This window comes from Eublepharis macularius, chromosome 1 (assembly GCF_028583425.1).
Source record: "Eublepharis macularius isolate TG4126 chromosome 1, MPM_Emac_v1.0, whole genome shotgun sequence".
Lineage (NCBI taxonomy): Eukaryota > Metazoa > Chordata > Lepidosauria > Squamata > Eublepharidae > Eublepharis > Eublepharis macularius.
The window spans coordinates 181,623,306-181,695,394 of NC_072790.1; the positions used below are offsets into that span (position 1 = coordinate 181,623,306).

The following is a 72,089-nucleotide window of genomic DNA, read 5'->3' on the forward strand; positions in this document are numbered from 1 at the left end:
CCCGCAGAGCACTGGAGCTATGATGAAGCAACCTGAATGTTTATGTGGGGTGGGGGGTGGGAGCAGGATCATGGTGTTAGGTCCCACCCTAACCTCCACATACACATCAGGAGGTATAACAACAACAACAACAACAACAACAACTGCGCTTATATACCACTCTTCTAGACAGATTAGTGCCTCACTCAGAGCAGTGAAGAAATTGGTGTTATTATCATCCTCACAATACAGCTGGGGAGCTGGGGCTGAGAGAAGTGGCTTACCCAAGGCAACCTACTGAGCTCATGGTAGTAGTGGGATTCGAATCAGTAGAGTGCTGATTCACAGCTGAACCACTTAACCACAGTGCATACAGCAGGTATGAACAGAACTCTAGTAGCATCATCTAAGGCAGAATGTCTGATTAAAACTACAAAGCCTACACACTATGATAAACAAGTAGAAGCCATGATCCTGCTCCTTCCACCACCACCCACTTTCAGTCTACTCTATTGGTCGTCTAAGCAGGAGCCAAGTGATGAGGGATCAAAAGTGTACAATAATGTGTGAGCCGGCACTAGCAAACTTGACTGTTTTGAAATCAAGTGTGTGAGTGATGTTTGGGAGATGTTTGCTGTTATTTCTGTTTCTAAAATTTTGGCAAGTATCTGTTTTACAGGTACAGCATCACATGCTAGTACTAAATCTCTTTCACACACACACAATTTCTGAACCACTGTCAGTCCTACTTGTGACTTTTCCATATACTGCCCTATTACTTGCTTCAAGCAGGTGGATAAGCCATCTGGTGGACATACTCCTGAAGATTACATCTATGTTTTGATCAAAGCTCCTGCTGGAAGAGAAACTGAATCTTGTGGTATATTTCTCTGAACCTAGGCTCTACCTTCTGAGAACAACACTTGCTCAGGCACACCCCAGAGACATTTAAAGTGGGTGTACCTTTTCATTTCAAATCCCAAGTAACAAGATTGTTCTGCTTCATCAAGAAAATCCTTGAGGCATCTGGGTTTTTCCCCAGTAAGAGTTTGTGTGAGTCAAGATTTTCTTTGTGCGTTAATGTAGAAAATTCAAAGCCTGACATTAAATATTCCCTTTTCGAAAAAAGGCTGTATTTGACTGACGATAGTCAATTAGAGCCTCTTGCCGGAAAAAGTCTATTAACTAAAGCAGTGACATTTCCTTTTGTTGAAAGTGGGTGTTTCCAAGGCTCTGTGATAAAAGCTAACAGGCAGTAATCTAGAAACAAAGGAATTAGGCTTTATATAATACTGCTCCTGTGAACTGAGCTAAAACCACTTTAACCTTATTGTTGAACAATAGTACTAAACTTTACTTCATGATGAAGAAACCAAGCAATAAAGTGGAAAAAATGGTTCATCAGAAGAGACGGACCTTTGGGCCAATATTTCTATATTTTGAATAAATGACTCAAATCAGCATTTATGAAATAACATCATGATATTGTAAATTTGACATAGAAACACATATACAGGCAGCCAATGCACACCATCCCAAGTAATCCACATATGCAGGTTCCTCTTCACCATGTAAGTAGCAGCAGGTGAAGGTCTACTTTGACATGCAGTATACACAAACCACAAGGCGAAATTGAATCAATACCCTACAAAATTTTAATATCATTTTAAAATTTAAAAGTTATCATCTGACAGGTTCATCCTACTAGTGGTGTATTGAAATCTTTATCATATGTATATTCTATCATTCCTGTATAGAGTTCAGAGCAATGCACATAGTTCTTGCTTCTTCCACTTCTCCTACAAACAACTCTGAGGGAGGGGGGGCAAAACTGTTACAGATTTTCTTAACATCTCCCAGTGAGTTATATGGTTAAAGTATAGAGTCAAACCCCCATCTTTCTGGTCCTAGTTCTATAATGTTAATTACAATACCATGCTGGTTTGGTACATAAACAACCAAATAAGAATCTGTTTAAACTGAAATCACATGAGCTGCATAATGTGCAGGAATGAAACTGCAAATCATTCTTCCTGAGTGGCTATTTATAGATTCAGATGGTATAAGGGCTTTTAGAACTGCCTTTCTATTTTTCACATGTGTATGTGAACAGAGGGTAAAGGGCTTGAAGTGGCACATGACATTGTGATACATAGTTGTATCGATTTTTAAGAAAAGCTATAACAAATTTTTGTGTGCCTACTCAGTACCAAAGCATATGAATAGCTTTCAGAGAAACTAGATCAGAGACTCAACCAGTTCCTGAACCCACAAGTGGTACAGATTAGAATATTATAAAGAGGGGTGACTTGAAAGTATTTGAACTGGTTACACAGTCATTTTCCAAGAGCAGTTCTTGCCTTACCCAAGAATTGTCCTACAGACTAACGATTCAGTTTTTGAAAAAGCCAGCCAGAAAAATAGTGGCCAGTGAGAGGCACACTTTAGTGATTCTGGTAGCCAGCATGTGTCTTTCCCCAGGTACGCTCTCAAGTGGATAATGTTTTAGGTTGCCAGTTTTAGAATGGGCCCCAAAGCCAATGGTTTGCAACCATGGCCGTCGTCACACGGGCTTCTATTTAGCGCGAAAATGGCGCAATTTCCCGGCAAACACCCACCTTATTCCAACACTGATGCGATTTTCTCTCTTCTGCTTTGTGCTTGATAGTCGCGATATTTTGCACCTCAGTGTGAATGCCTCACATCGATGTTTTTCGCTTCACCACACCATAGGCCCACCTTTTTTTCTCTCCTCAATCCCAGAATCCATTTCTCCCATGACTCCCCCTTTTTTTTGTAATAATGTCCTTATATCGCTATAACGACATCACACAATGAAAATTTTCTGCTGAAGAAAACAAGTAAAAATGACTGAATTGCCATTAGAGAAATTTTTATTTTAACCCAAAACCACACCTCGCTAAAAATGGCCCCGTTCAGTCATTTTCCGTTGTTTTTTTTTTACATTATCTAATGTTATTCCGTTATTGCAGAATTAAACACCAAAAATTTTTTTTAAAAAAGGGGGAGGAACTGCTTCTGCGCCCATTAGAGAGAACAGAACAGAGTGCTTAGGTGTGGACAGCTGGGAGTGCGAAGAAACGCGAGGTGACCCAAAGAAACATTACTGTGCCGATATCAGCGATGACGCTATATGCTGTAAATTTAATGGAACAGATGCCCGTGTGACGACGGCCCATTAAGAGAGGACAATTTTAGCTCCATGCTAAGAACTGCTTCTTCAAATCAAAGCTAGTACCACAAACTATTCAAAACTAAATTATTCAGGAAGGCTTTTTTACACAGATAATAGAACTATACTGTAATGTTTTCAGAAAGATGTTTTGGTAAAGGGACGGGGACTGTGATTTGAACTACATTCCCATTGATTTAAATTGTCTTGAGCAGTATCACACCTTGAGTCTCAGTGAGAAGGGTATATTATAAGTAATGTGAATGAATAAATGAATGATGAATGAAGTGTAAATCTGTGACGTTAGGAGCAAAATCCAGCCTGTATATAGGCCACTATTTCAGAATTTCCATCCAGTTAGACCCTAAAATTAGGGCACTAGATTTCACAGCATCCATAACAATAATGTCCTCCCACAAACAGCTAATGAAGAAAGACTAAAATGACACAGCAAATCAACAGTCATATTCATGGCACCAGAAATGAGATGTCTGTGTGATATCAGGACCCTTGTCTTAACATGGTCCGTAATGAAACAGAAGTTTAGTGCCAGTATCCCACCCACCCCCACCCCTCTTCATTGTTAATTCTAGGCACATTAATGGAATATACTGGGGAGAAGCAGAGGAATAAATATGAAGATAGGTGGAGTTCACCTATCTCTAGCTAAAGCTTGCATTTGGTGAGACCTCTCCCCATTTGATGTCAAAAATTCCAGTCATGAGGGCACCACTGTATCCAAAGTCACCTCTCTCTCTCTCACACACACACACACACACACTTTTAAAGAGTGATAACTAGGGTTGCCAACTCTGACTTGAAATTCCTGGAGATTTGAGGGTGATGCCTAGGAAGGGCAGAGTTTGGGAAGGGGGGAGCTCAGCACGGTTATCCTGTGATGTCACATCCAGGTTAAAGATCTGTTCCTCTAATTCCTCCCTGTCCTGTGAGGTCTCTTCCACTCACCAAGATTCAAAAGGAAATTCTCCACCTCATATCACACTCCCCTAGCTTTTTCTTCCACCTTATACCACTTGTAGGCTTCTAGATGCATATACTCTATATATCATACTAACATTTTGATCCCGAATATTTGTGCTGGCATAACTAGCTGCTATCCACTTATGTTCTGCTCAACCTAAACACCTTCTCAAATTTCTCTTCAGGTTTTTCTCAGTGTTAAGAAGAAAAAGCCAAGCATCATAAGAAGCCAGCAGTCCCTCTCTCAATTCTCAACCAGTGTTGGGTTTTTAGTATCTTTAAAATAACAATCAATCAGTTTCTCCTGTTCTGTATGGTATACTATGGGAACTGATGTCTGTTTTCTGGAGATCAGATATAATTCTGACAGAATTCCAGACACCAACTGGAGGTTGGTAACCTTGTATAGCTTTCCAATTACAAGAGAAGCTGTACTGCTTTAGAAAAAGAGCAGTGAGGGTTCTTTCGACATATATCTGCTGATAAGCCTTCAAAAACATCAAGAAAGATAATAAATATTTGACTGAAGGAACTTCAGTGTTCAGGGTTTACAACAAAACAGTGCTTTGGTTTATCTATTCTGGTGTTGCCTCTTCACTTAAAGGTCTTACTAGCAGAAGTGGGCCTAATGAAGCCCTTCCCCTGAATCTAATGTGTGCCTCTCATTCCATGCTACTAATCTAAATGATGAGAATTGAACTGACTACTACATCTGAAGCCTTGTCACCAAAAGACAGCAGTTGCAAATAATGCTGCCTTACATTTGCAGCACTTGCCATTTTTAATGAATGATGGAGATTAGTAACACAGTGGGTGGTTAGACAAAGGCCAATGATATCCCACAGTTCAGCCACTGAAATAAATGAAGCACAACATTGTTAAAGCATTACTCGAGGCTTATCTGTGGAGAAAGACCGCACACAAGGAACTGCACTAACTCTTTCCCCTTCCCTGGGATTGCTCTCAGATTCCTCTTACTCAGATGTTCACTGCTTGAATGGTCTCTGCACACAGTCTTCTTATGGGATTGTACCAACTGATTCCCCCCCACCCCTGATTTCAGAGTGTTCCCACATGAATTACACGACCATATCCAAAAAGTACCTCAGGAAGAAGACTTGAAAACACCCTTCTCAGAGACAGTAAGCTTTAGAGCAAGGTAAGATTCTCATATAGGGGCATTTTCACATGAAAATGGAATCAGTACAGAAAGCTCATGGGAGGACTGTATTACTCTAGACCATGAAGTATCAACCTGGGTGTTCAAGCCTCCATTGTCTGATTTTGGCAATGCTTTGTGGTATTCAGCTGCTGATTACATATTAATGTTAATTTATCTGTGCCTTTGTAGATACCCCAAACACCATCAAGAATTACTTGCATCACTGATACAGGTTCCAGTATTTCTACTCAGGTGGGCAAATAGTAGCTCCTTGAGTCTATTTGGGGGTCAAGGAAATTGTGTGGGTGAAGGTTTAAAAACTTTCCCTATGATGCAGTCCTGATGTGAACCAGGCCCCTGTATGCCTAGTTTTTAAGTGGGGGTGGGGGACCTCTTGGAGCTCCATTCATGGCATCTTGTGTGGCACAGGTGTTGTAAGTTCTCCCAGAAGAAAGAACAAAATGTAATGCAAAAACATAGTAGCAACACAAAAACACCTGGCTTAAACTTCTCTGGTTACTTCCAGAAGGGCAGCTGTGTTTGTTCACAGCAACAAAATAAAACAGAAGTCCAGTAGCACCATAAAGACTATGGTTCCCACTCTCTAGGTGGGGCCTGGAAATCTCCCAAGATTACAAGTGGTCTTGAGACGACATTCACCACTTCCCCTAGAGGAAATGGCTGTTTTGGAGGGTGGATGCTACAGCATGATACCCTACTTAGGTCCCTCCCCAAACTCTGCCCTCCCCAGGCTCCACCCCCAAACCTCCAGAAATTTCCCAACCCAAAGCTGGCAATCCTAGTTTGTTGGATGTTCTCCAAATCTTAATACTTATACTAACCAATTAAACAGAACCATCATGAATATTATTTTTCACCTGTGAGTGAATACTTGCTGCACATTTAAAAAGTTCTTGTGGGGGGACGACGACAACATGAGGACTTTTTATCAGACAGGAGATGAGAGTTTTGTGCTTCCCAGACAAAGGCCAGCCCTTTTCTACTAGCAACTACAGTCCCCACCCCCCACCCCCTCTGTTTTCATGTTCTCAGACTGCCCTGTGGAGCTACGATTGGCTTCATTTCAGGTTCTTTCAGGAGCTACAGTGAAACAAAGTCCTTGGCCGTTTTCACACTACTAACCTGCTTCCGTAACGTTGCGAAATGTTGCGCAAAAAACGCGGAAGATAGTGTCTTCTTGCGAGAGTTTTGCGCGACATCGCACAAAACTCTCATGAGAAGACACTATCTTCCGCGTTTTTTGCGCAGCATTTCACAACATTATGGAAGCAGGTTAGTAGTGTGAAAACGGCCCTTGTGTTGTCCACCAACAAGTACAAGGACTTTGTGTAACTGTTTTAAGTCAGCAAGTAATCTGAAAGCATTGGCACTCTGGGGTCTTCCTCCGCTATCCAGTTCCATAAGCTTCTGATAGGCCTCTCTACTATAGGAAGGAAATGTACATGCAGAAAGGGTAACAAAAATCTGATATGCATAGAGTGTAAGCATCTGGGGAGGAAACAGCTGTAAATCTGTAATCAGGAAATGAGAGGAACAATTTGTTATGCCTAATTTACTCTTCTATGAGACAAGCCCTTTACAGAAGGGCAGTGACATCCTCTGCAAAATGCATTAGAACACAATATCGTAGCTTATGGGACTACAGAAATATTCAATGTTTAAGCAGCTTTGGATATATGTGCTGAAGCCTACTTTATGGGGAGCAAATTATCCAAATGCATCAGGAGTTGGTCTAGGAGGTATAATCTAATGAGATGTTTCAGGGAAGCTGTTGTAGTGTTTCAAGCAAAGTGACTGATAACAACTATCTTGCTAGCTATCTTGTATGGCTTGCTAGCTGAAGGTGTTTGGTTTAAGGTCCCTAATGATCATTTGACATTTCCAGAGCTAAGGATGAAAGTTACATCTGGAGGATGAGTAAAACAGTGTTGAATCTAGCAAGTGTAAAAGGAACAGATTGAATTTTTGCAGCTGGCTGGCAACAAGTACTCTCCAGGGCTGCAGAGATAAGCTGTTGCTTTGAAAACAAGCACTTGCCTATATGAGCGTCTGTTTCCCTGGTTCAACTCATATGTTTATGAATAAACAGAAATTTAAAATGTTCCATAGGTCTCCTATATAGTTGTTGAAAGAATGCCCTGAAACTTCCTGCTGCTTGGGAAGCAAGGAGTGCAAAAAAAGGAGTGAATCATTTCCATTTCTGGCATTTTACTCTGTTTGCAACATTTTCATCGTGCCTCTAGTGCCATCTAGTGCAGGACCATTCAATTTCCCCCCCCCATACAATGTGAATACAAGCAAGATGCCAACCAAGAACCAATGTTTTAGTTTTGCCCAAACTAATCACCAAAATTGATCACCAAAATTCTGCTCTTAGAGCATGCCGTGTCTATTCATCTCAGTTTTTTGGCATTCCTTTCCCAAAGTCTGTAATTTCTTATACCTATTATATCTGAATGGGATTTGACAAAAGAATCTTAATGCTGCTTAATGGCTGTGGATTTTCCCACAATGGCTAATTCAGCTGCAGGAATGGGTTTGGAGCACCTAATGGTGGTAGCAGTTTTGGACACAGAGGACTGGAGACAAAGGAACAGTGATGGCCAAAGGAGATGCATCTTGGGGTGCAGAGTCAGAGGATCTGATGCAGATTAGCATATCTGTTGCCTTGTAAGAATGCCTCTTGGCTCTCAGATTTTCTGTTCCCAACCTTATTAAACACTGTAAGTCACCAGTGATTTCCCTCATCTAACCTCAGCAACACTATCCCTCTTAACTTTTTACCACTTGGCAGGGTGGATTTGATTTAAATCAAACTGATTTAAATCACAATTTAAATCACTAGTCAGTAAGGCTTGATTTAAATCATAGTTTTCTACATAAAGACTCATTCGGGCCACCAGGCCTTGCATTTCTTTGTTGCAGTGTTTGCATTTTGCACGCATGCCTGCCTTACCGATAGGTAAAGGAACTTCATTAAAGTATTCCCAAACTGGGTCTCTTTTACGGCCTGCTGCCATTATAGGTTTTTTCCTCCAAGGAAAGAATGTGATAAACCTCCAGTCATACACACAAAAGATCCAAAGACTTGTGCAGTATTGTGCTCAAAAAGTTTCACTTTCATTTTGTACTGCTTGCCCCTCCCTCCTCACACTTAGTTTCTTCTTGTGCAGATGTATTCCACTCCAAACAATCAGAAAAAGATTGTTTCTATTCACTGAACTTCTTGAAACTTAGCACTGGAGGGGTTGATTCTGTCTTCATAGGTTTGTAGAACAATAGGATTAAGGTCTTTTTCTCAACTCTGTTCATGTTATAACATTTTTGCTGTGAAGAAGAGGCATGTGATCTCTGCTGAGCTGACACAAATTCAGTTTTGAGAACTGCAAAACCAAGCATCTGTGATAGTATCTTGTAGGCAGAGAAACTGCCCAATAATCTTACAAAAACCTCTGGAAGAGCATGACATTGTGAATGGGTTAATGGAATTTATTTACCAAAAAAATTAAACATATACAGCCTTATTCTACATAATTAAAAACTAATCTTTATTTCATGATGGAATAACCTTTGGATGGTAATATATTTTCCTCAAAAAGCATTTTATTTTAAAAAATCCAATTTAAATTTAAAAAATCCGATTTAAATAAAAAAAATCCGATTTAAATTAAAAAAAATTGATTTTTTTGATTTTTTAAAAAAATCATTGAATTTTATCCACCCTGCCACTTGGAGAGGTGGGAGATGCACTCAGTTGTGTAGATTAGGGAGTACCTGCAGGATCAATCGTACAGGCACAGCTTCTATTTCTAGTGGGAACCTAGGATTCAAAAAGATCCCATTAATAATTTCAGTGTGTGCAAGGGACACTGATTTTTCTCCTTCCTGTTGCAGACCTCTGATTCCCCCTCATGCTTTTTCCCGGCCCCCAGGAGCAGCATTTGGGGGGAGGCAGAGAGATTTGTGTACAAGGAGGGGAAGGCAGAGAAGTCATGTTCCACTGAGAGAAATATTTCCATCAGTGGAGATTTTCAGCAGATCCAAGCCACTGTGTGCTTCTTTGGTCCTTGTGTACAATTTTTGTTAACATCTCTATCAGTTGCATAAACCAATCAGTACGGTGACAAACTGCAGAGAAGGATATGCTCCTGTCCTTTTCATGATTTAATAGAGGGAATTTTTGCAGGAACGGGTCACCACACAGGAGGCTGAAAAAAGCTGCGAGCGCTGGCATTCTACACAACTATCTCTATTCTACGCAATTATCAAAGGCCCATGAGCCATAGTTTCCCCTTTAGACTCAGAGTGTGTGCTTTTGCCCATAGATCATTTTTGATCTTTTAAAATTGTTTTTGCTATTATTTTCTTGGAGAGGCAGCATACAAATTTTCTAAACAAATATTTTTTCCCCAAATATTCTAAGTCATACATCAAGTCAGGTTAAAGGGTTTTCAGTTCTTTACTGGATTTCTAAATAATTGGATTACAGCAGCTCAGACCATGATATGTCTGGTTACAGATAAAAATGAGGAGTTATAGAGAAATGGCAAAGAAACTTTTATGAGTCTAATAAATCTCAAAGCAAAAATTGGAAAGGAAACAAATATGAATAGATAACTTTAATTTTATAATATTAATTAGCTTAACAATAACAGTAATGACAAAGTTTCTAGCTAGACTAAAGAGCAATGGGAATGCCTACCAACCTTGGTCCTGGATCCATTTCAGTCCGGCTTCCGACCTGGCCATGGGATGGAGACAGCGCTGGTTGCCCTCACAGATGATCTCCACAGGCAGCTGAATCGAGGCGGGTCGGCGCTGCTGGTGTTATTGGATCTTACTGCAGCGTTCAACATGGTCAGCTATGAGCTTTTGGCCCACCACCTCGCTGATGTGGGGATTCGTGGGACGGCCTTACAGTGGCTAATCTCTTTTCATCATGGTCAGGGACAGAGGGTGGTGCTAGGGGAGCAGTTATCGGCACGCCACCCTTTGGTGTGTGGTGTCCCTTAGGGAGCGATGCTCTCCCTGATGCTGTTTAACATCTATATGCGCCCTCTTGCCTAGCTGGTGCAGAGCTTCAGGTTGAGATGTTATCAATATGCGGATGACACCCAAACCTTATCTGTTGATGGACGGCTGGCCAGATGCTGCCCTGGATGATCTGGCCAGGACTTTGGAGACAGTGACTGGATGGTTAAAGCAGAGCAGACTGAAGTTGAATTCAACGAAGACAGAGGTCCTGTACCTGGGCCGTGAGCTATCAGGTTCAGGGATACGGCTCCCACCTCTTGATGGGACACTGCTCACGCCCACTTCAATGGTGAAGAGCCTGGGTGTGGCTTCGGATGCCTCCTTGTCTATGGAGGCCCAGATCATGGTGGTTGCCCCATCAGCGTTTTACTATCTTCCCCAGATCAGGCAGCTTGCCCCCTACCTCTTACCCCGCAGCCTTGCGACAGTGATCCATGCAATGCTCACCTCCTGGCTGGACTACTGTAACTCGCTCTATGCTGGGCTGCCCTTGGCCTGCTCCGGAGATTACAGCTGGTCCAGAATGCAGTGGTGCGGCTTTTGACCGGGATGCCGTTCCGAGGCCATATGACACCTATCTTGCGGCAGCTGCACTGGCTCCCAGTGGAATTCCGAATCAGGTTCAAAGTGCTGGTCTTGACCTTTAAGGCCCTTAGCGGACTGGGACCAGCATGCCTACAGGACTGCCTCTCACCCTATATACCCCAGAGGGCACTTTGCTCAGAAGGGAAACATCTTCTGGAGATCCCCGCCCCCCAAGGAGATTCATCTTGCCTCAACTAGGGCCCAGGCCTTCTTGGCCTTGGCCTCAACCTGGTGGAACTCTCTGTCTGAAACAACTAGGGCCCAGCGAGATCTTTTAGCGTTCCGCCGGGCCTGTAAGACAGAGATGTTCCACCAGGCTTTTGGTGGTTGAGGAAGGCGGGCCTCCTCTTGGCCTCCTACCAAGGGGGGGGGGAAGACCCTCCTTCTGGTTTTTAGCTCATTGTTGTATATTAGCCTCCGTAGACCCAGTGGTCATTCAGGAACCACTCAGTGTCACTGTGACACTGAGAGATCTCTGTCTTTTGGTGCTACACCTTAAAGGGCCTTAAAGGTCAAGACCAGCACCTTGAAGATGCCAGCCACAGCTGCTGGCGAAACATCAGGAACTACAATGCCAAGACCACGGCTATACAGCCCGGAAAATCCACAACAACCATCGTTCTCCGGCTGTGAAAGCCTTTGACAATATATTAGTCCCATATAATTATACAAAACTATCTCCATAACACAAGACTATGGGCAAGATCAACTATATGACTCCAAGTGAGCTCAAGAAGGTATTTTATTTATTCTCCCCTTTCTGTCATATCAGAACAAAAGTGACTTACAGTGCTTTTAAAAGCACGTTTAGTAAGAAAGTACATTTGATTTAAGCTAGTATATAACACTGTATTTAGTAAGGGGAGAGAAGTTGGGACATCTTTAAAGGGACTTTATGCAGGTGAACTTTCAGTTTCCTGAGTGTTGCTTGCTAGCAGTTGCCCAGCAGATATCACTGCCTTGGCCTTCTTGAAATTGTTCTCCCTTGCCCTCTTATGTATTTATTTAGAAAATATATATCCTGTCTTTTAGGACCGGCAAGACAGCTTGTACAGTCCATCATATCCTCCAGTTCTTTATGAACCACTTCTTTGTTACATCTGGGTCACCGGTTGCTTATTTATATTTTTCCTTGGTGTTAATAACTAGGAAGGCCAATATGATGGCTTCAGTTACCATCACATTGACTGGAAACAGTGATTAGCATTCATGTGAACTGAAGGTTATCCCAGAAGCACAACTCAACCACATTTATATCTGTCTAACACATTTTTATCCCACCCTTCCTCCAAGGAGCTCAAGATGGTGTAGAACAGGGGCCTCCAATATGATGCTCATCAAGTGTTTTTAGATAGGGGTGAGGCAAGGTGGAGCTTTTGCAAAGTATGGCTTCTGACTGGCCACTGGAGTATTGATCGGCTGTGCAGATTTTAAAATACATTGCTTTGGCAGAAGCTGCTTCCACAGCACAAGGATCTTCACCATGTAATCTCAAGGTAAGATGTAGCAGCTGTTTTGTGGGTGGCTCCATCTCCTGCAGCAGCTTTTTTTGTGGCAGCCACCACAGTGGCAGAATTCCAAATGTCCCCGCAGGCTCAAAAAGGATGGGGATCCCAGTGTAGAAAAAGAAACTTCTCAGTGTGAAGGGTTAGTCTAAATGGAAGCTGAAAGGGAGGGATAAATCCCTTCAGGGGGCTTGGAGATGATTTAAATTCACAATAAGGCACAAATAGAATATATACTGCAGATCAGGAACAATCTAAGAAAATGCCAGTGAGGTTACCGTGCAAAGCTAAGAAACCCATAAAGGCAAGGCTTCCTTTAAACAATTGAAACCTTGCCCAAATATGAGGCACCTGTACAAATGATAAGAATTTGTTTAAATATGTCATAGGCAAAAAATGGCCAGAGAAGTGTTAGGGCCCTTGCTTGATAAAACGAGGAAAAGACTGCTAAAGGAAGACTGAAGGATTGCAGATAAACTGAATGATTTTCATTGATTTCAATGCAGAAAATGTGGGCCACTTCCTAGTGCTGGAGCCAGTATTTTCAGGAAGGATACTGAATGAACTGCAGTCCAGGTAAAGTCTGGGGCTTAAGACAAAATTAAAAACTAACAAGTCAGTAGATTCAAATGAGTTCTTAAGGAATTCAGATGTGAAATGGATGAGCTTCTAACAAACCTAGGCAACTTGTTGATAAAATTGACCTCCTCCCTTCCAGAGGACTGGAAAGTAATTAATGTAATTTCAGTTTTAAAAAGGGATCCAGAAGAGATCCAGGCAGTCCAATGGCTGTTCTGAGTAAATCAGCAGAAACACGTTAAATATAGAATTCTTAAGCTCATACAGGAACGAGTCCTACACAGGAAGAATAAGCATGGCTTCATGTAAAGTCTTGAGTTCAGAGAGTTAACAAACGTGTAAGGTGGCAATCATTATCTACTTGGACTTCCAGAAAGCTTTTAATAGAGCCCCTCACTGAAGCTTCCAGAGTTAACTTAGCAGCCAAGATAAGAGGATGGATCCTCTCATACATTTGATACTGATTAAACAACAGGAAACAGCCAGTAGAAATAAACAGCCAGTTTTCACAACAGAGTAATGAGTAGTGGGGGTTTGCTGGGATCCATAATGGGACGAATGCAATTTAATTTGTTCATAAATTATCTTGAATTTGGGGTGAGTAGCAGAGCAGCCAGGTTTGCAGAGGACATTAAATTACAAAGGATGGTGAAAACCTAACATGGCTTGTAAAGAGCTCCAAAAGGATTTCTCTGTACTCACTGAATGGTGGTAATGTGGCAAATATGAGTGTGAAGTGATGCTCTTGGAACAAAAATTATGCATCGGATGGAGAAAGTGGACAAAGCCAGCTTTCCCTGCACCTTCCATAATACTAGAACTCTCAAGCACCATATGAAGTTAATAAGCAGTCAATCCAGGATAGATAACAGTATTTGAAATAATTAGCTTGTGGAATTCAGTATTACTGGATGTAGTGATGGCCTCTAGCTTGATCAGCCTTACAAGAGGATTAGACAAGGAGGATAGGTCCATCAATGCCTATTGTACACAGTAACTAGGGAGCTCCATGTTCAGGGGAAGTAACCTTCTGAATACCAGTGCTGGGGAGCAAGAAGGAAAGAGCAGAAAAGGGCAGCCAAGATGATTATTCGGCAGGAGTACCTTTCCGGTGAGGAAATTCTAAAGCATCTGAGACTTTTCAGTTTAGAAAAAAAGAAAATGAAAAAGGTACCAGATAGAGGTTTATAAAATTATGCATAGGACAGATAAAGCAGAAAGACACCTCTCCCATAATCCTAGCAATTGGGGGCACCCAATGAATTTGCTGACACTAGATTCAGGATAGACAAATGGAAATTCTTCTTTACTCAACAAGTATATCATCTATGGAATTCACTGCAGGTAGATGTAATAACAACATTCAATTTATATACAGCCCTTCAGGACCTCAACACCCACTCAGAGCAGTTTACAAAGTACATTATTATTATCACCACCACAACCACCCTGTGAGGTGGGTGGGGCTGAGAGCTCCAGAGAGCTGTGACTGACCCAAGGTCACCCAGCTAGCTATAAGTGGAGGAGTGGGGAATCAAACCCGGCTCTCCAGGGTTTCCCGTAGTCACAAGCATGGATGGGCTTAGATTTATGTAAAGAAGCTAATCAGTTGCTACTAGTCATGGTGCTTAAAGGGAACCTCTGTATTCAGAGGCAGGAAATCTAGTCGGAACATCGATCCTAGGGGGCCACATGCGGGCAATGCCTTGGCTTTTATGCCCCCCCCCCCCGGTTGGCTGCAAGTGAAACAGGTTAGCTCATCTTAGGTTCTTAACGGTGGTTTTTAGCCTCCAACTGGAAGCCCAATTCAGTGAACAGGATTTACTTCAGTGTAGAATTTTTCAGCAACTGGTACCAAAGACTGTAGCCACGCGTTGCTAACATATCAATTAAGCACTACCCCTTCTTATGGACAAAAGACTAGCGACCCTGAGGGTGATGAAACTCTCGCGTAATTCCCCCGCTGTATGCGCGCCAGACGCAATGACTGCTGGTCCTTGGCCGCGCTTTAGGACCGCTCCAAGGCTTGATGCTGCAGCTCCGGAGATGTTCTTTTTTAAAAAAAAAACAACTCCCACACTCGGCTCAACCAATCGATCACTGATCGAGTGAGAGCCGAGCCCAGTTTGGCCGTGGGTCGATCGTTCAACGCTCACCCCTGAGACGCCTAGAGGCTGGCTGTGCCACAATCCGACTCCTTCTTTGCGCCGTTCCCGCGCCCTCCTGTTGCCACCCCCCCCCCCTCTGCTCCCCTCCCCACCAGAGTCTCAGCGTGAAGCTTTCCGCGGGGGGCGGCGGCGTGGTCATGGCGGAGCCTGCTGAGAAGCTTTACCGGGCCGAGTACGCCAAGAGCGGCCGGGCTTCCTGCAAGAAATGCGGGGACAACATCGCGAAAGATTCGCTGCGCCTGGCCATCATGGTGCAGGTACCGCAGGCAGGGGCAAGCAGGGATTCCCGGCCGGCGCGCCACGTTGCTTGCAGCGGCTGCCGTTTTCTGCGGGCTGGGCTCAGAGCATCCCCTTCCGCCGCTGCAGGGCTGCTGCCGCCTTTTGTTCTCGGCACCCGGGAGCGGCAGTAACAGCCCTGCCCACCCCCAACTTGATGCCTCCTGGCCATGTGCCGTATGCGGATCACGAGCAGGAGGAGCCGCCTCCTCGGGACTTGAGTCGCCAAATTGAGGGGCCCTAATCGGGCCCCTTGGACAGGTTCTCTGTGAGCAGGTTCTGGGTTTCCGAGATGCCGCCAGCCGGCTGCACTTCCTTAGCCTGTAAGCTTTTGCTTGCCGTTCCCTACGGCGCCATATGCGTTAAGCGTGGGCCGTCCGTCAAGTTGAAAATGGCAACTTAGCTCAGCACCTAAAAATGGTAGTTATAATGAAACCGAATACGCTTTAAATGCAGCACAAGGCTAAATGGGTTTACTTAAAAGTAAGTACTCTCAGGAAAGCGTACCTAATATTTGCCGTTCGAGTTCTGATTTTTTCTCTCAGTCTTTTATATTTCCAAGCTGTTCTCTTCGCAGATGAAGACTAGAAACTTGATGTGGATGTTCATATACAGAACATCCTGCTCTTGGTAACCTTAGGATCTCTGTGAAGTAGGTCACTCATTTTATAGGTCTTGAATTTTTCTTGATACTTCATGGATAGTGAAATAGATATTGGTGACCTTTATTGGTAGCTGGTTTCCATAAGAGTAGGTAAAACGTGAAGGTAGGTAAAACGTAAATGCTGACCCATGGGGGGACGTCGCATCATGACGTTTTCTTGGCAGACTTTTTTTATGGGGTGGTTTGCCATTGCCTAGTAACCATACTTTTAAATTGCATCTGACTAAAGTGTTACATAGCACTGTTGATAATTAAAGGGATTCTTTGCAGATAATCTTTAATATTTCTGTAATGATGTAGAAACTATGGTAGTGCCAAGTATATGAGTAAGCACTAATTAAGGAAACTGTCTCCCTTATAACTCTATTTATTGAACTGTAATCCACTCTTCCTCTAAGAAGCTTTCAGGAACATTGAGTTAGATCATGCTTAGATACTGCCAGTTGCACATAAAGAGACACGATTAGCTGTGCTTCTTTAAGGATATTCATTGGTGTTGCTGGGGACTTCTGGCATCTCAGTGGGAAAAGTCTGCATGTTTTGCATTGGAAAACAAGTTCATTTTAAACAAGTGTGATAAGGATCTAGGATTTTTTACTTTAGTTTCCACAAAGCTTTGAAACTCCTTGGAATTAGTATTGGGATGTCTCTGATCATTTGAATGCTTAATGTTTAAATATGATTGAGTGTTGTCAAGGATTCTGCAAAGGATTCCCTTGTTTAAGTGGGACCATACCTTTTAATAGTACTGTGGTGTCATTTGATGCAGTGGCCGGAGTCATATCGTCTTGCAGTCCAGCCCTGCAGCAATGACAGTCACCCTCATTTAGGAATAGGCACTCTTGCCTTGCAGCTCTCTTCTGAGTCTCTGGACATTCTTTTTCCTTGCTATAGAGGATAGGTTTGTTACTGGCTACTGCCATGGTGACTAAGGGGAACCTCCACATTCAAAGGCAGTAAACCTCTGAATGCCAGTGCCAGGAGGCAACATCAGGGGAAGGCAGTCTCTGTACCCTGTTGTTGGCCCTCTAGAGTACTTGGTTCACCACTGTGTAAGACAGGACGCTGGACTAAATGGACCATGGTTCTGATCGAACAGGGCTATTAGGTTTCTGCATGACTGGCTTAGCTGGCTAAGAGAGAACTGTGATGCAGAACAACACATCACAGTGGCATAGATCACAAATGCCCAGGAGTCAAGAGCACCAATCCAATTTGTGCATGTGGGGGTGTGGATTTAATGTGAGCGCCACAAAACTTGGAGAAAGAACTAGCGTTAAGAATCTTCAATCCAGAAGACTATATTTTATTGTTCTCATTGGCCTAATTATCTCTGTTCTTTGCTGATATTCTAACACTATAATGCTTTAAATATCTGGCTGGTTAATTTATCATCATTTTTTTAGTATACTAAACCCGTTCTATAATGCTGCTATTAAGAACTGTAATGGTGTTCAGTTGTCAAAGCACTCCTGATATGAATAATAGTAATTATTTTAACAATATTATCAGTACTGCCATTGGTAGTAAATTTTTGACACTCAAGAAATAGTGACTTGCTATCAGTAGTGTGTAAATTGATAAGTTGAAGTTTGAACCCAGATTTGTGTCTTGATATTCTATCTTCTGCTTGCATTACATTGTTATATGAGAAACAATACAATTTTATCGTTTCAAGAACTTTTCAAATTAAGTAAAAATAGAAAAGAAACTTTGTGATATCTTAAAGGCTATCAAGTTTATTATAGTTAATCTTTTATAGATTAGAGCCCACTTCATCAGATGTATGAACAGTGTTTCAGTTGGCAAATATATATTCATTGGGAAAAACCTGTAAACAGCAATGTGAAAAGACAATGAAATGCAAGAAATGCAGTCTGTGGTATTTCTAGGTATGGCCCAACAGTATGCGAGTTAACTACAGTAACTGTTCAGAACAGCAGTAATAAATAAGTCTTTGGTTTATAAATGAAGTAATTTGTTGCTAACACTGTAAATGGACATCCTTGGGAGGCTGTGACGGCTGATTTGAATCTGAATGATGTTGTGGCACCAGTATATGTAGTGCTTACTAACTGGCAAAAGGGCATATGTAAAGGAACAGTGCAATGATGCGTTTGCTGAAATGAGTAGAGACTCTGCAGGAGTATGTGATTCAGTATTTCTGAGCTGAATATCTAAAAAATACTGTGCTGGTATTATTCAGGTATATTTGGTGTACTCAGATATAGCAGGTATATTCGGGTATACCAAATATATAGAGATGTTAGGGAAAGTAGAGACTGCACTGCTAGTGTTTAAAAACAAGCAGAAGCCAAACCCACAGACACAGAAAAGCTGAGACTAGTGAATACTGTTATGATGTTCTTTTGTTAATTTTCTTCTTTACTAAGTGGGAGGGAACAGGGAGGACAGTGATAAACGGCAGCTGTTGCAGCTGTACCTCAAGGCTCCTCAGGACCAATGAGTGCAGACTGCAGAGAGAAGAGAGGTTGGGTCACCCAAATTATCTCCTAGCTTTTTGAGGTCTTCCTTGGGAGAAGGATTGTGTACCAGCTTACTGTGTGTGTTCCTGCTTGCCATTACTAGGTGACTAAGAGAATAGAAGGGGGAAATCCCCAGGGAGACAATCATAAACAACCAAATTGTTCTAATTTATATTATTACTACAAATAGTGCACAGTGTGAAAGTACTAATCATTTTATTCATAAATCAATACATAGTTTATAATTCTGTTCTCGGTCTTTCCTAGATCAGAACTGAAGAAGAACGCCGAGGTGAATCCTCTGGCATTTACAAGGCAGAATTGCAGCCCTTAACAAAAAGGCAATAAGAATTTAAAGTCCCGTCTCATCTTTCCTTTGATCAGGAACAAGAAGAATGCCACAGTGAATCCTCCAGCATCTCAAAGGCAGAGTAACAGCAATTAACAAGAAGGCAATTAATATGAGGCTATGAGCTTGCCTGCTTGAAATCTGCTCATTTCAGTACTCTTCTTCCTGGCCAATATTTATACCATCTTCCATCTAGTTCTAAAGACTCTCGTCAGTGTTTGTAAATAGTGTATTGGTAGGTTTTTTAAGTTTTAGGTTTGTAAATAGTTCATTGGTAGGTTTTTTAAGTTTTAGAAAAAACCAGAGGATTCACTGTGGCGTTCTTCTTCGGTTCTGATCTAGGAAAGACTGAGAACAGAATTATAAACTCTATGTATTGATTTATGAATAGAATGATTGTTACTTTCACACTGTGTACTAACTACTTGTAATAATAATATAAATTAGAACAATTTGGTTGTTCATGATTGTCTCCCCGGGGATTTCCCCCTTCTATTGTTTTGGTCTTTACACAGAGACTTCCCCTTTTTTTTGCTGATTACTAGGTGACTGGCTGTGCTTGTGCCAGATAGATGGTTCTGTTGCTGAGTGGTTGATGATTGGTACTTGGTTCTTTTCTGTTGTGTTACCACATTGTTCCTGGGTTCTGCCTGGCTTCTGTGAGTGACACTGATTCTGTTGGGCTTGTAAGAGTGTTCCTTGCTTCACTTTTGCTGAGATTCTCAGGCTTGGTTTTGGTTCTGCTGTGATTCTCTGGTTTGGCATTTGTTCTGTTGGGCTTTGTTTGTTCAGCTTGCAGGGGGCATCTTGTCAGGGGGTTGATAGATTTGGACCCCTTGGTTCAATCTTCTTGAAACTTGGGGGGAGGGTTCTGTGGTGAATAGGAAGGAGTAAGCTCCCTGCAGTTTTGGTGAAGTTTGCACAGAAAATGACACACACACCCTCTGTGGATAGGTTTCCCTTAAGAAATAATGGGGCCAAATGTATTTGGATTCTCAAATAAAACCTGGAACTGAATACTATACTTACATTTTTGGACCTAAATATCCGGAATACGGCTATATATCTGCCTCCAAATACCCAAAAATTTAGTGCCTACTCCTAAATGAAACTTGTAACAAGACAGAGTTTTATGTTTTAAACGGGAGGATGGTGGGGAATGTCTCTTTGCCAGTTGAATAAGATCTGAGCTGAGCTTCTCTCCCTCCTGTTACAGGTATTTTGCCTGGTTGTGGCCAGAGACCCAAGTACTTGATGAGAGCCACAAGCATCTTGCGGGGGGGAGGGATCTGTTTGTTTACATTGTATTTTCATATTCTGTAGATTGCTTTGAGTCCCCAGTTATTAAATTGTACTTGAACTGTCACCTTGTTTTTTAAAAGCTTATTTTATTTACTAGAGTTATACTACGTTTGTCTGCCTTTCTCATTGAGACATGGTATAAGTTGAAATGTCCCCTCATTTTTTAAAAAAGAGTTGAATGAATAATTTATGAAGAATTCATTAGCTGAATGTGTGTAAGTTCTCCACCTTGTTCTTGTAAACTACCTATCTACTTGTTAAGTGACAGGTAGTGCTATCCTAAGCGTGTATATTCAGAAGTCCCTCTGAGCCCAGTAGAACTCAAGTGTACTTAGTACTGTACTCTTTGTGTGCATGTTGTATGTGTGTCAGGGGTTGGAACAAAAGTGTTTGTATGTGCATTCACAAACCTTGACTAGCGGAAACAAGTACTAAAAAACATACTAAAACAAGTATTTTGGGTATGAGTAAGTATTCCAAGAATTAATGAATTATGGTCACTTTTATTTTGGGGAAACTATACAAATTTTCCACAGGTTAAGTATGTTTAATCATTTTTGCAACTTTGCACGTTCTTCTACTCCGTCTAGTTTTTAATAGGAACCTCTGAACATTTTGTCATTTCCATGTTTGCAACACAGTTTGCAACAATTAATTTGATATCAGAGAATTAACTTGCATGCATGTTCTCGTGGTTGCTTGTTTCAGTCATAATCCTAGACCTTTATGAAGAACATATTGATTGTTAAAGATGGGAAAGTTAATAGCTAAAATTGTCTTCTTTGTTTTTACAGGAGGGAGTTTGCTCTTTTACTGTTGATCTGTGTCTGCTACTTCCTTTGCATTCTTTGTTTTTTTAGGCATCATCTTAATAGACTTCTTTCAGTTATTTCTTATTGACCTAAATCTTTTGTTACATACAACATTGTATGAGCAAACTGAATCGGTTTTTGCTTATTATATGAGCAAACTGAATCTTTTGAGCCTTTTAACAGATGCATAAATCATAGCCTTTGGAAGTATATCTTCATACCTTGCTTTATCTGTTTTGATTAGTTTTAATGTCTTTGCATGGTAGCGGAATTATAACTGTTAAACAAGTTATCTCTGATTTTTGATACCCCAATTTATCATATAATCCAGAGTTTCTTTTGATTGAAAATCATTTCCTTCTACTGTGGAAGCTGAACTCATATTTTAGAGAAGCATGGAGCGTCTGCATGTTTTTGCATTAGTGAGGAAAAGTGTGACCTTTCTGGGGTCCTTTAGGAGAGTCCTTTACACTGGCACCCACTCCCTTGGTAGATTGGGTATCTAGTTGTTCCTGCTTTACCACTGGGATGGAATCTTACTAAAATAAATGTTCAAATCAGTAGGGTTCAAATCAGTAGGGATCATCCATCTAGCATGACCAAGTATAGTTTATACTGTTTTCCCTCAGTAACTTGTCTGAGAGGATTCAGGTGTTAGCATGAAGTGAGATAAGATTAGTAGGAACCCAACTGCCTGACCTTTATTGGCGCACACAGATTTGCTTAGGCAAGTTAAGCTGATTAACAAAATACAAAGAATACAGTTTTTTTCAATTAAATATTTTTTAAAAATTGGTTTTCATCTTAAGTAGTTGAATATACTGTGATTTTTCTTTCTTTTCCTCTCTTGTGAAATCCCAGGATGTCCCCATCCTGTTCCTGGGGGGGAGGGGATCCACCAGGAAGGGGATTTTGGACCTCATAGCACCTCAGAGTGCTATGGGAGGAAGAAGGTGGGAAAATCACACTCTGGGAGCAGAAGCCCTTTTGCCCAGAGAAACATTGGTCTGAATCCAGCCCATAGCAGAAGCCAGTATATCCTAGTATTGTGTATCATATAACTTCAAAAGTGTTAAATACCATTTTAAAACATTTTCTCTGATGTTTATTGAAATAAAAACTTCTGATTTTTGTTACCAACAAGAAATATCCATAGTTTCTGTGCCTTTTATTTATATATGTTATTTACCTCACTTTATCACTTCAGTGGGGGCCCATCATTCTCTTATCCTCTATATTATCCTCACAACAACCCTGTGAGGTAGGTTAGACTGAGAGTGTGTGACTGGTCCAAGGTCTCCCAGATTCTTGTCCAACACTCTAACCACTATGCCACATATTTGATGAATATCTTTCCCCTGTTTGGTCATATATTTCTTTTGAGATGCTGCCTTCAAATTCAAAATTATATGATGCATCTGCAAAATGATCTTTATCTGAATTAATTAGTTTTTTAAAGTGAGGAGCCTAAAATATTAAACTTTCCTTGCATAGCTGTTTATGAGTAGGGAGGGGGATTGCATATCAACAGTGAAAGCATATCGCCTGTTCAGTTAAATAACATGGTCTCCCATCCAATTACTAACCAAGACTGACCCTGCTTGGCTTCTGAGGTCTGATGAGACTTGGTCTGATGAGGGCTTGGCTGGGCTATCCAGGCCAGGACTTGGATTGCCATGACAACCTCAATATTCAGTTCACTCTTTCCACTGCAGGTTTGGGGTGGGGGAGTTTTTAAAAACCCTCCATATTTTTTTTTACATAAATTGGATTTTTCTGCTAATCTGGGGGATGGGTCCCATTATTTTATAGAAATGTATATCCTAGCCCAAGCTGGTTGTATAGATTTTTTTTTAACTGCGTGGAGGTCATTCATGACTGTTTGATCTAAGGATTTCATTTTACATATTCTGGGACTTAAGCATAACAATAAAACAATTTACAGCAATGACTTTGGCATGGGCTGCGGCTCAATTTAATTCCTAATTTAATATACAGATGCTTTAAACAAAGTTAGCGCAATGCTTTATATAATTTTCAGGCGGACAGCAATGTCAGAACTGTATTTTAGATTTAAATCTTTGTCTGCAGATGGTTTTACTTTCCTCAGATCCCCCAAGTATGCCATTATTGATCTCCTTCAATATAGATATGTTTGCTTTACTCAAGTGAATGTGCTAATATTGACTTGGTGTGTTGAATTCCCAACATTAAAGAGAAATCGCTTCTGTTTACAAAAAGGAAGACATTCCTTTTGTTGACAGTAAGAATTCCCCTGGCACGGAACAAGTGATTAGTTGAATCCTAGGGATGAGGCATTACTTAACCCTATGGCTTTTGTTCTGGATGACTCTGGTCAGGCCTGTTTTAGATATAGGCATGCACTTAAGAAGCCTTAAGTGTCTAGTTAGCTTTCCTATATCAAATAATTTAACTCCTTGCAAGAGGTACACCACAGGTAACGTTTTAGGTTCATTACTGGATATAGTACATAAATAATCCTACTATATAAAACACAAGCCGTATTGGTGACAACTCACTTTTTATCCTTGCAAAGGCGCATTGCCGATGATCCTCACACAGGTGCCTTGCTGACAGCTCTGGCCTCGAGGCCACTGTGAAGCACTTGCTTGCCACCAGGAGGGGGCTCACCAAATTGACAGCCTAAGCACTCCTCCCGCTCTGGCTTCCAGGCCATTGTGAAATGCCCACTTGCCACTGAATCAGTTTGCTGGAGTCTATTGTATTTTTAACAACAACAACATTTGATTTATATACCACTCTTCAGGACAACTTAATGCCCACTCAAAGTGGTTTACAAAGTATGTTATTATTATCCCCACAACAAACACCCTGTGAGGTGGGTGGGGCTGAGAGAGCTCCTAGAAGCTGTGACTGACCCAAAGTCACCCAGCTGGCTTCAAGTGGAGGAGTGGGGAATCAAACCTGGTTCTCCAGATTTTTCATGCTTCATTCTGAAATGCACGTGGACGGGGGGGGGAGTTACACCCCCACACTAAGCGAAGCTACGCCTGCTGGGGTGTTACTGGCACGCAGCATTTAAGAGGCAGAGGGGCCCTGCCAGGGGAGGGGTAGCGTAGCCAGGACCCAGGCACTGACGGTGTCCTGAGCTCAGAAAAATACGTGTGAATGGACCCTCTGGAGGGCTCCAAGGCTGGTGTCTCTGATCAAAAGGGAGCAAGCAGCTCAGCCACACCAGTGTCCCCTCTGCGGCTCAAGCGCCCAAGCATGCCTTTTGAGGTATGCTGTCCTTTCAGACCAGTGTTTAATCTGTGCAATGGCTGTGGCTCCTCAGCAAGGTGCCTCTGCTCAAAGCAGCCCAATCGCACAGCCAGCCTGGCTTTCCCCCCACCCCCCAAGTCCAGGGGCGCCTTGGTTCTATCCAGGATTTGGGCAGTCTAGGCAACAAGGCTTCTCCTGAGACAGACCCGCCACCCCTGACTGCAGAAATGATCTCCTAGGGCCCCAAGAGGGGGGAAGAACTGGGAGACAAAGGGTGCTTACCCTCTAGAGGGGAAGAAGAGCTTTAAACCAAGTCTGCAGAGGAGGATGCTGGAAACAGGCGCTGCTGCTTGGCCACCTCCGGCACCTGCCGTTCCCTGAGCAGCCCACATATCTGAGCCTTTTAAAAAGGGATTAGATCAGGATTGGTAGCCATGTTAGTCTGTCTGTAGCTGTAGAAAAGAGCAAGAGCCCAGTAACACCTATAAAGACTAACAAAATTTGTAGTAGGGTATGTGATTTCGTGAGTTACAGTTCACTTCACAGTATCTGAAGAAGTGAGCTGTGACTCACGAAAGTTCATACCATACCACAAATGTTGTGTTAGTCTTATTGATGCTACTGGGCTCTTGCTCTTTTCTACTTTTAAAAAGGGGACATGGACCCAAGCTGCCCCCGTGACATTTTGGGTGCAAACACGAGAGTGCTTACTTAACCAAAGGCTGCTGCCAGTTTCTGCCCTCCCAGAGGTAAGTTTTTGCTGCTTTTTGGTCCCAGGAAGCAGCAGGGGTGCGGGGAGGAGAGGCACCGAGGAAAAGGCAACTGTCCCAGGAAGAGAGGAAAGTAGAGATTTTTTAAAAGAGATTTTCATATAGATGTTTCCAGACATTTTGAGAGTCACTGGGAGGGGCCTGCCAAATCAGTTTGCTAGAGCCCGTTTTTTTTTTTTTTTACACAACAGCCTTGGTTGTTAGTGTCAGGTTCTGCCATAGACGCTGCCCTGTGAGACGCCAACATGCCTGACTTCAGCCTTAAAGGATCTTCAGGGAATATGCGGGATCCCGCTCTGTAGAAGGAGGAGGGGTATACCTCACCCTCACAGTCCACTCGCAGGTCCCTTCAACCTGACATAGTCCCGGCTGCCTTCCACAACAGCTGTCTCCATCCAGTTGTTGGTCTTACTCCTTCTCTTCATCGTCTCCCCTCCCCCTCTCTCCCCCCTCTTTTCCCCCTCCCCCTCCCCCAGCCACGCCCCCTCTTCATTCTAGCCACAGCCCTCAATGTCTCAGGCAGCCACACCTGTGTTTTCTCTGCTGTCTGCTCTGATCAGCCACAGCTGTGCTTTCCTGGCTGCCTGCCAAGCTTTCCCTGCTGAGTGCCTCAGGTCGCCATACCTGGGATGGCTTTGCTCCCAGCTTTTCCTGGTCCTGGCTTGCCTGGAAGCTGCGGCGTGGTCCTGAGCTGTCTCCGCTGCTGCTTTTCCTCCCCTGCCGGTAAGGTTGCTGGCTGGCTGCCCCTGCTCACTGTACCTTCTATCTCAGGTCTGTTTCCCTCTTGATGGTTCTCCTCACTCACCCTGACCGGCCCCCTGGTCTCCCACCGGAGGATGGGGCTAGCTGACTTCCACCTGTCCCACCTGACCCTCTGGGGCTTGGGAGCTGCTCCGCCCTCCTGTTGCTGGGGTGCCTCTTTCCCCCCTTCTATTGTTGGTCCGCACTGGCCCTGGGTGTCCATTGGGGTGTCTGGGTAGTTGTCCCTCGGCTGTCTCCCATCCCCTCTTCCTGGTAAGTCCGGGGGCTGAGCCTCAGACTCCGGACAGTTAGTACTATCATAGAATCTCTGCTTCCATTCTAAGCCTTTATTACAACATGATTATTTAGCATTCTCAATAGAAAACCGTACTATCCATTATAACAACTATAAAGACCATTAAAGAGAGCAATTACATGAGTCCAAAAAAGTATCTTACTCACAGACATGAAGGTCATGGCCAAGGAGCCCCTTCTAGGAAGAAGCTCCCTATAAATTTAGCTTGTCATATGCATAGGATTTCAAAATCTTCTCTTAACAATAGCTATATCTGTTCCACGTTAAAGGAGTGCACGTTCTTGGCTAACCAACTATCTTATAGCTTCAAACATCAGACAAATTTATCCATATTTGAAATATCTTCTTCAAAAATATAAAAACTCTTATTTCTTGCTACCTCTTAACAAAGGCTATGTAAAATTAGTGATTACAAGTTTCTCATACATACGAATCTCTTTTGCCCTCAACCAATACATACATCCTATTTCTATTCTGTTTCTGGCTTCTGTGAAGTTAGACATTCCTGCCGTTCTCAGACATCCTGGACCTTAGTCCTTTGTATATATTCATATGAGTTAGACAGCTGTTCTAATCTACACAAGGCCATAAAACTGTTTTACTCCATTGTTTCATGCTCTTCTCCAAGGTTGTTCTGTTCTTGGCCTCTAGAATCCCTTTGTAGCCTGTCTAGTTATGGGATCGGTCTAGCTCTGTTTCTGTGTGCGATGGCATCATGAATGACTTTATTTGCCATATCCAGCAACTGTTCTCCTATATTTTTAGCTATATTCATGACACATTGTTGAGTAAGGGCTTGAAGAAGGCATCTCTTTCTCGTCTCTGTAGAGGATCAAAGGAGCTATTATATGGGAAACAATGTCACAAAGAGGTTGCTGGTCTGTGTTCAGCTATTTAGGGTAAAGGTAGTCCCCTGTGCAAGCACCGAGTCATTACTGACCCATGGGGGACATCGCATCACAACATTTTCTTGGAAGACTTTTGTTACGGGATGGTTTGCCGTTGCCTTCCCCAGTCGATCTACAGTTTACCCCCAGGAAACTGGGTACTCATTTTACCGACCTTGGAAGGATGCAAGGCTGAGTCAACCTTGAGCTGGCTACTTGAACCCGGCTTCTGCCAGGATCGAACTCAGGTTGTGAGCAGAGCTTGGGCTGCAGTATTGCAGCTTATCAGTCTGCGCCACGGGGCTCCTGTTCAGCTATTTAGAGCATTTGAAATCCCTATAGCAAGGATAGAATATGTCTCTACCCTCAGCAGTGCTATTGACAATACATCAGAAGGAACCTAGTTTTCACTGTTGAGTCATTATCAGCTAAATGAGATTATGTTCCTTCTTGTAGTATTTCAAGGGCCTTGACAGGAGACAGCTTGTTTCACAGAGCTTTAGGCTTTACTTGCCTTCAGTGCATTCTGGTCACACATAATATATTGTTGACTACAGTTACTCAGGAGATCTCTTGCCATTATTACTGTGTATCTACTCTGACTCCTGAGTACAGAGTCCCATTACAACAACAACAATATTTGATTTATATACCGTCCTTTAGGACAACTTAATGCCCACTCAGAACGGTTTACAAAGTATGTCATTATTAACCCCACAACAAAACACCCTGTGAGGTGGGTGGGGCTGAGAGAGCTCCAGAGAGCTGTGACTAGCCCAAGGTCACCCAGCTGGCTTCAAGTGGAGGAATGGGAAATCAAACCTGGCTCTCCAGATTAGAGTCCCGCACTCGTAACTGCTACACCAAACTGGCTTGTGTTGTCCTTTTGCAAGATGTTATTCAAGTAAAAGGAGACCTCCAGTCACATGAACAGATTTTTAGAGAGGACATAGCTATTTTTCCTGTAGTTAATAGGGTAGCCTGAGAATGGATTAATCAGGCCCTTATCTCCTAATTTATAGGCTGTATTTCTGCTGTGTCCTTAGTTTAATACCTCAGAGTTAATACTTGAATGGTGATCATTGGTGGCCACAATGCAAAGCAAATATTGACTATGAGAAGCAGCCATCACAGATCAAGCACCACAGGCAGAATTTTGATATCTCCAAACATCTTCTATAACCACCTATCTGGAGCCAGTGTGGTGTAGTGGTTAAAGCACAGAACAGAGACTGGAGAGATGTGAGCTCAAATACTCATCTAGCCCTGAAGTTCACTGCATCAGTCTAATTTACCTCATGGCAAAATGCAGAACAGTGTACACCATCCTGAGTTTCTTAGGGAAACAGGCAAGATAAAAGATAGAAATTCCATTGCTCAGATAAGGTAATCTGTGTAGCACATGATTGCAGACATTAGTTAGATATATGTTCATGTCTGCATTTGCCTGATAAAGATTTTGCAGTGTATACCTAGTGGAGGACATGAGTATGGGATTTCCAGGTTAGTGAATATGTGAACTGGATTTTGGTTACAATACTTGCAGTCAAACTACACCTTCAGCAGTAGTTAATCAACAACTGAGTAACTGAGCCATAACACATAGAAGCATACAAACATATATGAATCCTTCCTTGGTGAACACAGAATGGGACTTGAATTATGTTTAAGCAGAAGTAATTATCCTGTGAATATGGTCGAGAAAATAAAAAACATATTGTAGAAACTATAAACTAGCAAGGTGAAATTGTGACTCTTGTTAATAGAGAGGCCCTTGTACACAGAGATGTAATTTGAACTTTCCTTGCAAAATGTGTGTGCTTGTATATATACATGTGTTCTGAGTATTGCCTTTCTTTCTAGTCTCCCATGTTTGATGGTAAAGTACCCCACTGGCACCATTACTCCTGTTTCTGGAAGCGGGCTCGACTTATATCCCATGCTGACGTGGATGGCTTTTCTGAACTGCGATGGGATGATCAAGAGAAAATTAAAAAAACCATAGAGACTGGTGGCTCTGCAACAGGTAGATAAATCTCTGGTGATGGCTAAAGTAGGTGCCCCTTGCTTCTCAGCCTTAATACAGTAAAAGTTCTGTTATCTGGCACTCCTGAGGAATGGGACTTGTCAGTAATCAAATGTGCCTGGATACTCGAACCTATTGCTCTGCCTGGTCCCATAGCAAGAGAAATCTGTGGCAACCAAACCACATCCCATTGGGAACTCCATGATGACAGCCGCCGTGCCTGGCAGCACTCTTCCCATCCTGCGTGACTGCAGTTAAGGAAGCCAGCTGCCCAGGACCCTTCTAGCAGAGCTGGCTCTTGACAGCTCAAGGAAGGCTGAGGGAGAAGAAGGGGCCAGAGGATGGCATCTGCTGGCAGCTCCAGCTGTCATGAGCACAACATGTTTTTATAATGTTTTTACTGTTTTTAATCTGTTGTTAAACTGCCCTGAGCCCGTCTGACGGGGAGGGTGGTTTAGAAATGTGATTAAATAAATAAATAACAGCAGGCCTCAATCCAGCTGGGTTGAGAGGTGGTAGTGGGGCATGTAAATGCTCCAGGGTGGTGGGGGCACTGGTCTTCTGGGTGATGCTAGTTAACTGAGTGTTCTGAATAATCAAGTGCCAGATAATAATGCTTTTACTGTTCAGACATTTGAAACTTGAGACTGCTCTGTGTTCAAAAACTTCTTAGGTTCGACGGGAGCCATTTCAAGTCCTGTGGAAGACCTGTGGAAACACTCTACAGGGCAGCTTTAAATGCTTAAAAGGGCATACGCTGCCTTGTGCGTGCAGAACCTCAGCATTACACATCCTGGTGCCTAGTGATGGTGACATGGCACGTTAGGAGGATCCCTCTGTGAGGCCCCCCTCATAGCCCAGACTAGCCCAATCTTATCAAAGGTTGGAATCTAAACAGGGTCTGTGCTTGGATGGCAGACCACCAAGGAAGACAGTGGCTGCTGTGCAGAGGAAGGCAATGGCAATGGCAAATCTGCTTTGGCTCATTTCAGGCTTTGAATCATCAGGAATCAGTTGCAACTCAACAGCATACTTTGCCTTGTCGTTTTCATGGCCCTTTTTACTTTATGGTTGCCATGCATCTTTGGAAGTTTTCAGCCTGGAGACTCTTGGATTTATTGTTGCTGTGGCCACCTAGTATCTGCTTCATAAATAAAAACCATTTAGTACCTTTTAAGCTTTCTAGTAAGCTACTAGAAGCTGGTTAATTCTGTGTTGTCCAAGATTAAACTCTTCACTGTTAATGTTGTGTTGCTTGATACATGGGCTCTCATTACTAAAACCACTTTTGTTCATCATATGTATGTGCTTGTTCATGTGTAATTTGTCCAAGGTGATGCCTTAAATCAGAACTTGGAGTAATTTCTTCTTCTTCAGGTAAAGCTGGTGACCAAGAGGGAGGCGGCAAAGCTGAAAAAAGTTTAAATGATTTTGCAGCAGAATACGCAAAGTCCAACAGAAGTACTTGCAAAGGCTGTGACCAGAAAATAGAAAAGGTAAGCAATTATTTCTTTTTTTTTTTTTTACCTCTCACATGAATTTTTCGGTTTTAAGACAGACACCTACTTGGAGATTTTTAAAAAAAACATTCTATACAATTTGCATTAGTGTTTTGTCTGTTTTCAGGAAGCCTATCATTTTCTCAGGTAGAAGGTTGGAATAACCTTCCCAAATGTAAAATGTCTTTGGTGTTTCTGACTCTAAAATACATAAATGTATGTTACAAAACAAAAGGTGTTGTCAACATTGTTATTATTAAGAAATATATAAGTAAATGGTAATGACAGGATAGGGGAAATAAGGACTTTTTATTTTCTAAGGTAAGGAGTAGAAATAGGTTTGAATTCCCAATATTATTTTAACACTCTTAAAGGTTATAATATTTAGTTGTATTAAGAAGTTAGCATTGTTATTGTTACTGTTATTGTTCATGATAAGATAGTGGTACTAATGAAATAATGGATTTTTTTTAAGAGAAGGAGTAGAAATAGGTTTGAATGCTGTATGTGTTGTTTATTTGAAAATATATACACTAAACAGTTTAAATTATTATTCTAACAGCTTTAAAGGTTATGATTTTGTATTATGTACTTTAATAATCCTTTTTCTGCATGATTAATTTCTCAAAGTTGGTAAGATTCCTTAACTGTCCTCTGAGTTCCTTCTGTGCTTCTTGTATTCTGGAAACTGCCTGAAAATATATCAGCCATTGTATTTTCTTTCCTTCGTCTTGAATTTCTTGCCATGTTTTTATCTTTCTCTACTTTAATAATCCCTGTAGCACACAGCTTTGTAGTTGTTTTTCTTGTCCCCTTCCTTTATCCCTTTTTTCTGTATTCCTTTTTTGTTATAATGAAATATAAAAAGATGCTGTTTTAAAGTCTTTCCTAAAACTGTAGTACATAAATTTGCACAATCTCTTCTTTTTTTTTCCTTCTGCTTCAGGGCCAGATTAGAATTTCAAAGAAAATGGTGCACCCTGAAAAGCCCCAATTGGGAATGATTGACAATTGGTACCACCCAGCCTGTTTTGTCAGCCGCAGAGCAGATCTGGGTTTTCTTGCTACCTTTAGTGCCTCCCAGCTACTCGGCTTTGGACTCTTGAATGCTGAAGATAAAGAGACTCTGAAGAAGCAGCTGCCAGCTGTCAAGAACGATGGGTAAGAAGCAGGAGCTTGTACTGTTGGACCTGTGCATCAGATTATTGCAAAATACTGGTGTCAGAAAGTAAATACAAAACAAGTTTTCATTCCATTCAGGGAAGAGATTGGCAAGTATTATAAGGGCTGGCAGCTAGAGGGCATGTTGGTAGTTCAGCAAGTTTAGGCGAGGTTTCCAGGTACTCTGTAGAAGATTACATGTAGAGTGAAGATCTCCTGTACAGAGTGACAAGTTGCTCAAACTTAGAACTCAGACCAGGTGGGACTTTATTGGTTCCTTAAGTCACATGATCATGTTCAGGTGGCCATCTGCAGTTGTTGCAGTTGTTGTCTTCAATCTGGCAGTTCCTTCTATCTGCCTGCTGTCTTGGTAGAACGGGAGTAAAGTGCCTGGCTTCTGCTGCTAGCACCCCCATTTGAGGTCCCTAGCATCTTCAGTAATACTGCAGAGGAAAAAATTCCCATCACCAAGTGAGGTCCACCCTTATTTGGTAAACATTCTTTCTGTAAGTTTTTATATACATTGGCCTAACCCACCCTGAATGTATTTGAATTACTGTTGGAGAGTACAGAATCATTGAATAATATTGAAATCAAAGCCCAAAAGAATTTGGCTTCTGGAGTTCTTTTACATATCCCATAGACTCTTGGTAGAATTCTGAAATGTTTTCCTGAGAGTATGCATGTTAAGAATATAACCCATTGAGCCTCATGCTTGTCTCACATTTTTTAAAAATGTGGTCAAATGTATCATAGTAAGAATGCCACATTGTAAAGTAGATGAAATTAATTTTATTTCAGTTTTTGTTATTTCTAAAGTTGTATCAATTTCTATTTGAAGTATACAAAGGGCAGTGCAAACTTCACAGGAAGCAGTGGTAGTTTGGTATATTCCAGTTGTGTATAATAGATATGTTAAATGGTTAATCATATGTACCTGAAATATGATCAGGGCCTTTTTTCAGCAGGAACGCGGTGGAACGGAGTTCCAGAACCTCTTGAAAATGGTCACATGGCTGGTGGCCCCGCCCCCTGATCTCCAGACAGAAGGGAGTTTAGATTGCCCTCTGCACCACTCGGCGGCGTGGAGGGCAATCTAAACTCCCCTCTGTCTGGAGATCAGGTGGCGGGGCCACCAGCCATGTGACCATTTTCTCCAAGGGCAACCCACTGAGTTCCACCACCTCTTTTCCCAGAAAAAAAACCCTGAATATGATAATTGTAACTAATGGGAACTAGATGATGTAGTCCACAGCGTTAAGCAGGTTGCCTTGTGATGCTCTCCTTCCCTCTTTTTGACTTAAACAACTTAAATGACACTAGAGGCATTTTTAAATTCAAAAATAACAAAATATTTTATTTCACTTAGAGGGGAAAGGTCAGGTGAAATCAGGTGTTGAACATTTCTGAGGTAACTCAATATAGACAACTCTGAGGTAAAATCAGTACATGCACAGACTTTAGTTCTTAGGTTTCAAACTACTGAGAGCAGAACTGAGAGGGCGATTTGCTAAAATTCCATTTTCACACTTTTTCTTTGGTTATGTATCTGGTGCAATAGAGGCAGTAGACCACCTTTTGTTATACTGCGACCAGGGCTTTTTGGATTGCCCCTATTTTGTCTGAATATCAACTTCTTCCTGGGTTCTGGGTGGTATCTTTATTGTTAGCAGACTTTGATCCAGAAATAACTTGATCTGTTGCCAAACGTTTGGCTATAGTAGTCTTTTAAAAACCTTGTTAAAATGAGTTTTATTTTATTGGCTAGATAAGAAATTGTTTAGGCTCATCTATTTCACTTAATGTGCTCTAGACCTTTGAAATACATGTATTTCATTGTTCTGTATTTTGCTCTTGCTTGTTTTGTTATGTTTTGTAACTTTGTTTTGTTGTGATGTGTTGGTTTTATGCTCAAGACCTTTGGTCATATGAGCTTAATAATAAAAGGGAAAAGGAGTAGTAAGAGTTTCTTAAGCTCCTTACAGTTACTTAAATCTTTATGTTGAGGGCTTTTGTTCCAGTGTTTTCCCAGTCACACTAGTACACTTTCTTTCAGTATTCTCTCGCTGTTTTGGTTTTAAGAGGGCTGGTACCCTCTTTCCAGTACTCAAACCCTTTCTCCTGAAACACCAGTAGTCATCTTGAGTTTTTAACTGACTAGGATCACAGAGTTCGAAGGAGCCATACAGACATTCTAGTCCAGCCCCCTGCCCAATGCAGGATGATCGCCATAGATTGGAGGTGACTTGACACCACATAACACACACACACACACACACACAAACACACAAATACACAAATACACACACAAGGTCTCCAAAGGCAGTTTCTAACCACCCCAGACCAGGTTTCTCTTTACTCTTCAGAGCTACCTCCCTGTTTGACTGAGTAGGGAGATTTCTTCTTACAAGAAGATCTGTCCCCTTTCTTTGGTCCGAATGGGAGTCTTCACCTACTTTCCAAACTTCCTTGCCAACTTTCCCCCAGTTTTCCTGACTATGTTAAACTGATCTTAGTCAGGGCTGAATCTCCAGACTGTCAGTACTTGATGCCTTTCAGCAAGGGTTGAAATCAGACTCCCCTCTCCCCAGCATACAGTTCAGAAGTGTTTTTCTGTTCAGCTCATGCTATCCAATCAGATTCCTTGGAATAGCTTGTCACTCAAAGCTTCCTGTTTCTGTGAAGAATTAACCCTTAACAGTCCTTCAGCTATTTGTACAGCATTTCTAAACTTTTAAAAAGTGCAGACGATCACACCTCTTCTCCAGTACAAGCAGGCCTGTAAACTGAAAACCAGGAGTACAGTCCAGACTTCCATTTGATTTTTCTAGGCCTTCACGCACAGGCAAATATTCACTGCATGTTTCAGTAATTTTAAATACTAGATATTGGAGAATGACAATAAAATGAGGGCTAGGGGGAAGCTTAAACAGATCTTCTAAAACCCTTAAACATAATTTCATTAAACTTTACTCTGTTTTAGGTTATTTTGTTTATTTTTTCAAAAGGTAAACCAAAATAAGACCTCAGTCATGAGATCTAGAGACTTCTTTTAAAAGAACCTGGGGTGGTTTGTCAAATCCTGTGGTGTGGACTGGCCTCAGCTTATTTGAGCTATGATGTGTTGGCAGGGGTCATTTTGTAGAAAAAGAGCTGGAGGAACTCATTATCATAACTTATTAGCATACGCCACACCCCTTGACATCACTGGAAGTGTCATTAGCATAACTGATTTGCATATGCCACACACCCCTGACATCATCTATCCTGTCTGTTTTGGCCCAATCTTGGCCATTCAGGGCCGAAATTGGGCCCAAAATGGCCAAAAGGGGCTAAAAATGGCCAAAAAGGGGCCCAGAATGGTCAGGATCGGGCCACTGGTGAGTGGGAGAGTGATCCACCACCCAACAGAGGCCTGATCAGGGCCATTTTGGCCTCAATCCAGGCTGAAATGGGCCCAAAATGTCAGGTGGGCGGGGCCACCGGACATGTGATCTCTTTGAGGAACTGCCGGAACTGCGTTCCTGTGCGTTCCCCCTTGAAATGAGCCCTGTGTGTTGGGTTTGTAAAAGAAAAGCAACTACTGCATGGTACTGTGACATCAAACAATCCTTTCTAGCTTCAGCAAGGAAGCCTCCTGCCTTGTGATGTTTATACTTGTCAGCTGTTTCCTATGGCAGAGGGATCAGATTTCCATGTTTGCTTCTCTGTGTTCATCTGTTTGGAGCTCGTGTTTAGCTTTGTTCAAGGTAGTATACAAAACAGAAGCTGGATACATGATTTGCCAGAGCGTGGCGACTTAGCAATATAAATGCTTCTGCTTCTGGACTTTGCTTCCGCTTTCAAGGGAGATAATTTAAGTAGTGTGACTGTGTCCCATAAAATACTTGCAAAAAGAAGCTAAACTTGTATACCAGAAATGCAGCATGACACTGGGGTCACTGTGGAAAATAGTTTGACTTAGCGGTATAGCATTCAGTGTAATTTATTGTCATATCACCAAGGTTCTTGATACTTGGTTGTGTAGCCATGAAACACTGCAGACACAATAGAGATGTAACCAAGGGTTGCGAGTGTTCTGGTCCGTATCTAATAGGCAACTCTTGTGCCCTAGACTAGGTGAGGGCGATGGACTAGAGTCATTTGTTTGAGCTATTGGATTTGTCTCTAATCTGTAGTGATGCAGTGGCAAGGAATTGTCACTCAGACTGATGCAGGCTACCACCAGGTACAGAGAAGGAAGACTCCAGCAATAGGCAGAAGTGTTTAATGCTTTCTAACTTAGAGCTTCATGGGGGGGGCGGTTCAAAATCTTTGTTACACAAAGCACCCTGCCTCTCCTGGATATGCGTTTCTATAAAGAGTGTAAGGTACCTACTGTGATCATGCTGATAGAAAAATGCGCTGCTGCTTATGGTGGTTTTTGCTTCTGAAAAGCTAGAAGTGGTATCCAGAGATGTCACAGATCACATGCTGCATTGTGCATTGCTGTGACAGTGGATTGTATAGTGAAGGCCTGAACTATCTGAACTGAACCTTACTCCAGTTCATGTGGTTTACTGCTTATGAAGTCTCGTGGTGTGATTAACAGGGAGCCCCATGTAAGTCCTTCCTAAGCAGGTCGTTCAGAGCAGCAAACATCAGTAACCCCAGGTGCAAAGGATGAGGTTACTGCAAACCCAAATGATCCCCTCATTTGATAAAACCATTTTAAATATTTCTTTCTGTCTTGAGGTGTTCAGAAGTAAACTCTTCCAAGTACTTTTAATTTGATACTATTTTTGGGTGCCAAGATACTTGAACATATTGCATGTAAAGGGCAGTAGGAAGGAACCTAAAGAATGAAAATGGTGCTGCAAAAAACCAGCCAAGAATGGCTTGTGTAAAGTCTTCAAAATAACATCTGAGCTTTGGTAAATGACTGTGTTCAAGGAACTCTGCCTAATTGAAGGTTTTTATTTCTTTCTCAGAAAGAGAAAAGGAGACGAAGTGGATTCTAATGTGATTTCGAAAAAGAAGCCAAAAAAGGAAAAAGAAAAACCATCCAAGCAGGAAAAGCTGCTGAAGGTTTGTTTCATACAGACCATCCGGCCATCTTCCTTTTATGGAGGGAATTCGAGGCAGTGAGATGTTTTGAACTGACAGAGGCACCTGCTTCTTCTGTAGCACTTTTGTCCTGGACCCTGTTCAAAGATTAGCACGATTGCAACAAGGAAGCAGGAGCTGAAGGAGTTTGTAGTGTTGGCCTGGTTTCATTCAGAAGCATTTTTTTAATTACCTAAAAGCATGAAGCCCTGATGGTTCCAGATGCCTTCTGTTCCTGACATAAATGAGGTTTTTGTCTAATGGAATCATATAGTATAACATAGCATGAAGGAGGCCAAGGTCTGGCTTTACTGTCTGAAATGGAACACCCTAGACGGAAACTTATATCTCTAGACACTTCAGTAAGAAGTAGGCTTTAGAATTAAACCTTTACAATTAAACCTCATTTAAATGATAACTAAAGCAAATACCTGACCGTAGGTCATGCATTTCTGTTTGCAAAGCAGACCCCTTGCTCATCAGGTCTGTTGGACCACCTTCTTTTGAATAGTTCTGTTCCAAAAGAGACCTAAACAGTTAAAAGTGCTATTTTGTGTTTACAGGAACAGACAGAGTTGATTTGGAACATCAAAGATGAGTTGAAGAAGGCCTGTTCCCTTAATGACCTGAAAGAGCTGCTGATAGCAAACAAACAAGAAGTTCCTTCTGGGGAATCAGCTGTGAGTTGAAAGCTGTTCTGTTTTATGTGTTACTGTGTACTTGTTTTCGGTAATTGTTAACTATTTGTTAATTAAAGAAAGACAGCAATAATATCAAATTCTGGAATGAAAGCAACTTAATTGGCCATTCACAGGTTGTCCATAGGTTCCAAACACAGAAACGTGTGTGCAGTTCATGTTGCTATAGAAAGAAGACTTACGATGATGCAGACATCTGTGGGCTTGTGAGTGTCTTGGTACAATGCCATGAATGCCGTTTCCTTCAGCATGACTCCTTTTTATTGTTTTTAGATCCTGGACCGTGTTGCAGATGGGATGGCCTTTGGGGCTTTGCTGCCTTGTGAGGAATGCAAAGGGCAGTTTGTGTTCCGGAGTGATGCTTACTACTGTACAGGAGACATTACAGCTTGGACTAAATGTGTTTCCAAGACACAGACTCCCAACAAGAAAGAATGGATAATCCCAAAGGTTTGTTTTTTATTTCTCGGCAATTTATTCTTACATTATGTGAAACTTTGTGGATTGTTGAAGAAAGTATTATTTGAAAGGAGGCCCACTGTTCCTCCCAATTATTTCCACCTGTGCCTCACCCGTTTGCACAATATACTTGGCTTCAGCATCTCTGCTTTTTCAAACCACCTTACTCCCTTGCCATCTAGTTTTTTTCCTATGTCAGTAAAAACATCCTAGTCCCCACCTCACCTCCAGTTTCATCAAATGGCCTTGATGAATAGGTTGAAGAAAGAGACACTGTTGCAACTTAACCCAACAGAAGCAACTGAAGCAAATGCTTGTGGCTGGGTACTGCTTGGTTCTGTTCTGTGGTGTTCCCCTACTGGCTGAACCCAGTGCCTGGCTGCTGAGAATGACACTGGTTCTGTTAGGCTAAATTGCAAGAGTGTCCTTTATTTCAGTTTGGTTTTGGTGGAATGGACGTGATTTTCTGGTGTGAAGTTGGTCCTCTTGCATCACTTTGGTTCTGGGGGGATTCCAGTCCCCTGCATCAGTTTGCTTGTAGTTTGGATGATTCTCTGGTGTGATATTGGTCCTCATTGGGAACAGTAGAGAGTGGCTGGTCAGCCTGCTCATGGGGCACTGGGGTTTTTTGGTGGGGGGTGTCAGTTTGGTTATGTATGGCTTCCCCAGGGATGAGCTTGCATTTGGGAGCGCACCTTGGCTATAGCAACCTTGGTCCATGTGTTTTTGCAGTGCAAGTCAGCTTTGACTTTTTCCCCATAGGAAACAATGAAGTGGCTGGGGGCATCTTCTTTGCGGGCCCATAGAATTGGCCCCTGGGGTCCAATCTTCCTGAAACTGGTGGGGGGGGGGACTTTCAAGGACAATCAGAAGTAGGTCCCCTGCAAATTTGGTGGAGATATTTTGAAAAATGCCCTCCCAAGCCCTGTGGATAGCCACCAGATAAATTTTCCCCCTAGGGAATATTGGTGGGTGGCTGGGAGCACCTTCTTTGTGGGCCCATAGAATTGGCCTCTGGGGTCTAATTTCCTGAATTCAGTCATCTAACTTTGGTCACTGTATTGGTCTCTGGTATTTCTTACATTGTATATGTTAATTTCTCTTGTGTATGCTGCCACAACACAGGAGTTTCGGGAAATCACATATCTAAAGAAATTTAAATTTAAGAGGCAGGACAGAGTATTTGCCCCAGAGACTGCCTCTGCAAACTCAGCACCTCCTCCCACAGTTTCTGTTCCAGTAATGGAGAACTCTGCTGCACCAGCAGGTAAGTGGCCCACAAGAGAATGTCTGCAAAATACTCTTAATTACCCAAAGAGTGAAATGTCCTCCTCCACATAGATAATGTAAATTAATGAGTCAGGTATTTTACTCTTCTAATGCTGTGATTGTTCATTACCCTGGGGATCCTAAGGTAGGTGGAAAGGTGTCATTAAAATGATTTAAATAAATTCAAATGTTCATTTTTTTAAAAAAAATTAAAATTTATTATTTTATTAGAGCAAACAGAAAAAATAAAAAGCAAACAGAATAAAAGAAAAAAAAGAAAACTGCTGGGTACAAAACACAATTGGCAAATCTGTACATAAATATCTATAAAAGATTTCCAACTATATAAAAATAAGTCCATATGCAATTGCCTTCTATATACGATACGTTCAAATGTTGATAAGTTTATAAGGTTTTCAGTCCAGTGATTTACAGGAAGTGGGCTTTTGTCTGTCTTTCCAGTGTCAAAGTTTAAGTCTTTTAGCAACTGTAAGGGTGCTGAGGGTCCATTTCTGCTGACTATCTATTAGATTCCAAGAGACAAGCAAGTAGTTTAACAGTACGTTAACATCCTGAAAAATAAGTGAGTTTCTTAACACAAAATTAATATGACTAATAACTTCCTCCCAAAAGGGCTGAAAGGCTAAACATGTCCAAAGCATATGCTGAATTACTCTGCCAACAGTTAGACACTGTGCTTAAACTTTTAATAAAAAGATGCTGTGGTGTCCAGTATACCCTAAACATAATTTTTTGCTGAATAAGATTATTATTATTTATTTATTTATTTAATCAATTTATACTCTGCCCTCACGAACGGGCTCAGGGTGGATTACAACATACAAATAAAAACAGATAAGTTACAATAAAAAAGCAATAAAATCACAATGTTCTCAATTTAAATTCAGCTGCGTAAAACAAGCTCTACGATCTCGCTTCTAATGCCCCAGGATGGGATTCCATTCATCCTTCTTAAGATGCAACTTAAGATCCATAGTAGCAACAGACATGTGACTTAAAGCCTTATCACATTGCTTTGGCAAAATTAGATGCTCCGGATCGTTATTCCATTAATCTCTAAGGCTCTGTGTATCATATTTATTAACCAGCCTCAAATATTTATATACAAATATTGTAGGTTTCACTTTCTGTATTGATTCAACAAGAATCTCCAAAAGTGGGGGAGATTCTGAAGCACTCAAAGCACTCTTTGTGCATTCTTTAATGTAACTTGGTACTCTTGTGCATCTGTATTGTATAACTTATGAGAAGGAGGGATCCTTGTCTGAAAGCACCTCCTCATTAAAAATCATTTTTTTGTCTTTCTTGAAAGTGAAAGTCCTTGATTTAAGGTGGTACTTTCAAACAAGCAACCTCAATTTAATTTTGAAGTAGTGCAGTACCATGTCAGGGGAATGTATGCATACTCTTGTCTGATTTAATATGTTCCACAAATAGAGAGTATTTCTGTTATGGCTTGGTAAGTTTACAAAAAGCTGTCATGGTATGATCTCTTCGTCATACGCTTTGTTCTTTATATTTGGCCCACTAGATAAACCTTTATGTAACATGAAGGTTGTGACCCTTGGGAAATTGTCCAGGAATAAAGATGACATCAAGTGTACCATTGAAGAGCTTGGAGGAAAGGTGACAGCTTCTGTGAATAAAGCTAACCTGTGTATCAGCTCGCAAAGTGAGTGGTGATGCTGTTAACTGATATCATTAGGAAATGGAGAAGTACTTTTTAGAGAGGTTATAGAGTAGTGAGAGCTGCACTGCTCATTATGTGTTATAACAAAAATGCTAGTGTCAAGTAAAACACTAGTGTCAAGTGTAACACAGATGCTTCTAATTAGTGTAACTATATTTCACCTTACTCTGGTATTAAGTTTCTGTGCACTTAGTACTTTGCTGCCTCATTTTTTCACAGATTCAGTAAATCCACAATGGTGGTTGTGCTGAAATTTTATTTTCCTTAGAACTTCTTGTCCTGAATTCATTTGGCTGCTAACAAAACCTACATTTACACATTTTTTAACGCTTTAAGTATTGAGTACTAAACTCTAAAAATTTTGGCTTCTTTGACAGGTACTAGTGGATGGCAAGATCTTATCAGTGCTAGGTCCCCAAACATAGTGAGGTGTCAGAGCCTCTGAATTTACACCATACTGGATGTGACTTTGTGCACGCACTGGAGCACATATTAGCATGTGTGGTGTGTGCTGTTGAAGAGGAGCTTCCTCTGCTCACCAACTCTTGCCCATGCAGATTTAACACAATTTCTGTGTGGAATGTTTCCACATCCTCCTTTGTGACTGCTAGAAGTACTGAGACCCTCTGCATGATGGTCCTGATCCCATACTACAATAAGTCACCAGGTTTTGGCATCCAATTGAACCTATGAAACTTTCTCATACTGGTTCAAACTTATTAGTCATAGCACAGCCTGTTTATTTAGGAGATTTTTATGCTGCCTCTTCTCTAAGTCCTTCTCAAGGTGGCTGGCAGTACGTCTCTTAGCAGAGATCCCAAGCGTCAGAACCTAGAAGCCGCTGGGAGATTTGTGATTAGGTCCTTTTAACATTTTTAGAATGCTAATAGATGCTGTGTAGGGAGCTAGTTCAGATCAGGACCATAAGGGGAGGAGGGTTAAACTCATCCCTCGTTATGGTTATCCCAATCAAAATACCTTTCCTCAACATCCCATGTCATTGGTAGCCCTCAAGGAGGGTTATAACAGCATTGGGGATGGTGGTGTTTTTTTAATTTATATAAAACTACATTGTGGTAGTTTCTGTGTGGCTTCTGTCATCATTTTTAACAAGTTGAGAGAATCCACTCACAGTTATCCCAGTGATTTTAATCTTCAGCCATGCTACTTGAGTTGTTAGGTAGGCTCTGGCTTGAACCTGGAATCTCTTGTGTACAGGACATATTATGGTGCTGCGAGCGCTAGCAAAAGTACCATGAGTCAGGCATTGCCTCTTCATTTTTCCCACTCTTAATCTTCCAGAAGAAGTTGAGAAAATGAGCAAGAAAATGGAAGAAGTAAAGGAGGCACAAGTCTGTGTTGTATCAGAGGAGTTCCTTCAGGACATAAAATCCTCAAGCAAGAGCTTTGAGGAGCTTCGGTCACTTCATGCTCTTTCCCCCTGGGGCACAGAAGTAAAACAGGAGCACAAAGTGTCCGTTGGAGGAAAATCCAGTGGACATTCAAACACAAAAAGTACTGGGAAGAACAAGGAAGAGCAAGGTGAAGAAAACATTCTCAAAGGGCATTTTTATTACAGGACTCTATTTTCCCATGCCAGCTTTGTTTGTTACATTTAGAAGGTTCAAAATGATGTTTGTTACATTTAGAAGGTTCAAAATGATGTTTGTTACATTTAGAAGGTTCAAAATGATGTATTGTTTATGTGGATTGTTTATCACATTGGAAATAAACTTAGAAGTTAAGATTGAGGGACTCAGAGCAGTCAGTGGTCCGGCTTGTCAAACCCCTTAGGGTTTATTAGACTTCAACCTCTTACTTATGACATCTACTGACAATTCCCAGGTCTTAGTTTCCAGTGGTGAATTGAGACCCACAACTAGTTTGTGTACCTTAACCCAAGATGTGTCACATTATATGACCACCACCACCCTACTCCCCACCCCATCCCTGCCCCAAATCTCTTTTAGTGGTGTTTTGAGAGGAGATTAAGAAGGGAAATCAGCAGGAAGGGCAGAAGACATGCACAGTTTTTTAAAACTGTGACACGACTACAAGTTAAACCAAGTCTGAAAAGTTTTTCTTTGCTGAAATGTCTAGTCATTCCAATATGCATACTATTTGGAGTAGGGCTGCACTTTTCCAGCAAAATGTTATGGTATGAATACCAGTCAAATGCAACAAGCATGCAGCAAAGACTACTTACGGGAAAGATGCTTGAATCCTCTCCTCTCCCTCTTAAGAATGAATAACAGATGGGAATTTACTGAGTTATAAAGCACCCTCAGTGTTTATGGTGAAACATGGTAGAGGAAATTAGTGAAACAGTTATTCTTTTTACAGCTCTTGATCTGTGACTAGGATTTTTTTTTAATATACTAAAAAAAAAAACCCTGTACTTTTTTGTCCAGGAACCAGCAAGTTGGAAAAGAAAATGAAGCTGACGGTTAAAGGAGGTGCTGCTGTGGACCCCGACTCGGGTAACTTCAGGAAACTCTTGTGTCTATATTTGCTGATATTCTGTCATAAGTGATTGACTGGGTCATTCTCTGCTCGTTTGGAAGCTGGAGATGTTCTGAAGTTGGAAGTCTGATATTTGCAAATTGTTAGATATGCCATTGTTATTTGCCATTGTTAGACATGTATTGCAAAGGCTTTTGCTGTCTATGAATGGAAAACATGATGATGTTTCTGATACCTGCAGTGCTTCTGTTTACCCATTCTGTCATGTGTTAACTTTATTACAAAGCTCATCAGGGCTACTTGTATAATAAAAGTGAAGCCTTGGTTTTTTTGTTTTGTTTAAACAACAGTGCCTTGGTGCAGTGCAAGACATGAACTTTGGACAGTAAGTCAGCTCGCTGCACATCAAGCCAAGTGCCTCAGTCTCTGTATTATGGTGCTGGAACTTCACTGAGGGTAGACAACACCTCTAGTGGCCAAGGCTTCTCCAGCCCACCACCATCATCAGACTGCCTGGCAGCTTCTGCAAGGCTCTCTTGGATCACCAGTGGCTCCCAGCTCATTGTTAAGATCCTCCCTCACCCTCACCATCCACACAATGCAGAACTGAGTAACTTCCTTGCTTAAAGTGTACCTTAGAACTGCTGCCCTGAAGATGCTTGTTTGCTGGCTTTCTGCTTCTAGTACACAAATCAGTTGCATAATGATGGTTGAACTGTGCAGGATCCAGCTTTGGATGAGTCCCATGGTTCTCTAACAAACCCCCAGTAACTTTCTCCAAGAAAGTTTGTTGTACTTTTAATGCTAACATTTAAAATGTTGGTTAGCTTTTGAACAGCTGTTTTCTCTTGCCTTATCTCATTGTGAAACTGGTTGAATGACTTTTCTGTTGAAATATCCAGATATTTTTCAATGCCTAGCAGCCCTGACCCAGATAGTCCAGGTAGAGTGATCTTGTCAGATACCAGAAGCTGGGCAGGGGCAGGGGCAGTCCTGGCTACTATTTGGATGGGAAGCCACCAAGGAAGACCAGAGGCAGGCAATGGCAAACCACCTCTGTTTCTCTCTTGCCTTGAAAGTCCTGTGGACCATAAGTCAGCTGCAGCTCAGCAGCATTTTACACACAGAGCAGTTGTCGAAGTAATGTTCAGAGACACTGTCGACATGCATCTTGTAGATGCCTTTCTCGGTGAATCTAGAAATGGGGAAGGAATTGTATTCCAGTGGTATGTGTTATAAGTTAAAAATAATAAAATCAAAATGTTTTTTTCCTGACTTTAATTTATTGCTCTTCCTCACAGGCTTAGAAGATTCTGCTCATGTCTTTGAAAAAGGTGGCAAAATCTTCAGCGCCACTCTTGGCCTAGTAGATATTGTCAGGGGAACCAACTCCTATTACAAGCTTCAGCTGCTGGAAGATGACAGAGAAATCAGGTTGGCTTTGCCTCTTTCCCAAATGCATCCTTCTTAGAAACTGTGCTGCAAATTGAACTCTGTCTCCCCTGGTGCAATGTAGTTTGAGCTTAGTATTACATATTCTCTGTTTAGCAATGCATCATAAGACCTGATCAGAAATGCTGAATTCAAAAATCACTTTGCGTTGGTTTTTGCTCCTAGGTATCTAGAGCCTGAAGCCGTCTCATCTAGGGCAGTACCAACTAACCTAGTTTGCAAACCTAATTTGAAAACCCTCCCTTTGTTCCCTGAGGACTAAACTTAGATGTGATGGATTTCCCTAGCATTTTTACAACCACTCACCACTCGGCTCAAGCTGGTTTTAGTTCTAGAAAGGAAAAAAAGGTGAAAAGCTTTAGCTGTGTCAGAATATAAATGTTAGCATTATAGAGTCTGCTGTAATAATATGGTGCAAATTTCATTTTCTAGGATGGGAAATATTTCCCCAGTGAGCGCCATGAGGAATTGACAGCTTCCTCTTTTGCCTAATTCCTGGATGCATGTTTAAGAAATTTGGAGCTTTTGTTTAACTCCCATATTTATTAGTGCAGTTTTTGGGTCCCTAAATAAATGCAAGCTTTAGGCATGTCTTCAGTATAGCTGAACTTGAGGCTTTCTTTTTTGGAGTTTCTCTGCGTAGAGAGAATCCCAGACAGAAGTTTTCAGTGCTGTTACTGTTCAGTGCTGAAATGGTATGTGTGCACTGTGAAAGAATGGGTGTGCCTATAGTGCCCTTTAGTACTACTGCCTAGTTTAATCCCTTTTTCCTGCTTCTCCCAATTCTTTTGTTTCCAGATACTGGGTATTCCGTTCCTGGGGCCGTGTTGGCACAGTAATTGGAAGCAACAAGCTAGAGCAGATGCCATCTAAAGAGGAAGCCATTGAACACTTTCTGAATCTATATGAAGACAAAACTGGCAACTCCTGGCATTCTAAAAATTTCACCAAATATCCAAAAAAATTCTACCCTCTGGAAATAGACTATGGACAGGTATCTAATTAATGTTCCTGGTATCAAAGAAGAACTTGCTTCTTTGTCAAGGCCACGCATACAAGAGCTAGTTTTGACTATTTAAATAGTCTAGACTACAAGTTGTAGGTGCTACCTTACCCATCACAGAAGAAAGCAACTTTCCCCAAAAGCATAGTGTCTCTTGTCTTTGAGTTTGTTTTGCATGTGTTTGGTAAGATGGGTCTGCTCAATCAAAGCATTGAAACATTTAAGAAACAGCCTGCAAAATTTAATTGTGTTGCAACAACAGCTTTTCTGCCATGGCCCACAGTGCGGCTGTCTTGGCAGTGCAAAAGATAGATTACTTGAGAGCAATGAATCAGTTTAATGTGAGGGATCTTGATAGATACAGTTAAATATACACAGGCCAAAATTCACATTTGTGTGCCAAGTTGTTGACGACTTACCACTTGATTCTTTTCTCCCTCCTCTCCCACTTTGTGTCCCTTTTATAACCTTTTAACAAATTTATGTAACATATTATGCAAGTAAACATGTCATAGTAAAAGAGGATTGATGTTTCCTAAGCACTGAGATCTCTGGATCTCTGAGGAGATTAATGGAACACTGTTTAGTATCAGTTCATTTCTTCAAATAAAAATTTAATGTTATTTATTTATTTACTTAATGTACTTCTTTTCTTCTTAATTGTTTGTTCTCTTCAACCAGTGGGTCTAAACTAGGATGTTAGAGTTTCCAGTTAACTGGGTAAATTAAGATTATTTGAGGACTGCATGCATTCTTCATCTCTGGTTTAGCTACATTAACTGAGGAAAACTCTGCTTGTGAGTGTAATTAATGCTCTCATTCCTAGGATGAAGAAGCAGTGAAGAAATTAACAGTTAGTGCAGGAACCAAATCAAAGCTTCCGAAGCCAGTCCAGGACCTCATTAAGATGATCTTTGATGTGGAAAGCATGAAGAAAGCCATGGTGGAATTTGAGGTTATTAATAATCTTTGTTAATAATTCCTTTCATGCCTTTTTATTATATGTTAATGAAGTAACACCCTCCTACTCTTGGAGGACCATGGCATTCTTCTATCTCAATAGATGGTGCCTCGTTCATAGATTATTAATTACTTACTCCCTGTGGCAGAAGGGTGATCTGTGTACAAGTTTACCTAAACTGCTTCTACTCGTATTCTGCAAAGCTAAAGTGCTTTCTGTGGATGTACATGGACCAGTTAACCCAAAGACATATCATTGAATTACAGTATCCTTGGCCTGTTTACCTTAGGCTTGAAAGTGGGGGAGAGGCATTAGTATTAATATTAAAGTTTTTTAAATGTGTAAACCAATATTAAACATCAGTATTAAAAACAAATGTTTATAGTTATCTTTATAAATCTTCTTTCCCAACATATTGTGCTTTAAGTGCCTTTTAACAAAATATTTAAAACACAGCACATTACTTGTAACAGTGTATGAGCAAATATCTTGTCCTCCTTAGCATCCCCCCCTCCCGAATATAAGGTAGGAATATACCTACCTTAGCAATTATCTTACTACTGTGTAATATGTACATGAAGTGTTTTGAACACTTGAAAGCATTGATGTGGGGCAGAAAATTTTCCAATACTATATTTTTCCATTAAAAATTTTCCACCTCACATATGTAAATATAGTTGGTTTATAACTGCCAGGGCTTTTGTGCTGCAAATCATGCTAGATGGACTAAATATGGAACACGGAAAATGAATAAACACTAGTCCATGCTTGTATATGGTGTATTTGCTTTCTGTTGCTTGCATTATTTAAATATTGCTATTATGATTCAAATTTTCCCAGAAAATACACATCACTACTCAAAAGAATGATGTAAATACTAAGTTTAATTAAAATATTTTTGCCCAACAACTCTTAACAGAAATACTCCCAAGGCAATTATGACTCCCTTGGATCACAAGTATTAGTTACATGTAGGGGTGTGTGCTTCGGGTATCCGATTCGGGTAAAATACCCGAATTGGACCCAATTCAGAAAGCTTCGGTATTTCCGAATTGGGGCCAGCACGCTGGCCAGCGCGGCAGCAGCTCCAACCTTCTGCCTGTCCAGGTAAGTGTGGGTAGGGGGTGCGGGTGGAAGATTAAGGGTGGGGGGCCCCTCCTCCCCCGTCACTTCAGTATGCTCTGAATCTTTCTGGAGCATACCGAAGCAAAATAGAAACCCAAATCCGAAGTGGCATGCTGCTTCGGATTTCAGGTTTTTCCAAAGCTTTTTCCCACTAGTTACATGTATAAGCTGTTTTGGGCACCCGTTCTCACACACAGATCAGTGCTTATAAGCAAAAAGATTTTAGCCCTAGAATGGGTATCAAATAGAAATTGAAAACTGGATTTTATTCCTGGTATCACATAATCTTAGTCACTGCACACAGCCAATGTGATCGGGTACTAATTTTAAATTTGGTCATGTGTTTTGTATCAGCCTTCTCATTATTTAATGTTCTCCTTTTTAAGGACCATCAGTGTTGTAGACTTCCTAAATCTTTGATCAGATGTCAAACATGTCTTAAACTCCCATTGTGGCACTTCACCATCTCTATTGTAGCAGGAGGAATCAATTGTCTGTAGATGCTCTTGTGAGAAAATTGCAGCCCACAATTTCAAGCTTTGGAAATGCTTCCATATGGAGTGCAATTTTTAGTGATAGTACTTTCAAACAAACAAGTGGCCATATGTAACTTAGGTGGTACAATAGCAAAGAGTCCAGTACCACCTTTAAGACTAACCAACTTTATTGTAGCATAAGCTTTCAAGAATCACAGTTCTCTTCGTCAGATGCAAGGTGGTACAGTCCTCAGAGTTCCATAGAACCTTACATTTAAATAGTCGTTTATACAGAGAGCTGCTTTATATCAAAGCTTTTGTGTATTTGTTGTGGAAGACACTTCCCCCAGAAAATGAAGGTTCTGATTTAATTACTTCCCTTGGTCTCATTGTCAGATTGACCTCCAGAAGATGCCTTTGGGGAAACTAAGCAAAAGGCAGATTCAGAGTGCATACTCCATCCTTAACGATGTGCAGCAGGTAAGCATGAAGAGCTGTTACTCATAAGACAGGCTGGGAGTCAGCTGGTTTTTGCAGCTTCTACAAATTACATTTCTTTAAATGAAGGCAATGTAAAGACTACTGGCTCCAGCAAAAAATATTGCTTTGTTTTGTTCTAGTTCAGCTCATTTAAAAAAGTTATTAATGTTTTATCAAAGGACCTGGTTTGACTATGTAGCACCTTTTTTGTAGGACTGGCAGTAGAGTAGCCCTAATTTGGTCCTTTGGTACTAAGTCTTTCAAGTGATATGGTAAGAGAAGCTGTGAAATTAAGCTAGATTGATGGCTTTTATAAATTGATGCTATTGCTTTGAAATCATCATACTTTTAGCTCATTTTGGAGGATGGCAGTGTTCTTCAGTGCATACTGAGAAAGGGACCAGGAATGGGGATTGGAGCTAACTTTGTAATATTGAATTTGTTCTAACAATGAAGTAGGGGAACAGCAAGCACAAAGCCCAACTTGCCTAAGACTTGCATTATCCAAAGAAATTTAGCTCACTTCCAAACTGTATGAAATTCCAAGAAATATTTCTAGAAAAACCAGTGGATTGCTTTGTTAAAAACCATCGAGGACCTGATTCTCTAAATATGTAACCTCTTCATTTAATTGATTTCCATGATCAAGAAGCCCATCTGGGTTGAACTGATCATGGGGAAAGTTTCCTTATAACAAAGATTCTAGACTTACCTGAGGACATTGGATTGAATCCTTTGACTCTCTTCTTCCAAGTCTTCTTCAAACAAATTTTTTCCATTAGAGGAATGTTTTTCTCCATCAGAAAACACTTTTCCATCGGAGGAAATCCTCTGTTAAAGGAAAATTTTGTGGAAGAGAGCCATAGGATCCAACCAAATAGGCAGAGGTTTGTGCTGTACCTCCTAATTCAGCGCAAGCTTAGTGTGTCCTTAATTGCTTAATACTTTACTGAAGGATGTTAATTTGAGGACATACCCTGAATCCACAACTTTCAGAACAATGTTAAGTATCCCTAATATGTAAACAGGATGCTGCTTCTCTCTGTGTTGCATTATCATTACCTTTTTAACTCATTTGCTACTTTAGTGTGAGACAGCCCTCAGGAAAGTGCAAAAGCATGTGGTGTTTCTGAACTCTGCTTAGGATTGAACATGGCATTTGAGCTATGGCTTCTTCATTTGGTTTTACTGTTTGTTTTCTGACATTGGAAAGAGGAAAAAAGGAACCAAGAAGAGAGAAATGTAGTAGTGCAGTTAAAGAGACAGTTGACTGTGTGTGTAGTATTGAACGCTGGCAATATATGTTCAGAAGAGAGAGCTTTTGAGCTATGTTAACAGCGTAGGCCTGAGCTATACCTACTAGGCATATTATCTCTGTTTAGGACTGCACTGCAAATTACTCATGTTAGAACTGTTTTTCATCTGTTCTGTTACATAGAACAGTTAAGCAAAGTATCTCAAATGCTCATTCTTGTTGCTGTAAGGGTTTTTGTTTTGCTTCTTTGCCTTCACATGTAGGCAGTTTCTGGTGGTGGAACAGACTCACAGATACTGGATTTCTCCAATCGCTTCTACACGCTAATTCCTCATGACTTTGGGATGAAGAAACCTCCTCTTTTGAACAACCTGGAATACATTACGGTATTAATTGGATTCTGACACTATTTGCAGAACATAATTTAGACATCATGTGTGCTTTCTGTGCATCAGTATCAGTTGTATTTTTTTCCTAGAGACTGTGCTGGAGACAAGAGCTGTTTTAAAACTTAGTTTTGCTCACTTGCATGCAGTGTAAGTTTTCTTTGTCACCATGGAGTAGTGGACAGAGTGTAAGACTCAGGTTCGAATCCTCATTTAGCCATGAAACTTACTGGGCTGGTTGCCATCTCTTAGCCTCCTCTTAACTCCCAGGGTTTTTGTGATGTTAAAATGGGGAGGAGGAAACACATCTGTACATGGGCTTCAGGCTTTTCAGGAATTAATGAGTTAAAAAGTTAGCAGGACTTGTTTTTCCCTTGGTAGGAGGACCTGCTGAATTTGTAATTAACCTTTGGTGAACAGCTATAGGTGCCATGATTTACTGGGTCATGTGCTCAGGCCACAGGACATGTTCAGTAGACAAATAAACTTCATTTTTTTAAAAAAAAATTATTGATATTTTGCGCAATACTGATAACAGATAAAAAATGGCAACTTTCAGAAAAGAGAAACCATATAACATTTAACACAACATCTAACTTCATAATAAACATTTTATAATAACATTAATGAACCTTTTATAGTAATTCAAATAAAGACTGAAATAACTTTGAGTTGGTCCAAATACTGTTATTTTCTAAGTATTCAAAAAAGGGAAACCATTTCTCAAAAAAGTTTGTACTGTTTGGGAAGCGTTCACCTTGGTATAGTTTATCGTTAAGTTTTTCTGAAATAAAATGATCCCATACTTTTGAGTGCCAATTTGCTATTGTTAGGGTTTTGTTTGTTACATTGCAATGGCGCTTTTGGCTGCGATAAGTAAATTTGCTATAAGATCCCTTCTTAAAACTTCTTCTTCCTTATCCTAGTCCAAAGTAGAGATGCTGGACAATCTGCTTGACATTGAAGTTGCCTACAGCCTACTCAGAAGTGGAGGTCAGGATGGGGATAAAGATCCAATAGATGTGAACTATGAAAAACTTAAAACAGATATCAAGGTAACATAAGACTGTCCACATTATGAATAGTCTGACTGACCACTTCCAACTTGCCTTGGTGGGGTTTGGTTGATCATGCCAAAAGCACATTATGCAACATGCCTGGAGACACCAGACAAACATTGTATTTATCTGAAAGGAAGATCAGGGTTTTTGTCCTGGTGTGCCTGCAAGAAAAAAAAGGAGCGAGGGTCATATTACATTCACATACAAATAATAAAATAATGTGTATAACATCTGTTTAGGGGGCTTCTCTCCCTTTCTGGGTAATATAATAACTCAACCTGTAGCTCTGAGTGAATTCCTCCCACCAACCTCCATTCTTAGATTCCTTTTGCCTCATTTGATTTCAAAGAAAACTTTTCTTGTTGTCTTCCCCCATAGGTAGTAGACAAAAACTCAGAAGAAGCCAAGATCATAAAACAGTATGTAAAGAATACTCATGCCAGTACTCACAATGCTTATGACTTGAAAGTCGTAGAGGTAAGTGGTTCTGATTAAGAACAGAAAATCTTTTGGAGCTGAAAAACAGAATTAATTGGTTTACTTGCTTTCTTGTAGATGCTTTATTTGCTTGTGCTCAGCACAAAGCTAATCTTTGCATTGAACTGTTATTTTTGTGGAAACTTGTACTGAGGTATAAAGAGATAATAAGTTTTGTGTAACTATCTGGACAGAAGTCTTTTCTGCCTGGGAACATTGCAGGGAGTACAAATGGTCTGTGCCCTAATGATGCTTAGGACGGACTTGAGAGTCTGTGCTTATTTAGCCCTCTTTCCAGGGGCAAATTCTTTTCCCTCGCCAACCTGTCCAAGATCTTCTGCTTCAGGATAGATAGGCCTACATAATGTACCTCAGCTCTATAGTCAAGTTGTTCCACTAATGTTGTTCCCAAGCAGGGCAGAGTGTGTTGCCAATGCAACTGTCCCAGAGCCACCACGACCTGCTGACACTGGAGAGTGCTGTGGCTAAGGCAACAAGAAAGCAAAAGCCTGACAAAGCATTTTCAGGTGTCTTGCAAGAGGTCAAGATCCCAGGGAACATGCAGAGCTTTATGATGATACTATGATGTTCAGGGAAGATCAACCCTATCACTTGGCAGGGCTTTGGGTGAGCACAGGGATGAGAGATATTCTACAGGGGTGGTGCTTAAATCCTCTCTTCAGGAAGGCAGAGAGGAAAGGTGGGTGGGTTGGGTGAGGAGGACAGCCATAGATATCTCCCCTCAGTTTTAATCATAATTATAGGTTATGTTGTTATTGCTGTTACCCGTGGTTATGAAGGTACCTTGGCTTGTGTTCAGCAGGATTCCTCACATATCCCTTAACCATGATTAAGGCTGGGGTGAGAAGGAAATCTGTGCATGAAAAAGGAGAGGTTGATTGTAGGGAGGAGGGAGTACATGTTCCCTTAGCCCATCCTTGGTCCAAAGTTTAGTGATGAAGTGCATCATGTCTGCACCGCAGCTTAGCTTTGGTCCTCCCCTCTTCCCTTCTCTCTTTATAAACAGTGAACTTGTTTTGTTGCACCTGTGCATTAATCTATTTTGGACCCTTCTTAATTTGTTTCGGTATACCAACAACCGCAAGAGAAGCACCACTTGTGGAAGGGCGCTTTCCCACTTCTGCCTTTCCACTGCAGTTCCCTCACAAAGCTGCTCGTGATGATCATGGGACCTTCCCAGGTGGCCTGAGATATGGTATAGGGACCTACAGTTGGAGGGAGCAGTTGGCCTGTGCACATTTGTCCCAGGAAAGACTAAATTGTAATCCAGTTTCAAGACATGACATTTTTCCAGCAAGCAGCATAAGAAATTTTTGAGCTTATGGGGCAGAATAGATGCAATTGTGAAATTCAGTATTGAGAGAGGGGAGTTCTGGGAGAAGGAGGAACTTGTATATCAAAACCTTACAAAGACCAATTCTAGAATAGTGAGGAACAACAATGACAGAAAAGCATATTTGGGCATAACCATAAGACTCTCCTTGGTTCCTGCACTCTGCTCAGATTATTGCTGCTCAGATTATTGCCCCATTTCTACCCTCTCCCCCAGCGTTTTATTCCTTTGTAGTCAGAGTTTTACATACTCTCACAGAAAATTCAAGCCTTCAAAACAATCTTAAATTTTAAGTTCGTTTAATATAATTACTAAATTGCAAGTTTGATTGTAAATGCTCACACCTTTTTTGCCCCTAAAATTGAGTTTTCTTGGTCTCTTTCAGACCAGAGAACAAATGTCAAAGTTTTACAGACTTGTTTAGTAGCATAGGACACAAGCCATCTGCTCGTGTGTGCTCATTAGAATTAAGTCACTGCTTTTTTTAGCATACCTTATTTTCAAAGGCGGTTTGATATGCGTTGTAATTTTTTTTGTCCTCTTCCCATAGATTTTCAAGATTGAACGTGAAGGAGAAAGTCAGCGCTATAAGCCGTTTAAAGAGCTACATAACCGCCAGCTTCTCTGGCATGGTTCTCGCACTACTAATTTTGCTGGGATCTTATCTCAGGGTCTCCGGATAGCTCCACCTGAGGCCCCTGTGGTATGTAAAATGCTGTGTGCTAACTAACTTCATGTAGACATACTGAGTTTTTCAGTTTCCTTCTATGTTGGAATTTTTACAGCCCATTCCTAAGTCAGTGTCCCTGCCCGTGCATCGATGTAAATGTGGTGCTGCTCCGCCACTCCCTAGGGACTTTTGCAGGAGAGGCATGCCAGCACGAGAGTTTGGCAAGGCGGTGTGCCCGCCGCCAAGAGCACCCGCTGTTCTCCTGACAGCCCCACCCAATGGCCACACTGCTCCCCTGACAGGCAGGTGAAGGGCAAGCGGCGGCATCCCTGCTGGAGCGGGGCAAAAGTAACACTGAGAGTGCGAATAGGGCACCCACCCTCTTCCCCCATCCAGCTCCTATTTCTGATGAGGGCCAGGCCAGTGGCTGCAGTTCTGCACGCCTGCAGAGCCCGCCACTGCCGTGAGAAACAGGTTCCCCCTCCCTGAAAGGCGGGACCAGAAAGGCAGCAGGACCCAGCAAGGGTTGTACTTGCAACCTGCAGCACTTGGGACCAACCCCCAGGTACTGGAGAGGTAGACCCCGGGGCAGGGGGGGCGTGTACTTCAAGGAATGCCTATTGGAAACCGCGCAAGAGGCCAGAAGGCCCACTGGAGGTGACGGGAGTGAAAAGAGCCCACAGACTTGTGGTAGCTCCATTTGAACACATCACAAAGATCCAAGGAGAATGCAGGCTGGACTTCAAGAGCCAGGCTCTGGTCCTGGGGTGACGCCCCCCCAGAGTGGACTGATGGCCTGCAGGAGCAGAGAAACTGCTCCAAGGGCCATCGTCCACCCCCTCCCTGCGCCAGATTTCCCAAGTTCATCCCTGCCTCCACAAACAGCGAAACGGAGGGTGGTCCATCCTCGTGGAGGAGGAGCCCCAGAGATCCCACCATGTTGCTCCATATCCCGCACCTCCTGGCAGCAACTTCCTCCTTCCCCTGCATGCAGCGATCATCTGCCTGGCTTATCAGATGCCAGCAGCTCATTCTGTCAGAGAATGAAAGTCCTCAGTGGAGCCCCACCCCACCCTCCCGCCACCGCCCTACCAGACATTCATGGGCTACACTTCAATTCCCACCCCACTGTCCGAAGTTATATTGAGAGGGGCGGGAGGGAAGCTGGATGAGGCGCCACTTGACACCTGCTCCTTCTAGCAGCATAGCTCATCCCAGCCTTGAGCCAGGAAACATTTGCGGGAATATGTGAAAAGACATCCCAACGGGGAGTTGGGGTGGGGCTGCTTTCAATGTCCAGGAAGCAAGAAAACAGACAGGCAGTTTGTTGTTTTTCAACACACATTTTATTAAACTGGAAAGGTTAAGAGGTTCTCTGGACATGTGTCATACCAATGTCCCTCGCCTTAGAAGGGAGCAAAGGCAGTTCGTGCAGCAGTCAGAGCCGCAAAATCCATCCCCCATCCTGCCCTCGCAGAAGTGAAGTTAAGACGCAGCCTGCCTTGGGAAACTGCTCCCTGGGCTGGACATGAATGACACTCGTGGAGGATCTCCAGGGGCTGGAACAGCCATGCTCTTTGTTCTCCCTGACGAGTTGCGACCTGCCTGCAAGAGAAAAAGACATGTGGCAAGAGACCCAGCCCGGTCCGAGACCCAGCCCGGTCTGCCACGTTCTGGAAGGGAGTAGCTGCAGCAGCTCCAGTATCACAGGTCCAGCCTGCAACCAAATGTTGCATGACCCTCTGGCGAGAAAGTGCTCCATCTCAGAATAGTCATATCCTGTCAGGGAGAAAGTTAAGGGGCTGAGCACCCTCCATCAACAGGAAATTATGAACACCCTGTCAACCTGAACTGCAGCTGCACTTCCTCCTCTGCTGGGAGATACCTCAGCTGAGGGAGTCTGAACAGAGCCCCCAAATGGTAGCTGGTGCCCCCCGGCCATGGGGGCGGGGCTGGGCACGGGAAAAAGGGGCCCAAGTTTTCCTGTTCAATGGGCACCTATGGGCTATGCCTCCTTTTTCATGGCGTAACTTGCTGCTACTGCAGGGGGTGTCCCCGGGCCTGGGGCAGCTTAGGAAGCTGACTAACTTGCAGCCCACTCCCTCCAGTGTGCCGCAGTTCTGCCTCTGTCTGGTCGTCCCCGCCAGCAGTGGCCCAGTCGTGGTAGCATGCCTTGGGTGGGCGCTGGCGGAAAGGGGGGTTACGTCCATGTATGTGACATTTACGCCTGCGCAAGCCTTAATTCTCTCCCTGTGCACTTTCTACACCTTCCCTTAGGATTGCACAGTTAGGGCGGACTATAAATTAAATAAATAATAATAATAGTAGCCCTATACATTCAACAATTGTATAGAGGCAGTGCACCTCTATACAATGAATGGTGAATGGAACCATGCTTATTAGCCCTGCCTGACACAGACAGCCTAAGTTGTGCTCTTAGCTCAACCACTCCTCCCGCTAGACTGACTTGGTTAAGGAAGTTTTGGAAATGTTTTTTTTAGCATCACTCGCTGTTAAGCTGCAAACATCGTTCTCTTCCTAGACTGGCTACATGTTTGGTAAAGGCATCTATTTTGCGGATATGGTGTCCAAGAGTGCCAACTATTGTCACACCTCTCAGAATGACTCAGTAGGCTTAATTTTGCTGGGAGAAGTTGCCCTTGGAAATATGTAAGTAATTTGTATTTAGAAAGTCTGTAAAACTTACAGGGGCAGCTGTCATTTCCACTTTGGAAGCCTGGTTTTCTTTAAGAAAGCATCGTATTGCTGTAGTATAGTGGTTAAACGGTTGGGTTGTGAATCAGCACTCTCCTGGTTTGAATCCCAGTACTGCCATGAGTTCAGCAGGTGGCCTTGGGTAAGCCACTCCTCTCAAATCCAACTCCCCAGTGGTATTGTGGGGATAGTAATAATCCTGACTTTGTTCATTGCTCTGAGTGGAACACTAATCTGTCTATAAGAGTGATATACAAGTACAGTTATTATTAATAGTTTATTATGCACCTCTGAAGTGGATTGTTGGAGAAGTATATATTTGTATTACATAAAATGCATGTGTCAGAACATGGCAAGAAAACATGTACTTATGATCCAATATTATCAATGGAAGAGGCTTTTTGTTTGAACTTTTGCATCAGTACTCTACTGTACGTAATTGTCTCTCTGCTCGATAGGTATGAAATGAAGAATGCTTCTCACATAACCAAGGTACCAAAAGGAAAACACAGTGTCAAAGGTAAACCTCATTTGAATGTGCATGAAAAAAATGTTGTCATAGTAACTTGAAGGTAAATTCATGAAGCACATTGGCGGGGGGAAGGTAATATGAACCATTTAATATAGAAATTATTTTAGCCTTATTATGATTTGATGCTAAAAATCCCAAAGAGAATATGAGCATGCTGTTTTAGTTGTCCAGGACAAATGGACTTTAGTTGACAAGATCATCGAAATAGAAAATGAAGTTATGGGAACTTATGTTTATCCAGTTTGAGTCGCATTTTAAATAGCTGCCTCAAGAGCAATTTACTAACAGATGGGGTGTAACTATATCAGTTTATTTACTGTATTTTTACCCTGCCTGGCCAAGGTTAGCCAGCAGACTTCCATGGTAGAATGGGGATTCAAATCTGTTTTGACAAGCTCAAAAGGCTTTCAGTGCAAAACTGCACTTGGCAACATGACTCTTGTTTTTGCCTTCCTTCCTACAGGCTTGGGCAAAACTGCACCGGATCCCACGGCCACTATCAGTCTTGATGGCGTAGATGTTCCTTTAGGCAAAGGAATGCCATCAGGAATTAGCGACACCTGTCTTCTATATAATGAGTATCCTTTGAAGTGCATTTTTCTATGGAAGTGTATATAGACTGCTCCATAATCGCTACTGCGGAGCTGCCTGACAGCCTGTAGGAAGCTGCTTCCAGGCAGCTGTAAAGGATCTTGCCCCTAAAGCCAGTTGTGTTTGTGAGAGTGGTTTCCTTTGTTGCTTGGAAAGCTTGTCAAGAATGACATTGGCTTTCACTTCTGTCAGGAAGGAATTTGGCAAAACAGCCAATTAAATGTGGGATGCTTTTATGGGGACTCAGCACTGAATAGCTGTGACTAGCCTCAGATACTTTTCATAATTGTACCTGACAGAGTGACTGATACACCTTCCTGTAGGAGATAGGGGTGTTCTTTGTATCTTGCATATCAACTTCTGCAAGAAGCTCTAGGGGGAGCATGCCTCTGCTGCTGTTTGGAAACTACTCTCTGTTCAGCAAACAACAGCCCTTGTCTTAACTGACACTGCAGAAAATAAAGGTAACACAAGTGCATCTGCAACTATAATAGCTGCAAGCTTGCTTCTAGGTCCAATACAGGGTGCTGACAAACAGCCATTTGGTATGGAGGCAGCAGTGAAATGGGAAGCTGTGACAAGCCCGCCCTTGCCTTCCTCTTGCACCAACAAAGCTTTTGCTCTCCTGCACTATTTCTGCCAAGTTTTCTTATGATGCGAGAGCAAGGTGGCACAACATCATATTCCCCCTCCTAACTGCAGCTCCTGTGCCCAGTGACGTTGCAGGTCATGTGACCTACAGGAATGCCTTTTCAGAATTGCAGAGAGCTGGTGTAAGATGGGGAAGGTGATGAAATGTCTGCCATCGTGAGTGCTTTCTTCTAGTGCAACCATAGGATCTGACCTGCTGTTCTTCACAAAACTTCTTTTAAAAAATAAAATTTCCTTAATTCATTGTTTCTCACAGATATATTGTCTATGATGTTGCTCAGGTAAACTTGAAGTACCTCCTGAAATTGAGATTCAACTATAAGACTTCGCTCTGGTGAACAAGGATGGGAAAGACCTGTTAAAAGAGTTGCTAGTGTAAACTTCTGAAATGCCTACACATCAGTTCCTGTTGCTGAGATACCAGAAATAAGTTGCAGGGCTTTGACTGAATTTCAGCAATCACCTTAGCAAGGCTTTTGTGTTAACTCCTGTGTAATACTTTGAGAAATGCTTCCTTTCTGACCCCTTCTAGTTTTGGGACTATTGTGTGACAGACCAAAAAAATCCCCTTTGATTTTAACCTTTTATAAATGAGGCAGGGAGGAAAAACTTAGAATGGTTTACACACATTTGGGTTTTCAAAAAAAAAACCCTTCCTTAGTTTCTATTATGAATAAATGTTAAACATGTTTATTTTGAAGTTAAAATAAAAGCTAATTTCATACTAAATCTTTATTTGTATCCTCACTTCATTGCTTTCAGTGTGATCTTATGGTTGCTACACAGGCAAAGGTTTGCCGTAACTGTGATCCTTTGCTCAACCAACAAAATGGCATAGCACGAAGGAAAGCTAATGTAGAAACACTGATGGTATCTCCCACAGACAACTCCATCTCCACTCACTAGTCACAACTTCGTGCACCAAAATTTCCCACATGATCTATACCCAGGAGGCATCAATTCTCACCTGGCAGTAGCTGAACAACTTCTTGACATCACCCAACACAGTACACAAGCTGACTCCACCACCACTTCTGTCACCCAAACAGCCAGAGAATCCAGGGCCTTTCCAGGAGACAAGTTGATGTCTCAAGAAAAAAATGACATATAAACTATACATAAGGCATTTGATATGAGCAGAATCAGAATTTTAGAGGGGTAGGGTGTGCATGTACAAAGAACAACAGGAATTACACCAGCAGCTCCAGCAGACAGCATTAATGGGAAAGGCCCATGCAAGAGATATCTGTCTCATCCCCCAGCGTGATAGTGGTAAATGTGGCTTCCACAGGAAACAGTATTGCCTTTCATGATGCATCTATCGGGTACTTTTTATCTCATCCTCCCTCCAAAGAACTCAGGGTGGCATATGTTCTCCCTTCCTATTTTAACCTCACAACAACATTGTCCATTAGGCGGTGTGTGTGTGTGTAAGTTGACTACATGGAAGTCACACAGTGAGCTTCGTGGCAGTGAGGATTTGAACCCAGATCTTCCAGACTGTAATATGACACTAACCACTGTGCAACATGGGCTGTAAATAATGTTCTAGTGATAGTTACTTGTGATGAAAGAGGGAAGAAACAGTGCATCCTTTATACCCATGTCCATAAGGATAACTGTTACTCCCATTGTGTTTATAGTAAGGAAGGTGGGGTGGGGTGGGGCATGTCAGGACAACATTGAATTGTTCATTCTTCTGCACTCCTACTCATGACAAAAGACCATGGGCGAGATGCAGATCCTAAGCCAGGGTGGGAGATACCCTCTCCAAAGCATGTTCTCCATCATGTAGACACCTGATACAGGTGTTTCCTTTGTGCCATCTGTCATAACCAACAACAAAAAAAGACAGCTGAAGTAACTCACTTAATACAAGCTGTAGAGGGCTATCTTCATGTTGTCATAAGAAATAAGACACTCATTTGTTTTTCAGGACCTCAGAATCAGTTGCATGACCATGGAGTAACAAGTGCAGTTTTTTTCTGTTGCTGTATTTCCATATTGAGTATAGCTGCACCTTTCATATTTATCTACATTTTGGAAAGGTTTAGGATTAGTGGGAGGACAAAAGATTAAACGCTCAAGACTCAGCTTGTCTCAACATGTTTGCTGTGGGTCTTGCAGGTTACAGAGTTGGGAACATCGTTGCACCTTTGTACACATGAAATGATGTGATGAGTACTGGCTAGCAGCTTCAGTAGAGAGTTCCAGTGACTAGGTGCTCATTTAGAGATTGGTAAGCAAGTAAAGGTGAGATATGCTTACCATAGTGTTTTTTCATTGTACATGTCTCAGCCCAGCCCATTCCCCTTGATGTCCATGCATGTCCATGGCAGGGGGGGGAGGTTCAGGTCACTGGAGACCCTCTGGCCGAGCATGTGTGAGCACTCTATACATCTCCTGAACAAGGTATGCATTGCAGGTGGCATTCTAGTTTTTACATTCCATAGTTTACCTATGTAGAGTGCCTTGCTTTTGCAGCCTCTGTTGCAGCTGTGAAATTGAGAAGTTCGGTGTCTGTTAATGGTTAAGAAAAGAAATAATACTAATCTTTATTTTGGGGAACGAAATGTCTGATCTCCAAGTTTCTACCCAAATACTTTCCTAGTTCTCCACATGAGGTCAGAATGGTTAGATCCAGATTTGAGATCTGTGTTCATAGATTGGGGCTTACACAACCCTGGTAATGTGCAATGATTTGGCTAAAGAGTTGGTCAAAATGCTGCATTTCTGTGGTTAGGGTTGAAGGGAGAAAGGAAGTAGAACATGTGGACCTCTCCCTTAAGTCCAGTAGGAACATTCTGACCTGTGCCACCATCGAGCTAAGCATGGATTCTGACAAAGGCCTATTCCTCCCCTACCATGTCCCTAAATTCCGTCCTATGTGGTCCTTGCACATACAGCAGTAGCTACCAGTGCAAAGTTCATTTTCTGCTAGTGTAATTCTTTTCCACTTTTGTAGTGTCGTGCCCCACTGATGCAATGGAGTTTAGGAATGATTTTATCCTATCCTGTGGTTGACTTGAGGTGGTCAATCCTCTCCCCCACAAACAGGATTTTAGATTCATTCAACACAGGTAACATTGCGCCTGAAGAAATAGTCTGGATAGAAGCCAAGGACAGGATAACTTTAAGTAAATCCTTCCTCTAAATATAGCAATCAGAATTAAAAGTTGAGTACATTTACAGTGAGCTGCTGTAGTACAGTAGTTAAGTCAGTGGTTTGGCTGCGAATCAGCACGCTACTGGTTTGAATCCCACTCCTGCCATGAGCTCAGTAGGTGGCCTTGGGTAAGCCACTCCTCTCAGCCCCAGCTCCCCAGCTGTATTGTGGGGATAATAATAACACTTAACTTGTTCACTGCTCTGGGTGAAGCACTAATCTGTCTAGAAGGGCGGTATATAAGTGCTGTTGTTGTTGTTAGCAGTAATATCACCAAGAAAAGTCAGAACTTCCCCAAGTGAGTTGTCACAGAAATTCTGTTTTAGTCTTTCCAGTATTTTGAAGAATCTAGCATATCCCTTTACATGCACAAACAGTGATTATGCTAGATAAGTTTAAAATTTCCAGAAAGCCATGGATAAGCTACAAAAAAAATTCAGCATTATAATTCTTGGCTATTTTCAGGTTTGTATCCTCATATACAGTAAGTACATCAGGGCAGGGGGAGAGGTCACAGGAAACACTGTTTGAAAGGTTTTTCTCGTCCATTGACCCCTGCAAACACTCTCCTCTATGGGGAGAGTGAAGTTCCCATATAGATGAAGTACTGCTGACATGTCCTTCAAGAGCTGACATGTTTGCAGAGCAGCTCAAGTGACTTTGCTTATCCCTAGGAGAAAGAAGGGTGATGGGCAATTTAATAACACTACATAGTAAATTATACAGCTGCAGGAGCAGCTAAGAGATGTTAAGTTCTATTATAAACCATGTAAATTTTATTTTTTATAAACTTGATATGACGGCCCTTCAATGTGAAATGTTATATGAAGAACCTCTTCCATGAGATATACAAACTGTCTAAACTTCAGGGCAATCATATCAGATTGAAAATGCTTGAGTTACAGCAGTTTTAAAAATGGGATTAGTTTTCCTGGTACCAGGAATGTGCTGAGTACATGTAAACACTCATTTCACACATGCATTCCCAGACCTCTGCATCAAGGGATCTTTAGGCTGTTCTTGAAATGAGAGCAGCTTAGGCAATACTCCAGGGAAGGCCTTGAAAGAGCAGAAGAATTGCTTTCAGGGTAACAGCCCATGACAACTTCAGCTAAAGGGCCAGGGCCAAGACCAAGACCCTTAGGTGAGTTAGAGTCTACAGAGCCCCAATGACCTCTATGGAGCTTCCAGTCGTTTTCTTGCTTTGTTCACATGTGTATAGAAAGCAAGGGAGCCACATTTGTCTCTGCATGCCTGCTGAGAAGCAGCAGGCCAGCAAGACAAGGTCTAGTGGAGGAGGGGATTCCTTTTTTGCACAGCTAAACTTTCAATCATGTAATTTCCTCACATGTTCTCACAGCTCAGTGGATCCCATACCACTGCCTGATCTTATTCCCAGATATGGAGAGGTTGAAGACAACTGTACTATACATCTCTGTTGTTTTTCCGTCTTTAAGTCTGGGTTCCATCTTGTTTGCCCTTTTAAGCATGTGTGAAAAGCCACTGAATAAAGTACGGGACTGGGCATAATCAGTAAGACAGAAAGCTATATATCAGCATATTTTGTGCAATCTAGACATACTTGCAGTCATTTATGATTCATCTTCGATCTTCTGTGCAGTCCCATATGGGACCACGCATGCACAAGCCTGCCATTTCGGAGGGTTTTTTTAGCTAAACTTCCAGCAGGGGGCGCTCCCGCCTCCCAAAGTGCGTGCATGGCTGCTTTCCCACTGAAACCAGCCCTGTAGAGGCGGTGTCAGTCCCTGGCAGGTAAACTCCTCAAGCCCATCCACAGTGAACACATGTTGGTTCCAGCAGAATCAGCTTTATTAGGATCTATGCAGTTCAGGTCTGTTGTCCATCATGGAGCTTGGTAGAAGCGACAATTCAAATCAAGCAGTCTATTATAATTGATTTTCCCATGCTCCAAATGACAGTTAAGGTTTTGGCGTGCAAGTCCACAAGAGTTCTGTGAGAATCTATTCAGTTATGACTATGCATCAGGTACACAATACATAATTCCCAGCATCTGGGGAAAAGAGTGAAAATTGGCATCTAGATACACCAAGGTCATGGCTAGCCGAGACTCGCATATTTCTCTAAGATAACAGGAGAGGCCCTTTCTGGGTCCCAAGGACATAACGTCTACAATATGGTTACAGATGATCAGAGAGAGTTACACATCAATTTATTAATAGAGAAATGTAGCTTCAGCATATTGTGGCACAAGCAATATAACAGACAACCATGGCATGGCTGTACACAGACATGACATTCTGCACCCCGCCCCCCAGAGCTTCTCCTCCCTTCAAAGGGGTCCAGGTTTGTCAGGATACAGATCATGAAATTTCTTGATAAGTTTTGGAGCATTCATGTTAGAGGATTCGACCTACTCCTGGTAGCTGGGGTCAAAATATTTCCAACGTACAAGGTAATAAAGTTTATTGTGTCTAAGCTTTGAGTCTAGAATGCTCCCTATTTTGTGATGAACTTGGCCATCCACTAGAATGGGGCGGGGGGCTCTCCGCTCAGGCTGCCATTTGTCTGGAGGAGGAGCTTTCTTTAGGAGGCTGAAGTGAAATACTGGGTGGGTTTGACATAAGTTCTTTGGTAGTTCCACTTCCACTGTCACTTCATTGATAACTTTTTGTACCGGAAATTGTCCTAAATATTTCCATCAGAGTTTTTTACTGGGTTGTTCTCCTCGAAGGTGCTAGTAGAGATATACACATAGTCTCCTTTCTGCAATTTCCATTGTGGAGACCATTTCTTGTAAGCAAACTTTTTGTAGTCCTCTTTGTCTAAAGCTTTTTAAATGATTTCCCATTGTGCTGTTAGGCTAGTCCACCACTCCCCTAAATCTTCTGGTTGCAGGGAAGTAGGGGTTTGTGTAAAAGGTATAGCAGTTCCTTCATAGCCATGTGTAATCATGAAGAGAGATGCACCTGTGGGACTGTGTACTGCGTTGCTGTATGCGTTCTCAACGAAAGCCAGATAATCAGTCTAATTATCTTGTTGATAACTGATGTAACATCTTAAAAACTGTTCTAACACTTGATTAGTCCTTTCTGTTTGTCTGTTAGTCTGAGGATGGTGGGCGGAGCTAAGCCCTTGTTCGATCCCCGCTATTTTGAGTAGCTCCCGCCAGAAGTTGGCAACGAATTGTACTCCACGGTCGGATATGATTTTATTTGGAAAGGAGTGGAGTCTGATAACATGTTGCACAAATAAAGTAGCTAGTTTCTTGGCGGTGGGGATGGTAGTGCAGGGTATGAAATGAGCCTGCTTGGAAAACAAATCCACAATCACTAAGATTACTGTGTTCCCCTTGGAAAGGGGGAGGTCGGTAATAAAGTCCATTGAAAAGACTGACCAGGGTCTGGCAGGGGTTTCTAGTGGCTGTAGTAGTCCTGGGGGGTTCCCTTTCCTGGAATTCCCCATGATGCATGTTTGGCAAGAAGATATGTATTGAGAAATGTCCTTTTTCATGTTTGAGACAGGCCACCAAAATTGCCTTTGCGCCAGGTGCAGCATTTTTAAATATCCAAAATGCCCAGCTAGTTTGGAATTGTGACATTATTTTAGTACTTCACCTCTCATACTGGCTAGAATATAGAGTTTATTGGTCTTGTACCAGTTACCGTTTCCCCCTTGTTGCAGTTCTGCTTTGGGCACCGCATCACCCACCTTTTCAGTTTCCTGTTTAATTCTGTCCTCCCAAGTGGGGAGGTTGGGCGGAGCAATTTTGCTTTTTGCTTGGCTGCAAGTGGTTACGGCCCCTCCCAACTGAGTGGGCGAAAACATTGTGTCTATGACCTCCTCCCTCTGGCTTTCACGTTGGGGCATGTGTGAAAGCGCGTCCGCTAGGAAATTTGTTTTACCAGGGAGGTGCTTCAACGTGAAGTTGAATTTGGAGAACTCCGCCCACCACAGTTGCTTGGCACCAAGTTTGCAAGGATGACATAAAGCTTCTAAGTTTTTATGATCAGTCCAAACCGCACTTTTGCTCCTTCTAACCAGTGCCTCCACGTAGACAGCACTAATTTAATGGCCCCAGCATCTGTCCCATACCACCCAATGGCGTTCAGTCTCAAGAGAATTTTTTGGACACATAAGCATAGGGGTGTAACTTTCCATCATCATCTGCTTGTAACAAGACTCCTCCCATGGCTACGTCACTCGCGTCCACTTGTACGATGAACTTACAGTTTTCATCGGGGTGCTGCAGAGCAGGTTCAGAACTAAACACTCTTTTTAGTTGGTCAAATACTTCCTGGCACTTTTATGACCGATTTAATTTTGCACTCGGTTTGGCCCCTTGTAGCCCTTTCCCTTTGGTTTTGAGTAAATCAGTTAAAGGTAGGGAAACTTGGGCAAAAATTTTTAATTTTAAAATGTTGCATTTTTCAGACTTAGTTGTTGCCAGTTTGGTGTAGTGGTTAAGAGTGGCAGGATTCTAATCCAGGGAACTGGGTTTGATTCCCCACTTCTCCGCTTGAAGCCAGCTGGGGGACCTTGGGTCACTCACAGCTCTCTCAGAACTCCCTCAGCACCACCCACCTCACAGGGTAATTGTCATGAAGATAATAACACACTTTGTAAACGGTTTTCAGCATGGCATTAAGTTGTTCTGAAGTTGTTCAAATGTTGTTGTTTGTCTGTGATAAGCTCAAGCCTCCTAGTCTGAGCTTGCAGTTTTACATAAGTGCCTCAGAAGACAGCTTCCTAAGAATCTCAGAGGGTTTTTTTTTAAGGTTTCTGCCCTTCAGATTCAGATGATAAGTTTGAAACAGTGTAGATAATACTTAGGAGACTGAAGAAAACTTGCAAAGTAAGACATCCAGAGTGTAGCACTTCAGCGTACAGTGGAGTTCCTTGCCCTTCTACATGACAAACAATTAAGGAACATTTTCAAAAATACAGAATGGGCTTTCTTTTTAATTGAGAATTAATGTAAATTTATACAACTTATGCAGATCACAGAACTCTGCTTCCCTTGCTGCAGAATTTGAGACATCTCAGTACTAAAACAAAATCAAATCAATCAACCCATATTTTGCATTAAGCAGACACAACAATCTGCCTGTAGATAGTTTAGGTACTTATGTTCTACCCCATCTTCTGCATAACAATATAAATTTTTAAACCAAAGTATTGACTAGAAATCTCAAGTAGGTAAGGAGGAAGTTTCAGTATTTGTAATTTATGCCATACACCTGCGCCAAAGAATGTAGTCATCATTAGAAATGTGACATTTGGGTGGGGAAAGAATAGGAAAAACATGAAGAGCTTTCACCCAAATTTTTCAGTAGAAAAATTTAACAAACCTATTTTTTTTAAAAAAAAATCAAGAGTGAAATTATTTTGCAGAAAGGTTTTTAAATAGTTTTAAAGGCCCTTTGACACACACCCCGCCCCCAAAGTTCTATTAATTATGCAAGACACTAAATGTCAGTTCCTGGCAGTTAGGTCCCTTCAAGTTCTCCACAGTTAACACACAGGTGTTGGATGAATCTGAGAGTTGTATGTGTTTATAGTAAACAGGAAACCCTGGAAACATAAACACAACAAAGCAACAAACAAGCTAACTGGTGAACTTGGAGAAGAATTCCGCCCACCGCAAGTGTTTGGCGCCTAATTTGCGGGGGGTACGCAGGGCTTCTAGATTCTTATGATCAGTCTGTACTTTGAACGGTACCCTAGCCGCTTCTAACCAGTGCCTCCAAGTAGTTAGCACCAGTTTAACAGCTGAAGCTTCTTTGTCCCATATGGCCCAATAGCGTTCAGACTCAGAGAATTTCTTTGACACATACGCACAGGGATGCAACTTCCCCTCATCATCTGCTTGCAGGAGTACACACCCCCCCATCACAACATCGCTAGCGTCCACTTGCACAATAAATTTACGGTACTCATCTGGGTGTTGCAGGACCAGCTCTGAGGTAAACAGTTTCTTTAAATGGTCGAATGCATCTTGGCATTCTTTAGTCCAGTTTAATTTAGCACTGGGTTTCGTTCCTTGAGGTCCCTTTCCTTTTGTTTTCAACAGATCAGTTAAGGGTAGGGAGATTTGAGCAAAGTACTTTATGAACGGTCTGTAGAAGTTAGCAAAACCCAGGAAGGATTGCAATTGCCTTCTAGTTTTAGGGGGATCCCGCCCCACCAAAGCTTGTATTTTAGCTGGATCCATTTTTAGACCTTGTCCAGACACGGTAGCCCAAGAAGTCCAACTCCTCCTTGTGAAATTCACATTTAGACAGTTTTACTGGTGAATGTCTTTTAAGATTTTAAGAGCTTCTCTAACCAATGTCACATGTGACTCATAATCTTGTGAATAAATCAACGCATCATCAAGATAAACCACCACTCCTTTGTACAGGTACTTATGCAAAGTTTCATTAATTAAATTCATAAAAACCCCAGGAGCCCCTTGTAATCCGAACGGCATGACTCGGTATTCAAACTGTTCCAATGAGGTGTTAAAAGCAGTTTTCCATTCATCCCCCTCCCTTATTCGTACTCGAAAGTATGCATCTTTTAAGTCCAGTTTAGAAAAAAAATTCCCTTGAGTCACCACACTCAGCAAATCCTTAATAAGAGGGAGGGGGTAGGCATTGGACATCGAAACAGCATTTATTCCTCAATAATCAGTACGAAGTCTTATGCCCCCCCATCTTTTTTCTTACGAAACAACACTGGTGCGGCATGGGGAGAGCTGGTGGGGCGGATGAATCCTCGCACCAAGTTTCTATCAATGAATTCCCTCAGCTCCTCCTGTTCCTCTCAGCTCATTGAATATAATATATATTGAATATATAGTTGGTCAGACTTCTGGAAGAAAAGTTCAGAGCCTGTAGGAGAGGATCACCACCCTTCAGGAAATCAAGGAAGGGGAGGATTTTATTGACAAGAGCCTGGGGGCTCTGCACAGCAAAGAAGAGGAAAGTCAAGGAGAAGAAGAAAGAGTCGATCTCCCTTCTGAGCCTCCTCTCAGATCTATGGTACAAACCCAAAGATGTCATCAAAGATGCTCTGGTCCACTTGAGCTCAAGAATCGTTTTGAAGTGCTAGAGATGGTGATGGAGATGAGAGTGGGAGGAGAACCGCAAAGACCTGGAAGAGGGTGTGTAGAGGACATGGGGCCACACGGAAGTGGAAAAAAATGGAAGGTGGTGGTCATCGGCGACTCTCTGCTCAGGGGTATGGAACCCCATGTCTCGGGGCCAGATCCCCTATTCCGAGAGATGTGTTGCTTGCCGGGGGCCAGAATTGAGGATATTACCAACCAACTGCCGAAACTCATCAAGCCTGCTGATAAGTACCCGTTTGTGCTGATTCATGTGGGAATGAATGACACGGCTGCGAATACTGTCGCAAGAATTAAAGAGGATTATGAAGCTCTTGGAAGGCAGTTGAAGGCATTGGGGGCACAGGTGGTATTCTCTTCTATCCTTCCAGTCATAGGAAGAGGAACGCGCAGGACCATACTTGAGGTGAATTGTTGGCTGAGATGGTGGTGCTGGCAGGAGTGCTTTGGGTTCTGGGACCATGGAATAGGTTTTCTTAGAGAAGGCCTTCTAGCACATGATGGGCTTCACCTCTCAAGGGCAGGGAAGAAAATGTTTGGAACGAACCTGGAGAACTTCATCAGGAGAGCTTTAAACTGATGTTGCAAGGGGACGATTGACATGGGGATTTCAATGACGAAGTGAAAACAGTGGGGACCCACCTGGGTAGGACAGGTCAAACAAAGGTACAAGGCTACAAGTGTCTATATACCAATGCCCAAAGTATGGGTAATAAGAAAGAAGAGCTTGAGCTTCTATTGCAAACAGAGGGCTACGATATAGTAGGAATTACTGAGACTTGGTGGGATGATTCCCATGACTGGAATGTACTAGTGGATGGGTATGAGTTGTTCAAGAAAAACCAGAAGGGTAGAAGAGGAGGTGGAGTGGCAGGACACCTGAGTGGCTAGTTGACATAGACAGAGAGGTTGTGGAGAGGCATCTGGCTGCACTGGATGAATACAAATCCCCTGGGCCGGATGGGGTACACCCAAGAGTGCTGAAAGAACTTTCTACAGAACTTGCAGAACCCCTGTCCATCATCTTCAAGGCCTCCTGGAAGACTGGGGATGTGCCACAAGATTGGAGAAGAGCTAATGTTATCCCAATCTTTAAGAAAGGGAAGAAGGTTGACCCGGGAAACTACAGGCCAGTCAGTCTGACTTCTGTTGCTGGGAAGATATTAGAATAGATTTTAAAGGGATCAATATGTAAGTATCTGAAGGACCGCTCAGTGATCCGGGGAAGTCAGCATGGTTTTGTCCCTAACAGATCTTGCCAGACCAACCTGGTTTCCTTCTTTGATCGAGTGATGAGCTTACTGGATTGGGGGAACTCTGTTGACGTGATTTATCTAGATTTCAGTAAAGTTTTTGATAAGATACCCCATGACATTCTGATGGGCAAACTGGAAGACTGTGGACTGGACTATAAGACAGTTCGGTGGATAGGGAACTGGTTAGAGGACCACACCCAAAGAGTGGCAATCAACGGCGTTTCATCAGATTGGAGGGAGGTGTCCAGTGGGGTGCCGCAGGGCTATTTTGGGCCCGGTACTTTTCAATATTTTTATCAATGATCTGGATGGAGTGGAAGGGCTGCTCATTAAATTTGCTGATGATACCAAATTGGGAGGAGTAGCAAACACCCAAGAAGATAGAATTAAAATTCAACAAGACCTGAATACTCTGGAGAAGTGGGCAGCTGTGAATAGGATGCAATTCAACAAAGACAAGTGCACAGTATTACATCTGGGCCACAAAACTGAGAAGCACAAATACTGGATGGGGGATACACTTCTGGGCAGTAGTATATGTGAAAGGGATCTTGGGGTAAGAGTGGACTGTAAACTGAATATGAGCAGTCAGTGTGATGCGGTGGCAAAAAAGGCTAATTCAATCCTGGGTTGTATCAAAGGGGCCATAGCATCAAAATTGCAGGAGGTCATAGCCCCTCTCTATACTGCCTTGGTCAGGCCACACCTGGAGTATTGTGTGCAGTTCTGGAGGCCTCACTTCAAAAAGGATGTGGACAAAATCGAGAGGGTGCAGAGGAGAGCGACGAGGATGATCAGGGGTCTGAAGACTGAGCCCTACAAGGAAAGGCTGAGGGCCGTGGGAATGTTTAGTTTGGAGGAGATTGAGGGGGAACATGATTGCTCTCTTTAAGTATTTGAAAGGCTGTCATTTGGAGGAAGGCAGGGAGCTGTTCCAGTTGGCAGCAGAGGGTAGGACCCGAAACAATGGGCTTAAATTACATGCACAAAGGTACCGGCTGGATATTAGGAAAAACTTTTTCACCGTCAGAGTAGTTCAAAAGTGGAATCAGCTGCCTAGGGAGGTGGTGAGCTCCCCCTCACTGGCAGTTTTCAAGAAGAGTCTGGATGAATATTTGTCAGAGATGCTTTAGGCTGATCTTGCACTGGGCAGGGGGTTGGACTGGATGGTCTGTATGGCCCCTTCCAACTCTATGATTCTATGATAATTTCCCTTTTGGCAGCTTCTGCCCTAGGAGCAGTTCAATAGCACAGTCTGTAGCTTGGGGGGATGGGGGGAGTTAATCAGTTTCCTTTCCATCAAACACTTGTTGTAAATCCCGAAGTGGCAGCATGAAGGGGATCCCCTGAAGAGGTGGACCCATGGTTACGCCATTTCGTGGAGGGTTGACTTGTACTCTGACTGGTACTACCTAGATTGGCCTCGCAGAGGAGGGTTGCATCAGTTTCCCTCACTTTCTCCTGGCCGTGGTGCGGCAGGCATGGTGGCCCCCAAGAAAGAAGATTCTGTCGGTAGCCGATATCGTGGTGGCAGCACTAGCCACTGCGAAGTAGCAGGAATTAACTGTAATCCCATCACCAATCTGTGCAGTGGTGGCGACCTGAGGCCTTTCCTGGGCGATGTCCCCACCGGTATTCCCTCTCGTGGTGGGGTGGTTGGTCTCCACTGTGGGGGAATCGGCGGAGCAGGTGGTAGCTCTGGTGGGAGTTGTTGCGGCTCTGATGTTAGTCCACTTGCTTCAGGTATCAGGCCTGTTGGGACCCCTGCAATGGGCAAACCCCGCATCATCTCCTGTAGTCCTTGTACTACTTGCCCCATGTCTCGCTGAAGCTCATACAACCCGTAATTCTTGGGATTCGGTCACTTCCAGGCCTCCTCCTGCAACGCTCTCTTGGGACCCCACCCCGGTGGGTTTGTTACCCCCTAGGTGAGCTTTATGAGAGTTGCGTAGTTGCTCTCCTAG

At 42.3% G+C, this 72,089-nt stretch overlaps 1 protein-coding gene across 3 annotated transcripts; it reads left to right on the forward strand.

Annotated features, from left to right (window-relative positions):
• Window positions 1-15,218: 15,218 nt before the first annotated feature.
• Window positions 15,219-59,342, forward strand: PARP1 (poly(ADP-ribose) polymerase 1). 3 transcript variants are annotated; one of them, XM_054979451.1, is made up of 23 exons: window positions 15,219-15,464; window positions 28,917-29,079; window positions 30,457-30,575; window positions 31,525-31,739; window positions 36,710-36,806; window positions 37,388-37,504; window positions 37,796-37,972; window positions 39,107-39,248; window positions 40,803-40,943; window positions 42,264-42,503; window positions 43,373-43,441; window positions 44,726-44,858; window positions 45,675-45,870; window positions 46,706-46,834; window positions 48,838-48,921; window positions 50,440-50,562; window positions 51,489-51,617; window positions 52,002-52,100; window positions 54,005-54,157; window positions 56,667-56,794; window positions 57,298-57,359; window positions 57,835-57,949; window positions 58,870-59,342. In XM_054979451.1, the coding sequence occupies exons 1-23, from the start codon at window positions 15,345-15,347 to the stop codon at window positions 58,949-58,951; spliced, it is 3,033 nt and encodes a 1,010-aa protein (XP_054835426.1). In that variant the 5' UTR covers window positions 15,219-15,344; the 3' UTR covers window positions 58,952-59,342. The 3 variants fall into 3 exon arrangements, with proteins under 3 accessions (XP_054835426.1, XP_054835435.1, XP_054835441.1); XM_054979460.1 differs by having other exon boundaries at window positions 42,267-42,503; XM_054979466.1 differs by lacking the exon at window positions 42,264-42,503.
• The last annotated feature ends 12,747 nt before the right edge of the window (window positions 59,343-72,089 follow it).

What these genes read in the sequence shown, in the direction of transcription:
- PARP1 (XM_054979451.1), top strand. Translation starts at nt 15,345, where the DNA reads ATGGCGGAGCCTGCTGAGAAGCTTTACCGGGCCGAGTACGCCAAGAGC. An exon ending in CCAGCTGTCAAGAACGATGG is followed by an intron (nt 31,740 to 36,709) that starts GTAAGAAGCAGG and finishes TTTCTTTCTCAG; the next exon opens with AAAGAGAAAAGGAGACGAAG. An exon ending in TTCCTTCTGGGGAATCAGCT is followed by an intron (nt 37,505 to 37,795) that starts GTGAGTTGAAAG and finishes TATTGTTTTTAG; the next exon opens with ATCCTGGACCGTGTTGCAGA.